A 71,255-nucleotide genomic window follows, 5' to 3' on the forward strand; every position below is an offset into this window, starting at 1 on the left:
TGGGCTTAGCTGCTCCACAGCATGTGGGATCTTCCCGGACCAGGGCTTGAACCCGTCTCCCCTGCATTGGCAGGTGGATTCTTAACCACTGTGCCACCAGGGAAGTCCCATTATTCCCACTTTAAAGAGGAAGAAACCAAGACATGACGTCTATTTGCCTAAGGTTACCACCCTGCTGGCTACGGACACAGAATGTGGACCAAGGTCTTCTGCATCCAGTGCTATACCGCCCCCTTCTGGCCCAGCCATCCTCAAGATGCTTTCACCAGAGGCACCAGGACTTCCATTCCAGTGCCCCAAAGGACAGCATGGCATTGTGGACAGAGGGAAGGACCACTAGAGAGAGGATCAGCAGACATCCTCCCTCCTCCCTGCATTTACAGTCAGTCCAAACCCCTCTGCCCCCAACATTCCGTGGTTCCCAGGCCCTGTGACATCACAGATAGTTCCCTCTCTGCTCTGCCAGCCGCAGATGAGTGAGGCTCAAAAGTTAGACGTGAGAGCAGGAGGGATATTGTTTCATACTTAAAGGGACAATGTCTCCATCACTCCTGGGCACCTTTTCAAGTTGCTCCAGGAAGCAGACACCATCCCTCTTGCCATGACCCCACTGTTTCTCTCTCTGGGTCCCAGTCTCCCCACCTGTGCTGAATGACCCCTAAGGGCTCCTCCAGCTCCAGAAGTCTTCCTGTTTGACCTCATTGATCTTTCCTGCTCTGGTCGAAGTTCTGTGAGGTCACTGAAGACCTGAAGTTCACAGCCCACTGGGGGTAACCCAAGGGCCCTTTTCTTTGGCTCCTGCTTTCACCTAGAGGAGGGCGCTGGTAGTGCAAGAAACACCACACCCACCCTGCCCTAACCAAAATCAACGCCACATTTGCATCAGCATCAGCATTTACATTTATTGAGCCTTTACAACGTGCCAGACAGCTGTGCTAAGCACTTTCCATCATTAGTTATGTGAGGATTATTTAATCCTCACAACCACATTCTAGGGTAGATATTATTATCATTCCCATTTTACAGATAAGAAAACAGAAGTTCAGGAAAGTTAAATTCTTTTAAATTTCATAGCTAACAAATTGTAAATCCTTAGGAATTATACCCCAAAGAACGTGCTTGTAATTGCTACAGTGTTAATATCCTTTCCGTTTCTGAAGGGGCTCAAAAGTTCAAAACTCTTGGCTACCAACGCTTAGAGGAGAAAGTGGTTCTACTCCCCTCTGTTTCTCGGGAAATTGCTGGGGAGTAAAGATATGAAAAGCATCAGCGCTAGATTCAGATAAACTTATATTTGAAAATATCTGCTGAGCTGCTACTACAGAATGATCTCCAAGATGCTATGTACCTATAAGCTGCTTTAGCAGAAGAGACCTCCACTCAACGTGTGGAACAAAAACTGAATTTATTTCTCATTAAACAAGAGAGAACTATGCTCTGATGACAAAGTCTCTGAACAAAGCTAATGGCTAATATTTAAGGGGTTTGTGGAGGCACTGAGTTCATGGACAGGTGGTATTTCAGAGGCAGGAGTGCTTAGGAGTGGTAGACCATAGGCCATGAAGTACTGTCTGTGGATGTTACTTTCAGGAGAATGGTCATCAAGATAAAAGTTCATTAACAGATTAAACGGGTTTAAACAGGTTCTGGTGATTATCTGTTACCATGGTTACAAAGCAATCAGTCTTCGCTTAGGAGTGTGGGAACTCCTTTTTTATTCTTTGTCTCCCCCTTTCGGCCCTCCCTCAACCAAAGCCTCAGGAGAGACCCTCAGGGACTGTCCAGATCTTCACCACTGTTGGCCACTTCCCTTGAAGACACAGTTACAGTTTTCCACTTACAGAGATCTGATGTTCAGCTGGAGCATCAGCCAGCCTGATGTCTTCTTGTTTCTGTCTTTCAATCATCTGTGGAGCCAGAAGTTGAAACAGTTGCCGCATAAAAGTATTCCACTCTCTGGACAACAGCCAATGAATGACTGTGAGACAAACAATAATAATTAAAAGAATTTTTAAGAGAGTGTGGAAGGCAGTCTAGAATCATAACTATTTCCCAGGTATGACAGAAGAAGATAAATTTCAAATGATACCCTGTGTCTACCTCAAATAGCCAGGTTGCCTTTTCTTTGGGCTTAGATATAGATCAACCTCACCTGTGGTATTAATCAAGGTACAGCATGAAGGGAAAGCAATGGTGCATAATCCCCCGATTAGCCAAAGTAAAATCCAAAGGTATTCTATTATCCATTATTCCCTGAGCTAAGAATTTTCAATTGGTCAGTTGTGCCCTAGGATGTGGGCTGTGCTGCGTACTGTCAGTCAAGGTGAAGGAAAATGAGCCCCTTGTGTTGTCCACCGCCTTTGGAGGGCTCACTGTTCTCAGAAGTCTGGGATATTGAAAACCCCATGAAGGATTTTTTTCCCTTCCAACACTGTGTAAGAAACATTGTCCACTGAGTGTGCCCGGGAGTTGCACACTTGGAAAGGCACACAGTCATCACAAAGAACAGTAGGTCTTAGGCCCGGTTGGCACTGAAGAGTCTGATTTCCCAGTAAGAAATAAACCATGTCAACAATCAAGCAGTATTACTGTCCACCTTTATTTATCAATTTTCCTTGGGAGTTTAGAGGAAGAACAGGAGAGTGCTGATATATATATATACATATATATATACACACACACACACACACACACATACAAGTGTCCTCATCCACAGGCTCCGTGTTCTTTAAGAACAGAGGAACTTTTGGTCCAAGAGGTCTTAAAGTTATTTTGATTTCTAATTAATTTTTAGGACTATTTGAAAATAATCAGGAGATCAAAGTCGACATTTCTCATTCCAATTTATTGTATCTAAGTTCACTATTTCAGGTCTGAGTCCTCTGCAAGAAAAGAAGAAAAGATTCCCTTAAGCTGTTCGTCTACCCCAGAACGTCCTGAAGTTTATTCAGTCTCCTACTGATTCATCTTGATTTAGTTTTCAATTCTGAATCTTTGCCCAATCTACCCTTAAGAAAAAGGTTTTACCTTTTGAAATAACTTTTGAAATAATTTTATGTGGTGCATTTTCTGTGTTTCTTAACTTCTCAAGCCCTTAATTTTTTGGAATTATGCATAGATGGGTCATTTAAATCTTCTGGTCTTTCCCATCCTGCTGCTTTTAAACATTTTGCTCCATTGTTGAAGGTTAACAATTAAGTTAACTAATTGATACAAATGTGGTAGTCTAGGGCAATAAGTAACAATAACAGAATCCTGAACTAGACAGCAACTTTCTGTTGTTCCAAAATTTGAGATGATTTAAAATATTTCTCCTCAATTCAGCTCTCACCCAGGTTTTAAATTCAACCTCTCTGGATCCACCTTCTGGTACAGGAGTTTTAGGGGAATATTGTGCAATGTTTTGTTCTCTTTTCTAGAGAAATGCACCATGAAGAAAGTTTATTTAGGTAGTTAGGGAAAGGAACAAGAGAAGTTTAAGTGGGTGGTAGAGATAAAGCTAGGTGGAGAGAGGGAGACATGCAAGGCAAGTAGGTTTCAAGTTTGAGTAGTGGTAAGATTTTTTTTTCTTCTTTCTGGAGCGAGAGCATATCAGTCAAAGAAGCCCTCTACTGACTGTTTGGTGTTTTTGTCTTCTCTCTCTTCTACCGCCCCTCTTAAATCTAGTATTTTTTTTAAAAATCTATTATTTTTGACACTGAAAGTTTGCCATAATGGCCATTGTAATTTTAAGTCATCTAGCAAAATTTTGCCATTAATTAAGATAAGCACATCAGAGTACATTCAGTGAGAGTATATATACAAAGCAAGAGTTTTTCCAGGGAAGAGGAAGCAACTTTAATGCAGCTGAGACCATGACAAACAGGAAAGAATACACTACAGTTAGTCAAAACTTTGTACTATGCATGACATCTTGAATTCCTTGGCCAAGGAGAACCTAAAAGGCTTCATATGATCAATGCCCTAGAAATCACTAACTCCAAAATATAGGCTGAGAAAAGTGACTTTTCATTGCTTTACCAAGACGGACATGTGCTCATGAAGGTTTGGAGAGACCCAAGGCAAAGTTTTAGCAATTTCCTTTATACAAACTGACCACCAATCTAACAGACCTCCAACCATTAGTTCCCAGGGCTGCCTGGTGGTGGAGGTAGGTCAGACTTATGTTTTCATTTCTTCCTTATGAAGCACTTCCTTCTACACTCAACATACATAAGGCAATCTAGAACAAAACAAAAGCCCATGAAGCAAGAGTTTATATAAGTAGATGAAGATTGAAACTATAGCAAGCAGCAGAAGAATCAGCGTATTAATGGCAAGCATATTTGCTAAATGGTGCATCTCCAAAACAAAAGATCTAATTGCCTTATATTAATTTCTATTTGCTTATAAATCCTAAGAAAATAGATCCATTAAAGAGAGCTCAGAGAAATATGTCACAGATCAAATTATGATGAAAAACTCACTTGACAGCAGATCCAAAGGACTATTGGAGATTGAAGCTAAATGGGCCCAGGAAGTGCCCCTCTTGGTCCAAGGATCCCACACAATGGGGACATCGTATGTGTCTAGTCTGCTGGCTGTGTCTAGCCACAGTATATAAATTGTACTATATTGAATAGCTTATGTGCAGGAAGTTAGAGATTTTGTATTAATTATTAAGAAGTCAAGGGTAAAAGAAACAGTAAGATCTGTTTGAAATCTACTGCCATAATTCAGGCAAGAGCTGATGGTGGCTTGGATGGTATGAGAGTAGAGAAAATGAGAAGCAAATGCCCATGAGTGAGACAACTCACACAGTGAGTTGGGTATTGTGAGAAGAATTTCCTACGAGGGGGTTTGCCACAGAAAGGGAAGGGAGAACAGGAAGCATTCAGAGACCTGGAAAAGTTGATATACAGTGAAAGGAGTTTGGGATGAAAACAAGGCCTTGTAATTCTGGACCACCCAAACTAGGAAGATCCTTGAAGAGATCATCTAACCTAACTTCCTCTTATTACTGATGAGAAGCCTGAGACACAGAGATAAGCATGGACTTACTCAAAGCCATACAGCAAGTTGGTGGCAGAACCAGGACCTACATCTACAAGACTGTGCTTCATCACCATGTTCTCATGGGACCTGGACCAGCTAGAATAGTTTGGAGCCAATGAGCTACATGAAGGGAAGGGAAAGGAAATACAATGACCACTGACTGGGCACTTTGTGTACCCATCACCACAGGGGTCACTTTTCGTATGTTTAAACCTTTACTTTTTGCAAAGTAGGCACTGCTTTTCCCATTTTCCACGTGATAAAAGTGAGGCTCGAGAAGGTTAAGGAACCTACCCCTAGAAACGGGGTAGAATACAGATCTGGTTAAAAGCCAAGCATGTTTACGTGGATTTCCGCATGGGCTGGGATTCTGCTGTAGTGGGATCCTACCTGGAGTGTGAGCACAGGTAAAGGACTGGCACTTTTCATGCACAGTCGTATGTTTATTTAGGAAACAGCCCTGCCCAGGGAACTGGGCTCAAGTTCAAGATCGGTTGATTCAATAAGGCACCCCTGCAAGCAAAGCTGCAAGAACAGAGGCTTCAACTCCTTTCCATGGGTAAGAAAATTTTGTATAAAATAGGGATAGTGACCTTAAGAGAGAGCAACCGAGGCTGAAGGGCTTGGGCCTGCTGGCCGTGGGGAGCTACAAGAGATCTGGGAGAGGGAAATGTTATTATACCTTGGGAGAGGCTGACCCTGTAGGACCCCCATCACAGTAAATTTCCAACGGGGCATCTGGAATTCAGGCCCCAGAACCCAAGGCCCCATTCCTTTCTTTCATACAGCAGCCCACCGAAACCTGGCCTCGAAGATCTTCTGTATATGCTGCAAATGCTGTGAGGAACCCAATGCCACAGATGACTCCAAGATCCCCAGTCAAACCCAGGAGCTTCAGCCATCAAAGCATGGTAGGTACCAGGCAAAAACACCCTGCCTGGCCTCTCGAGGCCTCATTTTGCTCATCCCCCTTCCTGCTGAGATACCCTCAGATTTCTTTCAGCTTTTGATTGAATAATTCCAACCCAAAATGAGGTGAAGATTGGGTGGTTAAGTATCCAAATCAATAAACAATAGGGCCTCCCTGGTGGCGCAGTGGTTGAGAGTCCACCTGCCGATGCAGGGGACACGGGTTCGTGCCCCGGTCCGGGAAGATCCCACATGCCGCGGAGCGGCTGGGCCCGTGAGCCATGGCTGCTGAGCCTGCACGTCCGGAGCCTGTGCTCCGCAACGGGAGAGGCCACACAGTGAGAGGCCTGCGTACCACAAAAAAATAATAATAATAATAATAATAATAAATAAATAAACAATAGAGCTTAAAAATCTTGAAACTTAAAGTGTGATTCATGAACCAGGAACATTGGCATCACCTGGGAGCTTGTTAAAGCTGCACTTTCAGACCCTACTCCAGTCCTACCAAGTCAGAACCTACGTTTTAACATGACCCACAGGGAAACCTGAACATACATCATAGTCTGAGAATCACTTGTCTAAAGACTATAAAGATAGCAGTTAAACTCTGCCTTTGGGGCTGGGGTTAGATCCAATCAGCTCTGCCACAGAATTGGGCAAGTCACTTACCCTTTCACTCTGAGCTTCAGTGTCCCTACCTGTAAAATGGGGATATCCATACTGTATTATTACTTTTCAGGATCACTGGGAGGATTAAATGAGGGAATATATAGAAGCACCAAGCACAGGGCTTGCACTAGGTAGGCATTCAACAAAGGTCAACAAATGGAAACTATGGTATATAGGTACTGGCTAGGATAGGATAGGCTCTGCTGCTAAAACAAATATGCCTTTAAATCTCAATCATTTAAATGAAATGAAAGTGTATTTCTTGCTCATGCAAAGTCTATTACACATCTATTTTCATCTTTAGTCAGAGCATCTGGAACACACAGTTTCCAAGGCCACCATGTATAAGAGGAGAGAGAGAGAGAGAGAGAGAGAGAGAGAAGGCATCCTGACCTTCAGTTTGTAATTACATCCTTCTTGATGATCCAGGAAAAAAGGTCATAGTGGAGAAGACTGGGGGTCAAAATCAGCAATTTCAGACAGAAAAAAAAAAAAAAGCATTACTGTCAAGATCAGGCAAAGCTAGGACTGACAAACACGCAGTTGGGCGGTGAGTGGTGAGGTCAGGGAGGCTGGTCAGGCAGCTGGCACGATCCTACTAGGAGACAGGACAATTCAATGGCAGGAAAAAAATTCTCATGGCATATTTTGCCAGCAATCCATAGCAGGGGCCTTTAAAATACTTCCCCTGAAAATAATTTCACGATAAAAACCAAGAAACTTAAAAATGTCAGTCCCTTTGTCCAAGATGATAATAATGATAATTACTGAGCCCCAATTACATGCAAGGCACTGTCGAGGCCCAAGGGACCCAGCTGTGATCAGATAAGTCCCCTACTGTTTCAGAGCTTACACACTAGAAAAGTGATCTTATTTAATCTCTGTAATAACTCTAAGAAGTGGACCTGATTATCCAGAATGGATATATCATTTTGCAGGTCTGAAAACACAGACAGAGAGAGGTGAAGCAATTTGTTCAAGATATGCGGCTAGAAAAGGACAGTCGTTTATTACAGAATACAGCTTAGTCTGTTGACAAGATTGTATGTTATTCTTTTAAGAATCTAGGAGTATGTCAAAACAAAGCCTTCTATACAATAGTGGTCATCACAATGGTATTTACGGTAGTGAAATTTGAAAGCAGTCTAAACACCCAACAATAGAACATTGGTTAAATAAATCCTGAATTATCCATAAAATTCTTAAAATTTAGTGACGTGAGAAAAATGTTTATGATATGTAAAAAGTAAAGTGCATGCATAATATACAGGATGTGATGGACTATGTAGAAATGTGCATATAGGCAAACACTGGAGCTGTGATCATATCTGAGGGGAGGGGTGTTTGGGGCTTTTTTTCCTACTTCATATTCTTCAATATTTCCTAGCTTTTCTATAATGGGTATGCATTATATTTATAAACAGGAAAAAAGTAAACTTTATATTTTAAAAAGAATACATATTTTGAATCCAGTGCCTGCTTATGAGGCAGAGAACTCAGAAGACTAGAGGACGCAGACTCGGGTACTCCCCACCCCACGATAATCACCACTGGTCCATGTGCCCTGCTCCAGTTGGCAAAACGCCTTCACCTCTGAGCCTCCCCACATGACCACGTGGAATTACCACTGCCAGGTCTGCAGAAGGATGAGCTTGACGGACAAAATCTCAAGCAAGATAATGAAGCGTCCCACGTGATTTGGGGAAACTCCCTGCTCCATCCAGAAAAGAGAACATCCTATTTCAGCAGCAGTGAGTTTGAGGATGAGTTCCAAACTGGGGTCCTAACACTGACCAGGAAACTCTGGGGGAGGGGGCCTTGCCCTAATGACCAAACCCCAATTTGATATTGAGCTAAGTGGGGTGACAGGACTGCTCCCTTCAGGAAGCTGCAGTCACATTCTAGGACACACTGGACAGAGTCCAGGGGTCTAAGACCTGGCTGCAGGATCCTCTGAGCTGGGAATTACAGGAGGAGCAGGAGGTCTGGGAAGAAAGAACACATAACCATACTTTCCTTCTAAGCCCTTGTGGCACTGTCTTATATGTGTATTGCACGTGATTGTTTGCTTCATGTCTGCTTCGGCCACCAGACGATAAGTTCCAGGAGGGCAGGGCCTACATCACTTTTGTTCCTCCAAACTCAACCAGGTACATGGCAAATAAACATGCCAGAAAATGCTTGTGGATTGAGCGTAGTCCAGTGGGGGGAGAAATGCCTCTGGTTCCTGGAGTGTAGCCACATCCAGAAAGAAGGAATGCAGCCCCATTGATGGGCACCCACACTGTACCCAGGTGATCTCACATAGCTCACAACCACCCTATTAGGCTGGCTGTTAAGAGGTAAGCGTCATCCAGCCCAGTCACCTCAGAATTCTCGTAACAGCTAAACCCTCCTGGCAAACAAAATTTCAAAGTCCAATTTCTATAAAAAATCTAAGGGGTCCTGCTCTACTCGAATTGGGGGTGAGGGTCTGGGAGCCCCCTTAGCTCCCCTCCCCTCCACAGGGCTCCATGGAGCATAGTTTAAAAATCCCCCTCTCGATGGACTTCAGGACACGGGGAGGGGGAAGGGTAAGCTGGGACTAAGTGAGAGAGTGGCATGGACATACATACACTACCAAACGTAAAATAGATAGCTAGTGGGAAGCAGCCACATAGCACAGGGAGATCAGCTCGGTGCTCTGTGACCACCTAGAGGGATGGGATAGGGAGGGTGGGAGGGAGATGCAAGAGGGAGGAGATATGGGGATATATGTATAGCTGATTCACTTTGTTATACAGCAGAAACTAACACAACACTGTACAGCAATTATACTCCAATAAAGATGTTAAAAAAAAAAAAAACCCACCTCTCACTGTGTAGAGAAGGCTTTGGCCCACAGTGGGAAGGGACTTTCCAAAGGCCCAGCAGAGAGTAGTGTTAACGTCAGAACCATTATGGGCCCAATTCTTCTATTTTCCAGGCCACTGCACTTTGCAAGACACCCTGCTGTCATTGAATGCTCCAATGGGGTACCAATGCGTCCCAGGCCAGGATCCACATGGCTCACACAGTATTCCAGAAACTGACAATGACCAGGGATGGAGGCGACCAGAACAGTCCCCCCAGGCCCAGAGCAAAGCCTTCACTCAGTGTGATTTTTCCCTTTCTTCTTTCAGATGTGAATTCACATGTTTCCAAAAGAGGATTTCACAAGAGAAATCTAAGCCGCTACTCCCAGGATCGCTGGCCGTAACAGCCATGCCTCATTGGGAGACCCTGAACATTCTAGACGGCAGCCCCCTCGCAGGTCTCCGAGGCTGCACGGCTGCTGGAGGGTCTCCGGCAGGAAGGGGGCGGTGAACAGGGGCCATGAAGACTGATTCGGAAACTCCCCAGAGGAGGAGAAGACGTCTGAGCCATCCCTGTGCCTCCAACAAGAGTCACTTCGGCTCCCGGAGAAGCCACTGCAGAGGAGCTGCCTCCAATTAAAGTCCTTAGTTGCATCTTAGGCCTGGGTCCCTCCCCTATTCCCCTCTCCCAGCCCTACTGCTGAGATTCCCTTGAATATAGAACAATTAGAATTAGGCATCTCTTATTAAGAAATGAGGTCTGATTCTAAAACACTTTCAGTCACTCCTTACCAACCTAATGAAGTACTTAGGAGAGGCTGGTCAGCAATGGGCAGCTATAAATAGATGCTGGAATAACTGTCTAGAGCTTGAGGGCACAATACTGCTCGCCTACTGTGGGACTCAATTTGGTGCTCAGGGTCATAGTGGACAGTGGGCCAGGTAGTGCACAACTCTGCAACAAGCAGCCCTATAGTGATGCAATGCACAGCCCATGCAGTTGTAGAAAGCTGTCTGTGCTAAAACGCAGAGCATGCAAACGTAACATGCCAGACACCCCAAGTGGCTTCAACTTTAGCCAGGGAGCCAGGCCCAGAAGCATATCACTTCACCTTACAGACAACTTGGGGATTTGGGGAAGCCTTCCTGGAAGAGATGGTGCTTGAGTTTTTTTGAAAGTTGAAAGGGAATTAGCCAAGCAAAGAGGAGAGGGGAATGGTATTCCAGAAGGAGGGAACAGAATAAGCAAAGTTGGAAAACAGAGACACAAGCTGGCAGGAGTATAAAGTAGCAAACTTCGACGCTTGGAAAGACGAAAGTGAAAACCTAAGCCAGGGTGTTGGGAGAGGTGAGGGGGACAGAGCTTTAAGACCCTCGTATCCAGAAGAAGAAAGTTGGACTCTGTCCAGAAGGTAATGGGGAGCCAGGGAAGGTAATGTTTAGGCAAAAAAGTGACATAGCCATATTTCTGGTTTTTGCAATATGAACATGGTAAGTTGTTAGGACAACACAGTAGCACTCCCTGTGTCTGCCCCCAGCACTGAAGAGGAGAATAAAGGAAGATGATGTCTTATACCACAATATTATAGACTGAGATTCATACCTACAATGGAAAGCCCATCCTGGCTGCAATTTGAAGGATGTGCAATTTGAAGAAGTGTGAGCAATAACGATAACAGCAGTGTATAAATCTGGTATATTTCTCTTCTCAATGCTTTATAAATATCAACTCACTTAGCATAATAACCCAACAAGGATAGTACTGTTACTACTCTGGTTTTACAAATTAGGAAACTGAGACACAGAGAACTTAAACACGTCTCTGAAGATTACACTAATAGTAAATGTTAGAGCTGAGACTTGAACCCAGGACACCTGATTCCAGAATTGACACTCTTAACCAGCCAGTTATGCTGCCCTTCACAATGATGGCAGAATGACATTCAGTGATTGCTTTTGGCTCCAAATTGACAGTTCATTGCCTGTTCTTCGAAACTGGAGTCGGGCCCTTTAAATCTTTTTCCCTTGGCAGCCAGTGCAATGTTAGGCTTCGTCAGTAGGGGGTGCTGGAGATACTGGAAGAGGAAGGGCCTTCCTTCTGTTCCGGGGAGCTCACTTAGCAGGGAGCAGCACATGTAGCTCCTTGGGTATCTGGCTCTGGCAGTTCACGTGGCTTCTCCAGCACCCAGATCCTGCTGTATATGGTGGTCGACAGCACTTAGCAGCCAGCAGCTTCTCCCGGTGACTTACCCCCAACAAATGGGGTAGTGCCTCCATCTCTCTGTGGTATCTTTCCCTAGCACCTTAGAGGGCAGATTTCTAGAACATTCTGTCAACATGGCATCTCAGAGACTTCTCTGCATCCAACGGGCCACAGCCATGTCCTTCCCAAGGTCCATATCTCAGCTGGAGATGGGCGCTCTTCCTTGGGGCCTCTATCTCAGCCCTGTGGTGGTGGCTACGCCTTAGACCTGTTATTTCTATATCCTTTACAGGCTCTTACTTCTTATTCACCAATCCATTATTTCAACCCCCTGTTAAAGTTAATAATTCTTTATATTAAACTTCTTATATTCAAATTACTGTGTGCTTTCTGTCTTCTGATTGGCCCCTAACTGATACAGACATCCAAAAAGAGGCTGCCTAGGCAATCAAGACAGACAGTGATACAGGTATGAACTAGGTCAGCATCCCCAAGATGGAGACGAGAGCCCCAAGTTACAAAATATATCTCGGGTAAAGCTGGCCAATTCGAACTCGGAACCACACAGGGAAGAAGATTCTGCAAAATGAAGTTCTTCCCTTCTTTTGCAATGCAGAGAACTGTGAAGGGGGTGGTAGTGAGGCCAAGTTCACCACACACAGGAGATCGTTTCATCTTGCGCTATGTCAAGCTAAATGAGTCTACGGGACATCCAGGTGGCCACATCCAGAAGGAGGTTAGAAACATGTGGCAGGTAAAGTTAAAAGAACAATGGCTGAAAGGAAACCAGGGAACCTCCAGAAAACCCTATGTTCCTTATGTCTTGGAACTGTTTCCTGTAACAGATTCAGCAGGTGCTTTGCACATAAAAGATGCTCCTTAAGTGTCACCTCCTGCATTTAGAAGCCACTTCACAGAAAGATGGGGGGAGGCTCACATCCTATGAACTTGTCAAAGGGCTCTTGGACTCAGGGTGATATCTTTCTTTAGAGGATTTTCAAATAATAACAATAAAAATAATAATGGAAGCCACAGCTGGACCTTACCTCTGACTATGGCAAACTAGCTGGTATCAGACCAATCCTCCTACTGAGAGCAGTTTAAAAGGCTGTAGTTTCTTTTTCTTAAATCTGTCCGAATATGTCAAAGAGCTACCAATGCAGTGAGGACTGGAGGGGCCAAGATCCTCAAGAGAAAGAAAGTGCAGAGAGATGAAATGGACATCAAGGTCTTCTGACCTCCTCAAGGCACTTGCCAACTCCTTAAGAGAGTCTAAAAGGCTGAAAAACTGGGCAGAGCTTTCAGTAGACTCACCGCTTAGAGGCTGAGGGCTCACCCTGGAGGAAGAGGATTGGCTGTTAAAAGTTTTTAAAAGTACGTTTCCAGTTAAAATCTCTGAAGAGCTAGAACCTGCAAATCAGTGCTAACCAGAAATATACTAAGTCTTACTAGGACTAAAACCCAGAGTCAAACTAACCCAACTCTACTTTTCTCAGAAGCAAAAGTAAATCCTTTCTGAAGGAATATCCAGAGTCTTGTACATCTCTTCAATGTTTCATTTTTTAAAAGTGTCTAGCATTCAATAAAAAATTACCAGGAATACCGGAAGATAGGACCAACTGACTGAAAAGGCAAAAGGAACATACTTACAGAAGAGCCAGATACTGGAGTCAGCAGATGTGGACTTTAAAATATTGAAGAAAACAGATGACAAGATGGATAATTTCATCTGAGAACTGTACACTATTTTTTAAAAATCAGTTAAAAATTACAGGACTGAACATTACAATAGCTTAAATTAAGAACTCAATTCAAAGGATTAACAACTGAGTAAACATAACTGAGGGTAAGAGTAATGAAGTGGAAGATAAGTCAGTAAAACATATTCAGACTGAATCATGAAGAACCAAAAGAATAGAAAACACAGAGAGTCTTAGAGATACAGTGACAAGGTCTTAACATCCATATCCTTAGAGTCCCAGAAGGAGATGAGAAAAAAGAGGAGAAGCTATGATGAAAAATACTGTATCACAGATTCAAGATGTGCTACAAATCCCAAACAGGGTAAATATAAAAAAAGTTATACCTAGGCACATCAAAATACAATTACTGAAACCCAAAGCAAAGAGGAAATTTTAAGAACAGCAACAAGACTGATAACTGACTTCACAAATAATGAAAACCAATGACATCTTCCAAAGGTTGAAAAGAACCCCAGAAACCTGTAGTACTCTAGAATTCTTGACTTACCAAAAACTTCTTTCAAAAATAAAAACACAATAGAGACCTCTCAGCAAACAAAAACTCAATCTGTCACTAGAAGATCTGTACTGGAAGGAAGATACTAAAGGTACTTCCAAATATAAATACTATTCTAAAGAAAAATTCCAAAGGTAGTTTCGGGAGTAGGTGAATGATTCTAGACAAATGTGTGGAAATGCAGGAAGGGATAAAGAGTAATAACAAAGTAATAAATGAAGAATAATAAAAAGTAAACATGTGGATAAACCTAAATGAACACTGACTATACAAAGCATTAATAATAATGTCTGTTGTGGATTAAAATATAGCAAGAATTGAAATCCATGAGAACAAGACCACCACAGACAGAAAGGTGAAAGAGTTCTAAGGTCTTTGGATTGTCCAGAAAGTGATAGAAGGATCCTCTTATAACAGAATTGAATAAGTGCAGGATGCATGTTGTAATCTAGGGTAACCACTAAGAGAAAAGAATACATACCTCACAAGCTACTAGAAGAGAAATTCTACAAATCACAAAAACTTAATGCAAAAGAAGGCAAAAATAGTACAGAAAAAAGAACACAGAAGGGGAGGACCAATAGTAAGTAAACAGTAAGATGGAACATTTAAGCCCCAAACTATCTAATATATCAGGAAACACACTGGACATAGCATAGTAAATACTCCAGTTAAAAAACGGACTGAATTTTTTTAATCCCACACGTTCACAAGAGGGGCACCCTAAATATAAGGATGCAGATAAGTTGAAGGTAAAGGGATGAACAGATATACTATGTAATCGCCAATCAAAAGAAAGCTAATGTATCAGACAAAGTAGATCTTAAGGCAAAAATCTACTAAAGAGGGATATTTCATAAAGATAAAAGGGTCAAACCATCAGGCAGTTCTAATAATTCTAAATTCGTATGCATGGAATAACAGAGCAAAACTTGTCAGAAGTGAATTAAAATACACGTTCACACAAAAACTTGTACACAGTTGTTCATAGCAGCATTATTCCTAATAGCCAAAAAGTAGATTTGATGAATAACCCAGCTGGATGAATGGATAGACAAAATCTGCTCTATCCGTGCAATGGAATATTATCCAACCGTTAAAAAGGGATACAGTATTGATACATGCTACAATATGGATGATTCTTGAAAACATTATGTTATGTGAAAAAGCCAGACATAAAAGGCCACAAACTGCATGATTCTATTTATGAAATGTCCAGAATGGGAAAATCCAGAGAGAGAAAGTAGACCAGTGATTGTCAGAGGCTGGGGACAGGGAGTAACAGGGTGACTACAAATGGGTAGGGGGATTCTGTGGGGGGAAGATGTGATGAAAATGTTCTAGAATTAAATAGTGGTGATGTTTGTGCAATCTTGTGAATATATATACTAAAACCCACTGAATTTTATACTTTAAAATGGTGGATTTTATGGTATGTTCATTACATCTCAATTTTTTAAACTGTGTAATTAAAAAAAAAAAAAAAACTTGGTCAAAAGTAAAAGGAGAAACAGAAAATCTACAATCCTAGCTGGAGAGTTTCCTCCCTTGGTCGCTGATAGAACCAACCAACCAAAATCAGTAAGGATATAGATTTGAATACGGTAAGTAAAAACTCACACAAATAGACACAGGTAGAAAACAGTATGCAGCAGCTGAAGAAAAGTCATCATCAGATGATGGAGCCCTTACTATGGACCACACTATGAACCAGGCCTTGTGCTTTGCATGCGTCACCTCAATTCATCTCCCTATTATCACATGCCCCCTTAACAGACGAGGAAGAACAGAGAGGGTGAGCATCTGGCCCAACGTCACCAACCAGCTTGTGCCTAACTTCCCTGCTAGGGAAGCAGAATCTTCCCTAGATTAAAGAATAAAGACTAGAATCTTTATTCACATAAATACACCCCATGGTGCTGGAGTAACTGAGGTCTGACGCAGAATGAATAAACATTAACTGTTAATGAACTACATCATCCACAAAAGCGTAAGTCGGGCACCTACAGCATTTAAGACATAGTGAGAGATAAAAAAATAATAATAATAGCAACAATTTCTTGAGCGCTTACTCAAGTTTGCAACTCACAGTTGTAAGCACTTTACATTTTGTATACCATTTAATCGTCACAATCACCTGCCAGGTGGGCACACTTATCCCCATTCCACACTTGAGGACTGAGACCCGAGGATGGGAAGGACGCGGCCCCGAGGTGGCAGACCTTGGATTTGAATACGTGTGACTCTAGAATCCAAGCCCTCCGCTCCCACTTCACGACACGGCACCAACTTCTCCAGCTCCACGCCCGCCATCAACACAGAGCTTTGAAACGGCGCACACGTTCCTTTGTGGAATCTCATCTTCACAGCAACCCTGTGAAGCAGGCAAGACAGAGATCACAGAATTTTCTAAAAGAGGAAACTGAGGCTCAAATGAGAAGAAATGTACCTCATGGGCACACCTGAATGCCCTACCCACTGGGTGACACCACCAGAAACTCTAAAGAGAGGAAAAGGCAGGAAACAACACATCGAGGGTCCTTTAAGGAGGCTGTCAAATGGAGAAACTGCTGTTTGGTCAAAACACACATTTTTATTCTCTGCTATTATACTTACCAGGGTTTTATGGTTGGATGATAAATATGGGCTACTATTGATCACATTCACAGCCCACACTTCCGCTGTGGCAGGTGAGAAAGACAGTGATCGCCTTCATGAATAATTCTCATTGAGCAAAGCGGGCCGCAGCATTTGTCGGCTGACGAGAAACGCCTAAAAGAGCCATTTCCAAGGGCTAGTCTATGTACATGATTTCTCTTCTCTGGCCCAGAGAAAGTGAACAGTCAGATTCATCTCTTACATGGTAAGTCACCCACATAATTACATTTCATGTTCACCAGATTCATTTATAGAGTGAACTGACATTCAGAGAGGTTAACCTAGCCAAGGTCACACTGCTAAGAAGTAGCAGATCTGAAATGAGAATACAGCTCTCCTGCTGGCTAGGCCAGTGTTCCATCCAAAGGGGTATCAGGTCTGGGACACCTCACCTGTGTGGGTCTATAGAACCTTTCTGCATTGTAGATAAAGGCATAACAGAGAGAAAGGCCAAGGGTTAAAATGGAACAGAAAAAGATGGAAATTCCCAGATCTTTGGCTTTGAAAGGGCCATTAAGAATCATCCAATCTACCCACTATACAGATGTGTAGACTGAGGACCAGCCTAAAGTTACATAGCTGAAAGTGGCAGTTCAGGACCAGAACCCCAGTCTGTGACAACTTCATCATTCAACTGAGTACAGAGAGTAATTTGCAAAAGCTACTATAGAGATGACAAAGCACTCAGTCCACAGGATTTTTTTCCTTAGCAAGTCCAGGTCATGCACAAGAAGTACAAGGTGCAGTCTTTGTCCTTGAGGAGCTTATAGTCTAGCTAGAAGAATAGGTATATGCACAGGAAAACAGAATCAATAACATAAAACATGAGTAAAAGCAGCAACTACATCAAGAATTTAAAGGCCGCAGAGTCAGGAATTCCCTGGAGGTCCAGTGGTTAGGACTCGGTGTTTTCACTGCGGTGGCCTCGGTTCAATCCAAGGTCGGGGAACTACGATCCCGCAAGCCACGTGGCGTGGGAAAAAAAAAAAAAGTGAGATGATTTGGATTCATGGATTAAGAGGTAATTTTTAAAAAATAAAAATAAAAAAATAAAGGAGGCAGAGAGTGGCAGGTCTGGCTATGTTGAAAGGCTTCCTGAAGGAGGGGTAAGGAAAGCTGAGCATTAAAGCAGGCATAGGAGGGGGAGGGGCAAGATAGGGGGAGGGGATAAGAGGTACAAATTACCATGTATAAAATAAATAAGCTACAAAGATATATTGTACAACACAGGGAATACAGTCAATATTTTATAATAACTATAAGTGGAGTATAACGTTTAAAAATGGTGAATCACTATGTTGTACACCTGAACCTTGTATATATCTTACGTCAACCATACCTCAATTAAAAAAAATTTTTTTTTTACAAAAGCATGCATAGGAGTCCAGCACATACAAAGGAACAGGTATGTCAGTCCAGGAAAAGAGTTTCAACCTACGAAGGATTTTTATGGGCGATGAAGCCAAAATTGCAGATGAAGGCCAGGTCTTAGGTGCTGGGGAGCCTTTAAATGCCAGGCTAGGGCTTTTGGATTTGGGCCTAGGGAACAACGGGTCTTCAAACTTGTTCAGAAGCAGAGCACCCGGCAGCCTCTGAGCTCTTCATGGAATTCCACAAGTGACAGATTACGCTTCACTCCAGGACAGTGTTAGTGTCAAGGAACACACGGCCATTCTCTGTCTGCAGTATGAAACCATCCCACAAGCAAGCATGCTGTGAACAAAATATGTCCTCCAATCAGACAGGATCAGTCTCTTCCAAATATTCCCATTAGCAGTTACAGGCCGTCTGTTTCCTACTCCTCAAGGCCTGTGTGCTAGCATACAAGCCCAAGCGCCATCTTTTTTCAGAAAATGTAGGAAAGAAACAACTTAAAGATGGAGAACATTCTCAGAATTTACTTCTTCACTTCAGATTGGGAAGAGGCTTCTTATAATCTAAGGGGCCCAAGGCGATGCCACAAAGAGCAGTGTCCTCCCTGAGTCTCCATCTGACAAGAAGGGGGTGGGGACAGAAGCATCACCTGAGACCAAGCTTTGGACACACATTCAGTCCAGGCTGGTCATCTTCACATTTCCTGGGCTCTCCAGACAATGAAAGGGATGTGCGGGTGGCCCTTTCATCCATGCCCACAGTTCTAAGCAGCACAGAAAGTACCTCAGAGTGGGACCATCGGCTTCTGCAAAGGCCAGGGGCCAGTGTGGGATGTTGACAAGCCATTCTCGTGCAGGGTCCTGGAGTGAGCACAATATTCGCAGTGCTGACGTGACTGACAGCCTCAGAGTGCCCCCAGATGCTGCTCTCCTCGCCTAGGGCTCACCGTCGGCCACCTCGGGCTCCTGAGGCCTCCCTGACTTCTCACCTTCAGCGTTGGAAGAAGATGAGTACCTTCGTCCCTAGGTCACCTGGCCAGGAATGGGCAGCACCCTGTGCCCAGGATGTGGGCTTCTATGAGCTGGCAGGGGCATGGAATCCTTGGAGAGTCTGTGTGTCGTGTGCCCAATGCCTGGGGGAGCTGAGAGGTCACCAGGAGCCGGATGTAGTAGCCACCAAACACTGCCAGCAGCTGCTGGGCCATTTCCTGGAAGAGGTAGGGAAGCAGAGTGAGGGCCACAGAAAAGTGTCTAAAGCATGAGGGGTACGCCAAGTGGTCCTTACACCCCTGGACCAGCAGTAATGCTCACTAGGAAGAACCCGGCAAGGCCCTCACCCAGGACAGCTGCAAGATGCCTGAATCTGGTCTGGAACTCCAGCTCTCAAGCTCTGTGGAGCTCCTGCAGCCTCAGTTTCCACATCTCTGAGGTGGTAACCTAACGGCTAATAGGTGATAATAATGTGCACAAAAAAGCTAGGGAGCCTCAAAGCATTAGAGGAATTACCACTGGTTTATACCAGCCAATTGTGCGTGCACACACACACACACACACACACACACACACACATTTTTCCAGTTTCAAGTGTCTGTGATTTTGTAAAGTACATGACATCAAGGTAATGCACTTGAAGAAAATCACCAGTAAATGGAGGCATGGTTGGGGGAATACCCCTCTGACGGCAGGATTCTTCAAGTCATACACAGCAGTACCTGCTGAATTGCTTCAGACAGTACTCCTATATTAAAAGTGCTTATCAAAACTGGATTTAGCACAAAAAGACAAATACGGTATGATTCCACTTATATGAGGCGCAGAGAGCAATAAATTCATAGAGACAGAAAGTAGAATGGTGGTTTTCAGGGGCTTGATAAGGTAAAAGAATTTGTATTCAATGGGTATGCTGTTTCAATTTGGGAAGATGAAAAAGTTCTGGAGGAGGGTGTAGTGATGGTTGCACAACAATGTGAATGCGCTTACTGCTACTGAATCGTACACTTAAAAATAGTTAAGGCGGTGAATTTTATACTATGTATATTTTACTGCAGTGAAAAAAATTAAGAAGTGAAAAAGAGGAAAAAATTTTTTTAATTGTATTTAATGCATGCTCTTAACACATCTGGTCTCTAAAGTTCCATCCACCTGTCTGGCAGTTGGGATTCCAGCAAAGATGCTCCAGTTTCTTTTGTGTGGCATGGAAGTCTTTCACAGTACTTGTGTCCAGTCTGAATGTAATGAAGTAAAGTGTGGGTTACACCCAGCCTGTTTACGTCAATACAGTTAGGGGTCAAGAATAGGCTTTTAAATCAAAAGGGCCAAATGGGAATGTCAGCTCAGCCACCCTGGGATGGACCCTGAGCAAAGTCACTTCACCTCGCTTAGCCCACTTCCTCATCAGTAAGACAGAAAATCACAGCACCTTTCTGGTTGAGCTGGAGTGAGGACTAAAAGCACTAATGGATAGAAAGCCCAATACCGGATTCGCAATAAATGGCATCAATATCACTACCATTATCATTATTCAAAAAGTAGAAATTCCACCTAGCTCTGTAGGAGCCGTGTTTCCTTGGAGTTATCCTTTGTGCTAGAAAAATGTTGAAAACGTCAAACAGCCTGCCACTTACTAACTCAGATTGGTCTTCCCGCCCATTTATTCTAAAATTGATAACATAAGAAACAAAGAACTGTGACAAGAAATTGGCCTCCTGAGAATCATAGGACTGGTTTCTGCCTTGGACTTTGCCACATTCTCCCTTGTTCTGCGACCTTGGGTGAGTCAGCTGACCTCTTGGAAGCTTACTTCACCCATCAAGGAAGAAGGGAAGATAATCTATACTTCAGAGGATATGCTAAAGAATTTTATGCATGATAAAAACCTGTGAAAATGAAAGAGGTCATTATAACTGTTTCTCCGCCTTTTGCACACACTGGGTTCCTCCTGAAATATGACAGTCTGGCCCACGTTGAGACTTGGGCATTGCTTGTATTTTCCTTTGCTATTTTATAAGGGCAGCTACTTTAAAAACGTGCACACACACTGAGACTTGATATTCATGACAGGAAATTGTATTACTATTTGTTTGAATGAATTTGAAAAAATAATTTAAAAGACCCATCATAGTTAATGAGCTATTTCACATAAACCCAGACATGCATGCACAAGAAAGAACGTGATCTTATCAATCTTTTCAGCTCTTTGAAGAGATTAATATATTTATCATTTTCCCTCATAATGGTCCTATTTGCAGGTCCCCCCACTCCCCATCCATGCAAAAGGGAAAGTCTGGGCTGGTTTGGACCTTTAATCCCCAAATCTATTGGCTAAAAATAAAATGCAAGTGCTCTCCTGTATCACACCCTGCCGCAGGTCGCCCCTCACTGCATGTCTCCCAGACAGTGGGTCTGTCCTCATGGTGAGAAGAGGGTTGCACAAGCCGCAAACCACATTACCAGACTTCTGGTCTACTAGCTCTTGACCATACCCAACAGACAGCTTGGGTGGCAGGACCCAACAGAACTCTGGAGCAGGAGGAAATGGAATTCAACAGAGATGCATACAAGATTTAAATATCCAACTGCAATTTAAGGAGATGGATGGAGAGATGATAAATTGATTGATAGATTTAAAAATGATCCAAATATTCATCAACGTGTTTATGGTTAGGTAGGCTATGATCCATCAATATGCAACTACATATCCAATAGAACTACACAAAAGAATACTAAGATATTTTTTAAATGGGGTGAGGGGGCACCCAATAAGTATAAAATGATTCCTCTAAGCTATCTTTTAAAGTGCTGGGGTGAGGAAAAGAATATTGAAAACTGGTAGGCTAGAAGACGTGTATGGTCCCTACCAACCCAGTAAAGGCATGTCCCCAGGAATCTAGAACTTGAGAGCCCCACACGGACTCTATGCAAACACCTGGTTGGGGAGGAGGGGACCTGACTGGCCCAGGTGCCTGTTACCTCCGGCTCAGCCTCAGGAATAAGCTGGCGAAGCTCGGTCTGCATGAGTGGCCTCTCCGTGGGACGAGGACTGCTGGGCAGGAGAGGAGCTTCCTCCAGCAGGTTCTCTGGCCCCTCGGCCACCGTGGGGCTCACCCCAGTCTCCATGACAACACACAGCTGGCTCAATCTGCTTCTCAGCAAGGACTGCAAAGGAAACAGAGAGGGGCTCGGTGGTTAAGTTAGGTGGCTGGAGGATGCCGGGTGGTTCCCTGAGCCGCAGACCCACACAGGACGGATAGACCGTCTACAGACTCAGATGCTGACCTCAGGAGACTCTGGAGAGATCAGATCATTCCTGCAAAAGTATGTTCAGAAGCACTTTTCCTTCCATGCTCTCATCTGCTCCTCAAAGCAGCCTGGGACGTGGGAATCTTTACCCATATGCTGCAGATGAGCAAACTGGAGCTCAAAGGAATTGCCCAAAGCCACACAGGAACCAATGGGTCCGGATCAGGGCTAAGCCACGATCCTGACTTCAAAGCCAACTACAGCACTTGCAGGGGCCCGAAAATGGATCCCAGGGAAGAAGCACAGGGCTCGAGGACAGGCGAGCTGGGCTCCAAACTTGGCATCACCAACCAGCTATGCGGCTTCTCAGAGCCTCAGTTTCCTCCTCTGTGGAACTGGAGCAAACTCTCCCCGTTCCTTCTCAAAACATTCAGGATTTCAAACGAGTGAAAGTCATCTAAATATACGGTATTTTCCTCTGCCAGAATCTTTATTATTGTTGTTGTTATAAATGAAATATATTCTCACTGTTATTCATTATTATTATAGATAAAATTTATATTCACTGTAGAAAATGTGGAAAATGCGACTAGTTAAAAAGGAAAAGAGGACTCCCCTGGTGGCACAGTGGTTAAGAATCCGCCTGCCAATGCAGGGGACATGGGTTCGAGCCCTGGTCCAGGAAGATCCCACATGCCGCGGAGCAACTAAGCCCGTGTGCCACAACTACTGAGCCTGCGCGCTAGAGCCCGCAAGCCACAACTACTGAGCCCACGCGCCACAACTACTGAAGTCCAAGCGCCTAGAGCCCATGCTCTGCAACGAGAGAAGCCACCGCAATGAGAAGCCCGCGCACCGCAACGAAGAGTAGCCCCCGCTCGCCACAACAAAGACCCAACGCAGCCAAAAATTAAATATAAATAAATAAATAATTCTATTTAAAAAGAAATTCTTTAAAAAGGAAGAGAAAAACAGCCATAATTCCCTAGGCAAAAACAACCATGACTCCACAGAGGTATTCTTCCCTCCAAGTAACTTTTCCTTAGACACTTGTTCCAACGCTGAGGTAATGCAATCTATACAACCTAGCCTCCTGGTTTATTTTTTTGCTTTTCACTTAAGGTATCTCACCTCTTGGCTCGTCTTCATTTCTCGAACATGGTCGGACAAAAACTGCACACAGGTCTCCAGGTCGAAGTAGACAAACCAGAGCTGGGGAGAGAAGCAGCCGTGACTGCTGAGGCCAAAGCCCACCCGACCTTGAACTCTCCATCTCTGAGACGGGCCTCACCTCCTGCCTCCTCGCTGCAGGCTTGCCCTTCTGGGGATGACCAGATTCATCCCGGTCTCCGGCGTGAGCATGCCATTCTGCTCTCTCCCAGAGCCCCCCCGCCCCCTGGCACGATGGGGTCTGGTAGACAAGTGGCTTCGTGTGCAGATTTGGAAAATGTCGAACCCTGTGCCCGCTGGGGGCCCACCCGTACCCACACCCTGGGCCCCTCAGCAGCTAAGAATGAGGACGTGGTGCTGAGGAGATTGATCAATCCTCCCAGGCAGACCCCAGCCAGGCTCAGGCGCCCTGGGCCTCAACCAGCCCAGCTGTGTCCCAGACCCACTGTGTGACCTCTCTAGTCACTTCAGATCTCCCCATTGCCTTGGGGCCAAGAAAACAACCATGCCAGGAGGACAAGGCCCTCAGGGTCTGACCTGCCTCCCCAGGGACCTTGTCTGGGTACTGAGGGCTCGAAACAGAGGAGGCCCCATCTCTTTGCTGAATAAATGTTCAATGAGGAATGTGGCTTGGATGGTCGCCGAGCTTCCCTTCCAGCCCCGCCTCGTGGAGGTTCTAGGCTGCTGGTTACCACCCAGAGAGGAGTCTCCAGAAAGAAACACTGGAGCAGAGAGGAAGGAGGGGCTGCCGACGCCATCTCCATTAGCAGACTCCGGGAGACACTGCACAGACTGGGAGAGCCCAGCCCCAAAGTGGGTCCACTGGAGAGGTCACTCCGAGACACAGTACCTGAATCACACTCTGGCAGCCTTCCACCGTGTCTGTCACCCCCAACAGCACCCGGTGTCTCAGGAGGGCTCCGTTGGCAGCCGCCAGCCTCAGATCCGTGTTGGCGTTGGCCTGTAAGACAAACGCCAGCCCCATGGCCCAACCTCCATGCTGCCGGGGAGCTCTTGGGCCTGAGCAATAACCACACACTGTCCCTCCCCGAGACACCACGGGACAATCCTGGTCTCCAAGACACATCCATTGTCTCCCCCATAAAACAGACTGTGGCATTGTTGGGACAATAAATTCAACAGTGTCAGAGAGCTTCGGGTGAAGCCCAGCTCTGCTACTTCCCAGCGGTGTGGCCCTGGACAAATGTGTCCCTTCTGAGTCTTGCTTTCTTCAGTTGTTGAAGAAGGATAAAAAGCATCTCCGGCCCTTAGGAACATGGTGAGATTGAACTGAGATTGTGTGTGTGACGCACTTAACCCGGTGCCTGGGACACAGTCGGGGGCCACACATATCTGAGGGAGGAGGGGGTTGGAGAGCTTTGAGCATCGATCGTGGAAATAAAGCACCTACTTTCCATACTACCTAACCCAGTGACTGGCCCTCGGAGCGGGGCTCTGGGAATCCATCTCCTTCTTTTCCCACCAGAACCAACTGACGCCATGGATGACAAAGTAGGTGCTAAGCAGACCGGGCAGGAGAGGAGAGGAAGGGTGACAGGACCCAAAGCTCTAAGCAGACCGGGCAGGAGAGGAGAGGAAGGGTGACAGGACCCAAAGCTCTATAAGACCCTACAAGGACTTTCAGATGCAATTAGAAGGCAACCCAATGGTCCCCAAAACAGGAAGGACCCCTGTAGGGAGCTTCTGAATGTGTGAGAAGGCCCTTACGGTTGTCACAGGCACAGGACAGGCAATGCTGGCATTTAGGGACGAGGACCAGGGATGCTAAACACATGACTTCCACTGTAGGCCACGTCCCATGACAGAGAATTTTGCACGTGGAAGAACTGTCCCCCAGCCTACCTGAACCCTAAATGTCCCACTGGGCACGAGCACATGTGAAAAACTCTCTTCATAATTCTCTGACTGGCCAACCTAATTCCATTTTACATATAAACCTAAAGTGTTTTGTGAACAGGTTTTAAAATACATTGAATTTTCCAGGAATGCCACACCTCGTTTATTGCATTTCGTTTTATTGCGCTTTACAAATACTGCCTTTTTTTTTTTTTTTTTTAACAAACTGAATGTTTGTGACATCCTGAGTCGAGCAAGTCTATTGACGCCATCTTTCCACTAGCGTTATTTTTTAACTAAGGTATGTGCATTGCTTTTTTTTAGACATAGGGCTTTTACACACTTAATAGACTACAGTTTAGTGTAAACATAACTTTTATATGCACTGGAAAGCCAAAAAATTCATGTGACTCTCTTTACTGTGATATCCGCTTTATAGCAGTGGTCTGGAACCAAACCCACAGTATCTCCAAAGTCTGCCTGTATTATAAAAATCAAGGGGTGATTATATTTTGTTTTGCCTAGAACTTTAGCAAGGGTGTTCACCCTTTCAGAAACCCCTATCACCAAGATTTCAGGTCCTGACTCCATCTCTTAACTACCTATATAACCCTGGGCAAATTAGTCACCATCTCTGCCTCCACACCCTCACGTCCAAATTGGAGATAACACCCCCTAACAATAAGGGTTAGAATAGGGATAAAATGAGTTAATACACGTAGGACACCTGGAAGAATGAACACTCGATATATGTCACCTAGTAATATCTTTATGATGACAATACTCAACTGAAAACACCATGTTTTCCACTGTACCATGTTGGCCACAAACGAATATTTTTAGGAATTTTCAACATACCCTAGTGATGTGTTTTACTCTCTAGGGGATAAAAGACAGAGTCTTGCCTGCCTTCATAAGCCTTCTGATCTTGAAAAAGGCTAATAATGACCCAAACAAGGGGAAAACAAGGCAGTGTGTACAAATGCTGAGGCTCTCAAGGATGCTATGTGATGCGGGTAGGACACAAACAGTAAGAGTGACAATGGTCAGGAAGGGGGATCTGCATGGTCCTGAGAGATGAGGGATCCGAGGATAAAGAAGTCCTTGAGCTGAGGCTCAGAGGAAGACCTGAGCAAGGCTGTGTGACCACAGACTAGTTACTTAACCTCTCTGAGCTTTGGTTTCACCACTAGTGAAGAGTAAATAATCATAACAGTTGATACATAGTGAGCATTTATGTAACACCAAGTAAGATTATAAGCACGTTGCATGTATTATTAAGTCATTTAGTTCTCCCAACAATCCTATGAGGGAGCTAAAATTATTATCCCATTGTACAGATGAGAAAACTAAGGCCCTGAGAGGTTAAATAATAAATCACCCCAAGCTGCAGGGCTAGCAAATGGCAGAGGTACCCTGCCTCCTTGTGAGGTTGTTGTTGGGCATGGATATCAGGCCCCAAACACAGAACACATAATAAGTGCTCATTAAACGATGGTCATATGAGAAAGTAAGGATACTGGAGGGGATCAACAAACAGTGATGACAGAAGGGCTATTATGTACCTGGGGCCTCCACGCTGCCCCTACACGTAAAGATCCAGGGTCTTGTTTGTCTCTGTGCCCTGTGCCTGGCACATCTCCTAGGCACTTGCGGAGGCTTCATAAATGCCAGCTGAATAAGGAAGAAAGGGAGGAAGGAGGCAGAGAGCCACAGCAGGCATTCCCTGAACTGCCTCCCTGAAGCACCTGCCAGGTGCCAGATATTTTGCTTGCTCCTGATAAAGCAGGGCACTTTGCTTCTTCCTCCTCCCCAAGAGAAGGTTCTTGCTGCAGAAGCAGCCAGCCCCACTGATTTTTTTATAGGCCAAACACAGGGGCCATGAGAGCTTCAGCAGAGCCCAAGGGCAGCATTATTCTGTCAGCCTCATCGCAAAGCCCGACAAAGATCCTTTCAGAATGATTAAGCCATGAAGTTCCTATTTGTCCCTGTGAGCACAGGCACTAAATGGAACTCATACCCCTGAACCCTGACCACATTTCCCAACATCCCGCCCTCTCCTCCTGAGTGAGGCAAGAGTGGAGTGTTTGCTAAAGATCTCAAAGTCCAGCTCTGTGCCAGGTGCTAGGGGAGCTTCTGAAGCAGCTGGAAAGATAGCGGAGGGGTGGTTGCCAGAATAAGGGTCCCCCAAGGATGTGTAAATCCTACTTCCCAGAACCTGTGAATTTGTTACTTGGCACAGAAAAATTAAGGGTGTAGATGGAATTAATGTTGCTAATTAGTTAGCCTTAAAATGGGAAGATTGTCCCAGATTATCTAGACAGCCCAATGTAATCACAGGGGGCCTTGAAAGTAGAAGAGGGAGACAGAAGACTCAGAGTCAAGAATGCGAGAAGGACTCAACCCACCACTGCTGGCTTTGAAGATGGAGGAAGGGGCCATGAGCCAAGGAACGCAGGTGGCCTCCAGGAGCTGGAAAAGACAAGGAAACAGATTCCCCCCCTAGAGGCTCCAGAAAGGAGGCAGCCCAGCCCCGTCAAACTTTTAAACTACAGAACTGTAACACAACACATTTCGGTTGTTTTAAGCCACTACATTTATGGTTATCTGTTACAGCCACAGAACACCAATAGAGTTGGGTATTGACTGAGAATGTGGCTTGGAATCTGAGCGTCCTGGCCTTGAATTCGAGCTCTGCTATTTATTAGCAGCATGACCTTGGACTACTTCTTGGGCCTTTCGGAGCCTCGGGTTCCTCACCTGCAAAATGAACGTAAAAGCCTCTACCCAGAGGTTTACTGGGGGGTTTAATGAGTTAATGGATATAAAGCATTTAGTAGATGACCTACCACATATGAAGTGCTCAACAGTAACAAAAGACAGATGTTGAAGAAGCAGAAGACAATTAGCAAACCATACATTAAGCCAGGGGCTATCGATCTCCTTTGTGAATGAGATCAGGAATCAGAGGGTTCAGGCTTTGAACCTCCACTCTGCCACTCAGAGTGGGATTGGGACAAGTTACCTAAACTCCCTGATCACCCACCCACTCTCTGCCTCAGAGGTCGTTACTGGGGTTAAATGAGACACAACTGTCAACCAAGCACCAGGTAGAGTCCATCCACCTCTCCCCAGGTACCCCATGCTGTGAGGTGGGTCCAGGAAACACCCTCGCTCACAGGGCCGTGGCGAGCACCCAGGCAGAGGAGGTGCATGGAAGGGCTCAGTCGCCTCAAAGTGTCATCCTCCCCGCTCCCAGACTCTCTCAAAACACAGCCTGCTTCCAGAAAAACAACCCACAGGCATCAGAGAGAAAAACAGGAAGGATTTAATCACACGTGTGATTTGATTTCTTTTAGTCACTGGGCACATGGGCCAGGGTGAATTTTCATGGTTGGGGAAATTCTTTGAAGCAGGTAAAAGAAAAATCTGACTTGGGATTATCCTGTCCACACAGCCTTTCTGGAGGGAGCATGGCTGGAGTCCCCGGATGTCTTACCTTCCTCTGGTGTCTCTCGAAAATGAGCACAAGAGTCAGGGTCAGGCTCATGGCAGCCAGGGTCACGAGCAGCACACCCACCCAGTGGTTCCCCAGGGCGAACATCTGGCTGGTGGAGTAGATGTTGGCCCATACCACCACGTAGAACACCTGCAAGAAGCCAGAGAAAGGGCACCATCAGCAACACCAGTCCTCAAACGAAGCCGCTCCATTCCAAGGGACACCCTCTGGCCACTTCTGACGCCCTCCATGGATGCGCGAGCTCACAAGGCCAGTCAGAGACTGATGGGGGCGGGAGATTGGGGTGGTCTGTGGGAATGGGCCCTTGTTCTTTGTTCAAAAGCAAAGGGAGAGGCAAGGGGTTAGAATAGCCACTCCAAATCCTTGCTTACTCTGAATTCAAATAAAACAGAAAAGGGGGGGGGGGCTTGGGAGTGAGATAAATTTGAATCAGAAGCCCACGTTCATCCTTCAACAGCTAGGTGGCCTTAGACAAGTTGTAACAACTCTCTGGGCCTCAGTTTCCTCATCCGTAAAATGGGGATAATAATACCTACTTCACAGTGTTGTTATAAGGGTTAATAAGATAACCTATGTAACAGCCTAGCACTTCTTAGGAAATCAGTAACTGCCAGTGGCCATCCCTTCCCCTCCCAGAAGCAGGACATGGGAGTCAAGAGTGCTTTTTGACCATTTATACATGCAGAGGAGTGGCAGGTCACAGTGGTTAAGAGCACAGATGCAGAAACCAGAGTGCCCGGGTTCCAACACTGGCTGCGCCATATTCTGTCTGCCTGTGTGTGTTTACGTACATATATAGGAGTATACATATGTTTATATGTATACACACACACATATGTGACTAGAGCCGAAATAGACCAATCTGTTGAACAGATGGGGAAACCAAGTGCCAGAGAGGAGGAAAGCCCTGACAAAGCCAGACACTGAGCCCAGAGCCTCAGTGGTGGGTCTACAGATTCCCAATCCCCCAGCTCTGGCCTTAATAAACCCTGCCTCCCATCCTCTGCATGGGGAGCTGGTTACAACTCTCCCCCATGAATCTCCTCTTACACCAAACCCAGGTCCAGGTGTACTGCTCTCTCCCAGGCAGCCCAGCCACCAGCCCCCAAACCCGTGACCCACACCAACAGGCTCCAGGGCACTGCGCCGAATTTAGCAGTGCCTCAGAGGCCTCCCTCGCTCTTACCACAGCGAAGGCCAGCCGCATAGGCCTCGAGTTGTAGATGATGTATCTTCTCACTTGGGGCTCCAAGAGGGCACTCTCAGCCAGGCTCCTGTACTGCTCAGCCGGGACCTGCTTGGCCACCCAAGGGAAAGAGACCTGTCAGCCACGGAGAACCACACCCCACTCCTTCCCACCAGCAGGGGTGTTGTGGCCAGTTCACGTGGCTATCACGTGGAAGGGGGGTGAGGTGCATTCCTGGCTGCCCCCAAAGGCAGAATGGGGAGCATGGAGCACGGCGTGGCAATCACAGGGTGCAGCTTCCAGCTCAGAGAAGGACAGGCACCACTGGGGAGATGGGACAGCTCGAGATCCAGGAGGACATCCAGGAGAGGGATCCCTGTAGCCCAAGGCTCAGCACCTCACAGCAGATCCAGGATAGCCTAATGGTTAAGGTGCAGGCCATGGAGTCAGCCAGCCATCAATAATAAAATAATAAAATTTTTAAAAATAAATAAATAAGATAAAATGAGGATAATCAAAGTACAACTTGTAGAGGTGACAGGCATATTAAATAAGATAATACATATACAATATTTACAATAAATACAATAAATATACGTATAGTATGTAGACACATATTATCTGGACATCTTTGGGGGCCTCTGTTCTCTTACTTAGATAGATATGTGTGTCTAAGTGTATGTGTACACAAGCCCGGTGCTGGTTCCGTAGTGAACACTTGATACACAAGTGTTATTCTCAAACTGTACCATCAATAACTATTAATACAGTCCAAGATACTGAAAATTCACATCTTCCTGCCCAAACAAAAAATGTCATAGAGCAAAGGTCCTATGAGAATGGATTGCTTAAGAACACAGAATTTAATCATTAGAGATATTTAGGAACATGGTAGAACAAGATGTAAACTGTTCATCAGTTAAGAAAACCCAATCTGAAGACAACTGTTTAAGAAAAATGTTCTTTTTGTACAAAGGCTGAAAGGAAGCGTGAGAAGCAAAACCAGCTCATGTGCTGATGTGGGGCTAGTACTGTCAACTTGGAAAGTTTCCCTTTAATGGTGATAAAATGTTGTTTTAAACCATAATGCAATTCTGTTTTAAAGGAGTAAACTCTCAAGTCTTCAAGGTAAAATTAGCAATGTAGCTTCCTCAGCCATAAATAATCCTCCCTGGGCAGTGAAGATGAAGGCCTAATCATGCTGGAGAATTTGAGAAGAGCAAGAACCACACCTGTGGGAACTTAATAGCAATACCACAATTTATTGAACATTTACTATGTGCCAGGGCCAGTGCAAGTGTTCCTCGAGCACTACTTCTCTTAATCCATACAAAAACCCTGTGTAATAGGTATTAATATTGCCCTCGTTTTACAGATGATGAGACTGTGGCTCAGAGAGGTTAAGTCACCTGCCTAAAGTCACCCAGGCAGTAAGCAGTTGAGCTGGATCTGCATCCAGGTCTAGGAACCCCCGTGAAGCCTATGCCTCGAATCACTATGCTTGAAGGTACTGCATTATCATCTAATGAATTCACGCACCCTTCCCTTTGCAGAAGCAGTTCCTTCTCCTAAAATGCCCTTCCTCCTGTCCACCCAGCAAACTCCTTTTTTTCCTTCAAGAGCCCAGGTCAAGTATCTGCTCCTCTGCAAAGCTTTTGTTAGAATGAATAAAGGAAATCTCATTTATACTGGAGTTGGGAAGGCCAGAAGGAGGTGCTCTCATGCCCTACCACTCATTGTCATCCGCAGACTCCAAACGCGAAGAGAATCACCTTGCATCTCCAACAGGAAGAAGGTCGGTTTCTGCCTTTTACTACCTCAGCAGGAGGAAGATTTTCTCCTCGCCTGGCAATAGCCCAGCCAACCAGAGGCTGTCACAACTCAGCCAATGAAAAGCCACTACACTTGGAACCCCCAGTTTCCCCCACTGGCCTCCTTGTTTACAAGAGCCCCTCCCAACTTCTCTTTAACCTCTATAAAACAACAGTCCTTTCCTTCGTTTCTCCAGACTTGCCCAGTTTTTACTATAGCATGCCTGTCCTGAATTGCAACTTTCTGCTATTACCGAATAAACCCATTTTGCCAGTATAATAACGGGCTGCTTTAGTTATAAGGCGGACACTTTCATAACCACTGCTCCCTGAGCTGAGTTTATCACTTTCTCCTGTGAGTGTCTTCAATGTCTTGTGCATCCCTCTACTGCAGCACTTATACCATACTGTTCTGCTTTACCTGACGCATGTCTATCTCACCCACTGGGCTCTGTGAGCAGTGTGACACCAGGCACGGGGACCTAGTCACCTCTGTAGTACTCAGTGACCGCCTAAGTGGCCAGCACAGGGTGGACACCCCAAAACACACATCTGTTAAGTTAATTAATTGGAAGGAGAGGACATCTTCCTTATATTCCCTACCATGTTGAGCACAGGGTAGGTGTTTAATAAAAATGTTGTGAATAATTGGATAATAGAATAGATAGATGGACAGACAGGTGGATGGATGGATGGATGGATGGAAGAAAAAGTACTAAGGACTCCATAAAGTCAGCGCTCACCTGAATGCCCCAGGTCTGCAGTTGTTCTTCGGCGGCTCCCAGATCGAAGGAGATGGGTGCACAGGTATTGTCAATCCGGAGAACTGTGAGGACCTGGCCGTTGTGGAGCTCTGAAAGCAGACCAGGAGCTTCATCGGGCTGAGCAATAAGGACTTTGGGTGAGCCCAGACCTTGACGGCATCACCTCCTCTGGCCTTGAGAACATTCTCATGGCGAGGAGGGACTTGCCATCCTCCAACTCCTACGGGAGAAGGACTGGACTTGACTGGAAAGCTCCCAGGAGACAGAACTGAGGCCGGAGGCTTTTAGGACATTATTTGAGACCATCAAAGGAAGAACTTCTCAAGAATGTGAGCTCTGTCCACACAAAGTCTGGGAGGTAGTGGGCTCCCCCTCACAAGGGATATTTAAACAGAGATTGAACAACTAATTACACTGAGGAGATGATCCAGCAGACATTTATTCGAGGATGGCAAAGGAAGTGCAACCAAACAACTTACATCCCTGGTGGGCTCGGAGTCTAAGTAAGAGGTAACAATGTGGTAGGCACAACAGTGAACCCCCAAGGATGTCCCCACCCTAACCCCCAGAACCTGTGAATACGTTATCTTACACGGCAAAGGAGAATGGGGGTTGCAGGTGAACTTAATGGTATTAATCAGCTGGCCTGAAATAGGGAGATTATCCTAGATTATCTGGGTGGGCCCACTGTAATCACAAGGATCCTCAAAAGTGGAAGAGAGGGAATTCCCTGGCGGTCCAGCGGTTAGGACTCCACGCTTTCACTGCTGAGGGCACAGGTTCGATCCCTGGTTAGGGAACTAAGATCCCGCATGCCACTCAGCGCAGCAAAAAAAAAAAAAAGTGGAAGAGGGAGGCAGCAGAAGAGCCAGGAGGGATGTGACTACGGAAGAAAGGTACAGAGAGATGGAACATTACTGGCTTTAAAATGGCGGAAGGCGACTTCCCTGGTGGTCCAATAGTTAAGAATCCACCTTCCAATGCAGGGGACGCAGGTTCGATCCCTGGTCGGGGAACTAAGATCCCACATGCCACGGGGCAACTAAGCCCAAGTGCTCTAGAGCCCGCGCGCCACGACTAGAGAGAAGCCCGTGTGCCGCCCGCACGCTGCAACTAAAACCCGACGCAGCCAAGTAAATAAATAAATATAAAATTTAAAAAAACAAATGGCGGAAGGCTTCAGCAGCCAAGGACTGTGGGTGGCCTTTAGATGCTGGAAAAGAAAAGGAAACAGATTCTCCGCTGGAGCTTCCTAAAGGAATGCAGCCTTGCTGACCAGGGCTGTCAGGCTGTGAGCCGACAGTCTGGCCAGTGTCAGACTTCTAACCTACAGAACTGTAAGAGAAGAACTGCATTTGCTAAGCCACTGTTAGTGGCACCTGTTACAACAGTCACAGAAAACTAATCTGCTGACTTACAGGCAAGCCCTCCCCCGTGTCTCTGCACTCGCTCAACATTTTAAAAGCATATATCAAGTGAAGTCATACCTCAAAAACACACATCATCTCAGGCTTGTCACAATGGCTATCAAATTTATTCGAGGATGCCCTGCAGGGCTGCAATGAAGCCAGACCAGGAGACCCGAGGGAGGCCAGCTACAGTGAAATCCCCTCGGGTCCAGGGAGGAAGGGCAGCAGAAAGAAGCCAAACCAACTTCCCTTCTGAGTAGAGAAACTCTGAACAGAAGGACCGAGATCTCCTTCCATCACGTATGAGGCCCAGGGAGCCACCAGAGAGCAGCCAGGGCAGCTGCTGCAGGGTAGTCCAGCCCTGAGATTCTATGATCCCAGCGTTCAGCCACGCAGGGCTGGGAGCTGAATATTTCAGCACGTTTTCTGTAGCTGTTGCTCAGAAAAGGAGGCAGGACTGAAGGGATTAAACCATGAACGTGTTACCTGCTGGCTCAGGGCCCAGCTCGGGGTTAATCCCTGAGTCTTAAAGCAAAATGACTAGCTCTACCTTCCTGGGAATCCCTGGCCCACCCAAACGCTCCTCTAACCCCTCACCCCGTCCATCCCTGGGCCCTGCCACCTGGGCCAACAAAATCTCTCCCAGCTCCGTGCACCCCTTGGTATCTTCACCACAACCCTAGGCCAGGCTCCCTTCACCTCTCCCTGTACCTGCCGTAGTCTCCTAACTGGTTTCTCCAACCTGCTCTTCCTCTTACGATGCATTCACACAGCAGCCAGAGCACAGATCAGATTAATACAAATTCTCTGAGTAAAACTTTCAAGAGCCTCCCAGTCCTCTGGCAAAAACCAACCTCCTTACCAAGCTCCCCCGGCCCTTCGAAGAACTAGCCTCCTTCCAAGCTCACCTTGAAGCCTCAGCCTCACTCTGTGTCTTGCCACCCCAGCCTCCTTAGCCCCTTGGACATGTAGTGTTCTCTCCCACCCCAGGGCCTTTGTGCATGCTCTTCCGGCTCTCTCCCTAGAACACATCCACCTAGCCTCACTCCGTTATATCCAAGTCATCATTTGTGTTCCAGCTTATTAATCCCTTGCCCAGGAAGTCTTCCCTGACATTCTAAACTCGTAGCAGATCAAATCTGTCTGATAAACCTGCCCATAACTACATGCTCTCCTCCTTTATGCTTATTGAAGATGAGCACATGTGTATGCAATTACTTGATTAAAGTCCACTGTCTCCATCAGACTATATACTCCCACATTGGTTTTGCACATCACTGAATCCCCTGAGCTGGGTTCAGTGCCAGGTGTACAGTAGGCACTAAATAAATGCTTCCTGTGTAAATGAGGTGGGGAAAGCACAAGCTAGATGCTTTGGGGTTCAAATGGTAACTCAGCCTCTCACTAACAGAGCACCTTGAAGAAACAATTTAATCCCTGGCCATCCCCTTAGAGGATGATTATATCCACTGTGGAGGATTTTGCAAATAATTAAGATGATGAAAATTAAGCGCTTGGTGCAAAATGGGTACTGAATGACTGGCTGCTACTGTTGTCATAATTTAAAAGCCAGCTTGTCAAAGCTCCTAAGTTACCATAAAGGCACACCAGTTTAGCTGTGTTGGTTTTTACCTTCCCACACCTTGTTCCAGAAAGGATTTAAAGTGGCTTCATAAAATAAAATATGAAAAGATAAAATTAGATTTAAAAATAAGCAAATGAGGGAAAACAGACAAAAAGAAGATCAAGACCAAAATAAAATAGAACAATAAAATGCGATAAGAATAGCTTCCAGGGACTGATCCCATCCTATGCACCAGGCACGGGCTTAGGCTCACAGTCGTGATTCCATTTAATCCTCCAAGACTCCTAGAAGGTGGAAAACCATTACAATGGAAAAGGAAACTGAACCTCGGAAAGGAGAACCAGCTTGCCTGGTGGTACCAGGGGAAATGAAAGTAAGAAGAGAAGAAGTGAAGAGAAAGGGTAGCATACAAAATGCAGGGAGTCATGCTGTGCGGAGCCTCAGACTAGCCCTCCACTGCACAGCACAGAGCAGAAAACACACACTGAGCTGGATCCCAGGCATGGAGGTTGAGAACCACTCCCCTAGCCTGGCTCTTTGCACTATGAGGACAGTGTTTGCCTGAGCAATGTGAGGACTTTTCATAGTGTCTCTGTTTCCCTTTCAAACCATGAGTTCCTGGATTCTTGGTAATAATCTCTCTCATCTGCTCCTCAACGTGAGAACTGCAAGTCCTCCACTTAGAAATACTTGTTTTTACACCTAGGCTAAGAAAAAGGATCTAAAAAGCTACCAAAGAAGCATGTGTGTGTGTGTGTGTGTGTGTGTGTGTGTGTGTGTGTGTGTGTGTGTGTGTGTGTGTGTGTGTGTGTGTGTGTGTGTGCAGGGAGCTATTTCCTATAAAGGGGCAAGAACTGGCTTGCCAAAAACCAGTAGAGCTATATCTTCAAAGAGCTGAAGGTAAATTATTCCATTCCATTTCATTCTACTGGTATGTGTGTATGTGAACTGCTTTCCTAATAACAGTAGTCATAAAAGGAACCCTTGTTTTTAAGTTTTAAATCATCTAAGAAACAAGCCACAATGCAAAATGCCATCTCCCCTTGCCTATGCCCAGCCACTCATTCATTCATTCATTCATTCATTCAACAAAATACTTATTGAGCATCTACTATGAGCAAAGGGCTTCCCTGGTGGTGCAGTGGTTAAAAATCCGCCTGCCAATGCAGGGGACACGGGTTCGAGCCCTGGTCTGGGAAGATCCCACATGCCGCGGAGCAACTAAGCCCGTGCGCCGCAACTACTGAGCCAGCGCTCCAGAACCCGTGAGCCACAACTCCTGAAGCCCGGGTGCCGAAAACCCGTGCTCTGCAACAAGAGAAGCCACTGCAATGAGAAGGCCGCACACTGCAACAAAGAGTAGCCTCCGCTCACCGCAACTAGAGAAAGCCTGCACACAGCAACAAAGGCCCAATGCCGTGAAAAATAAATAAATAAAATAAATAATAATAAAATTTTAAAAATAATAATACTATGGGCCAAGCCATGTGCTAAGTACTATAGACACAGTGATGAACAAAGCAAAACAGGGACCCTGCACTCGTGGCGCTTACACTCTAGTGAGGAAACTGGACATTCAGCACTTTATTACACAGGTAATTATTTAATTACAGACTGGTAATTGCTATAGGGAGAAACAGGAATATATCAGAGGGTCCCGGCTTAGGCTGGGCCATCAGGAGAGGATTCCCCATGGAAGGGATATCTGACTTAGCTCTGAAGGATGGATGGAAATTAAGCAGGGAAAAGGAGGCAGGGAAAGGGCATAACACACAGCAGGGACAGCAGGTGCAAAGGTCCTGGGGCAGGGCAGCATGGCAGGAACAGAAAACAGGGGCAGCAAGAGCCATTTAGGCAGGCCTGGCAAGCTGGAGAATGATAGATCTTCATGCTGAGCCTAATGGGAAACACTGAAACAGAAAGCGATTTGGTTGGCTGTGCATTTTAAAAAATCTCTCTGAGACACCATGCAGAGAACAGAAGAGGCAAGGCGGAAAGGTGCTAGAAAGCTACAGCAGGGATCCTGGCAGAGGGCAATCTAAGGAGTTGGTGACAGAGAGAAGAAGTAGAAATGACAGAAAGTGGCCTGGAAACACATCCCCAAATGCCCACCCTTATCTAAAGACACTTTTGTGCCCCTCCGCTCCCCTCCCCTCAATCATACTATGTGAGTCCAGTTCAGCATCCTGGGGGGATAGGGGAGGAAGGAATTAAGGGTCATGATCCTACCTTGCTCCCAGCCAGGAGGGCTCCCGCCAGGCAGGGCGCTCCACCCAGGGGAGGAGGTGGGCAAGGGGCCAGCCGCCCCGCCGGGGTCCATCTGCGGTTCACACGCCATAGCAGAGCCAGCAGGATTTCTGCTTCCCCTTCTCAGAGCTGTGGTGCATCCTGGAGCAGCCAGTTCAGCTTTGCCTGCCTTCAGAAAACAACATCACAAGAAAGAACTTCAGGCCTGATCCTGCTCCTCAGGCTCTCAAGGCCAAAGCCATCACCAAACCAGTGAGAGCCACCCAGAGTCTTCCCTTGGACTGTGAACTTGCTGATCGTGCTGAGGAACGTTCTCAGAGGGAGTGAGGGGCAAGGGCTAAAACCCTTCAAGGCCTTGGCTGAGACCTCCTCTGCTCTGGGATCTTCTCCAGCTCAGACACATCGAGGGACCCACAGAGAACTCATGAGCTGACCAGGCCGCACTCCCAGGCATCTGGGATTTCCCTTCCTGACTGAGTACAGGATAGGTATATTCATCATGGGGAGCCGTGTTTATACAAAGCAGCAAAACGTTATGAAAAGAAAAGAGCAAGGATTTTAGCACCAAAAGACTAGATTTGAACCTTCACTCAGCCCTCACATGCTCTGGGACATTCACTGTCAGGTACTTAACTCCCTGAGCCGCTCTGACCTCATCTGTAAAATGGGTTCAGGGAGGCCTATCTGGCATATCTGCTGTGGGGGTAACATAAGGAAACATAAGTATGGCATCCAGTACCCTGCTCATCATAAGGCCCATTTCCTCACAGGTTTTTCCCATTTAACTGGGCCAAAGATGTGACATGACCTGCCCAAGGTGGGATGGCTGGGAGCTGTGGAGACAGGAGATGGACCAGGCTATCCCGCTGCAGAATACAAGCCCCTCATGCCCATGCCCCTGAACCTCAGCACCCAGGTCTGGCTATCGCTGAGCCTCCTCCTTAAACCGCCTTAAAAAAGACTGCGTCGGGCTTCCCTGGTGGCGCAGTGGTTGAGAGTCTGCCTGCCAATGCAGGGGACACGGGTTTGTGCCCCAGTCTGGGAAGATCCCACATGACGCGGAGCGGCTGGGCCCGTGAGCCATGGCCGCTGGACCTGCGCGTCCGGAGCCTGTGCTCCGCAACGGGAGAGGCCACAACAGTGAGAGGCTCGCATACCACAAAAAAAAAAAAAAAAAAAAAAAAGACTGGGTAGAGGGAGACTGCATTTCCCAGGTGTGATCTAGTAACAAGCTCCAGTTGGCATCTGAACTGCCAAGCTGTGGGATGGCAGGGACCACCTCCCCTTACCTAGCCCAAGCCTGGCGCACAGCAGGCACTCCCAAATATCACTGAGTACCGGTCAGTCATATCACCCCTTAATTCCTCCTTCTTATCTTGTACCCCCCAAGAGGCATGAAAGCAACAACAGCCCAAGGATGTCTGCCCTGCACCTGGCAATAACTGAGGCCCTTTGCTGCCTCACCTGATTATATCCTAGGCCCAGGAGACAAACAGAATCCTTGGATCCATTTTCCAGACCAGGAACCCAGGGACATCATAGCTAGGAACCTGCTGCCCGGAGAAGCTGTACTGGAATCTCAGAAAGGTCCTTGAGCCCACCCTCCCTCCTCCAGGCAGGAGGGACCACCCACAAGCTGGGGCTGCACAGACATCCTTCCAGACTGCATGGAGGTTCATTAGCTGCAAAATCCCACAACTAGACATTGTCTTTGGGAAGAAGAAATCCCAGCACCCCAGTTGGCCCAATTAGCCTCCACAAAGTCCCAACCAGGAGAATTCATTCACCTGAAGGACATTTAGCATAATGGATAAAAGCAACCTGCACAGTCCTGCCACTTCCCACGTGTACGACCTGGAGCAAGTGACTTGTATCTGCCTCAGTTTCTACACATGTAAATGGGAATAATGTAACGAGGCTGTTGTGAGGTTTAAAGAATTCATACCTGAATCACTCGAGAGCAGCACGGGGCAAAAAGGAATATAGCAATCATTATTTTTACTCCACAGACACTCCCTAAGAACCTTCTAGTGCCAGGCCCTGTGCTTTCTAAACTATAAAACCAGAAATAAAATTTTAAGTCCCTGTTCAGCCCTCCCTGCTGGGTACCACCACCTGGTGGGAAAGAGAAACTCAGAGAAAGAGAAATAACAAACAGACAATGACCAAAGAAGGCAGTCAGAGGGAGCCGGCAGCGCCTTGGAATGAGGGAAGAGTGTTTCAGGAGGCTTCTTGGAGCAGGGAAAGAGGCTCCTGGCTTGGCAAAGGTAGAGCAAGAGAAGGGGCTACCAAGTAGGGAGAGGTACAAACCAGAGGCCAGGATGGGCCCAATCAGGGCAGCCTCTGCACTCACCCTGCAGCTCCTCATCCAACCTGGAGGCTGCAGAGGGCACGAGGGCTGTTGGCAAGACTGGCCAAGGGCAGGTGCTGACCCATCACCCATCAGTGTGTCCTGACCTGCCACCCCACTCAGCCCTGCACTAGCCCTAGGGGACAAGGGAGGGAGGGAGAGGCACCAGGGGTGGAGTCAGAGCCAGGGAGTGAGCACAGCCCTGAGGTTCCTGTAACTAACGGGTCATCCACTCCCCAGCTTCCTTAACTCCCACTGCTGATTCCACTTAACCAGACCTTCCAGTTATCCATCTTTTTGAGCTGAGTGGCAAGCCTCTGCAAAGGAAGATATCCTAAAAGTCCCGCTGAGCAAAGGTCTCCATTTCTGCAGACACTGAGTGCCCAGCTTCCCCAGGAGGCCCTGTGCCTCACTGAGGGGTGTGCATGTGTGCCTTCGTGTGTGTTGGGGGAGAAGGGGACTCCTACAGTTTTCACAAGTCAGGTTTCATTTTGTTAAACTGGAAAGTCCCAACAAGGGACCACAGAGGGTCTGTCACAGTAGTTTTGCGGTGGAAAAGCCTTGAGAGACAATGGCTCCAAGCTCTCCACTTTCCACATGAGAAAATTAAGACCCAGAAACGAAAGTGAACTCTCCAAGGTCAAGGAGCCAGGTGGGGGATGGAGCCACAACGGAACCGAGCTCATTCGGGCAAGGGATGCTCCGCCGCATCTGGCCTTGGCCTTGGGCAGCTGAGTCTAGCTTCAGGTTCTGCCCTCAAGTCTCCTCCCGGGTCTGCTGCCTCTGGGCCTCCTTCACCCTGAAATCACTCCCACTGTCCCAAGCCCACCGGCTCCCAGGAGCCGCCCGAGAGCAGCTCCCACGCACGACAGAGGGAAATGGGGCCCAAAGGCGCAGGAAGAACGCGGACGCGGCCCGCGGCGCCCACCCCAGACCAAGACACGGGAGCCCAGCGGCAGCACGGGACCCGCGCGGCTCAAATCAGGGCTCGCGGCCGCCCGCGCCCGGGCCCGCGCGCAAACACAGGGGGCGCGCCCCGGGCCCGTGCACACTCACCCGTCCGCGCCGCCGTCGCCGCCCTCACCGCCGCCCGGGGGTCCCGGGGACGCCGAAGGTCGGGCGGCGCCGCCGCCCCACAACGCCGCAGCCTCGGGGCACCTCTGCCCGCGCTCCGCCCGCCGCCCGCGCCGCGCGCCGCCCTCCCGGGTCCCGCCCCCGGGCCGGGGCGGCCCCGCGCGGTCACCCCACCGGGAGGAGCCGCCCGCCGGGCTCGTCTCGGGGCCCAGAGAGAAGCCGGCTCCCAGACCCGCTTCGGAACCGAGCTGGGAGCTGCCTTTCATAAGCCGGGCTCCCTCCCGGGACGCCGGGAGGCGCCTCGGCGCTCGCCGACCAAGCGCGTCGCTTCTGGGGCGCGGGGGCGGGGGGGGGGGGGGGGGTGGTCTCCGCGCCCCGGACGGAAAGAGTTCCAACCCCCCTCGGAGCCTCGGTCTCCCCGTCTTGAGAGCAGCGGCTTGCCTCTGAGGTCCAGCCCATGTCTGACAGTCACGGGACCCGGTGGATGAAGAAATATTTGGACCAGAAATTTCTTAGGGACTTGTTTTTTAATGAAAAGTTATATGTGCACTGTGTTAACAGCATCGGTTTGGGGATCAGGCTCCCTGAGCTCTAAGCCAGGTGTCTCCGATTTTTTAGGTCATCTTCGCTATAGTGTTTAACCTCTCTGTGCCTTAGTTTTCTGTAAACAACAGATGATACTGTTTCATGGGATTGTGTAAAGCTCTAATTAGATAATTGGTGTGAAGTGTACACAACTGCAGGACACATGATGGCCGCTCACTAGACGTTGGCTGCCACCCCCAGCACCATCACTCGAGACTTCAGGGGTGTCTACAGTGACAACTAACCCCTTCCCTGAGAAAAGCACTACCCTTGCGTACATTTCCATAGAAAGGTATAGACAGATGTGTACACTGTGCATTTCCACAAAAGGGAGCCTGTTCTATTCTGTTGGACACCCTGCTTTTTCATTCAGCAAAGTTCCTTGGCATTCACCTCATGCCAGAACACTCCTGTCTGGTTTCTTTTTAAGGGGTGCGCACACACCTCCATGTACTGTAATAGGAAGGCTTTCTTTCCTTTGCCTCTCTCCGCTCGTGGACATGTAAGGGGAATTCCCACTCTTGCTCACAGGCCTTGCTGGGATGGTCATAGCCACAGTGCCGGGTACATGCCACAGGCTGCCTATCTACAAGTGGACTTGCCGAGTCAGAATATGGGTGCAATTTTAATTTAGGCAGATATAGCTGTCTTCATGCTCTGCCAGAGGCAGAGGTGGAGTGCTTGGGGACACGAGCAGAGCAGTGATTGAGGAATAAGCAGCTGATGCTGCCCAGGCAGGATCCTCATTCATCAGACAAGTGAGCATCCAGGAAGCAGGCTACTAAAAATTAGTTTATTCATTTATTCATCAAAAGATCGACACCGAGTGCCTGCCGAGTGCCAGCCATTGTTCTGGGTACCACTGAGCAAGACACACAAGATCTCTATTTAGTTTGCCTAATTTCCCAAAACACAATCTGGGGGCATGGGAGCAAGATTCATGGGCTGTTGGAGGTCTCCTACCTGCTGACTGGATGTTGAAAGGGATCCTGGGACAGGTGTGTGAACTGGTCACCATCTAAATTCTGCCTCCCTGGCTTCCCTGGTGGCGCAGTGGTTGAGAGTCTGCCTGCTAGTGCAGGGGACACGGGTTCAAGCCCTGGTCTGGGAGGATCCCACATGCCGTGGAGCAACTAGGCCCGTGAGCCACAGCTGCTGAGCCTGCGTGTCTGGAGCCTGTGCTCCGCAACGAGAGAGGCCGCGAAAGTGGGAGGCCCGTGCACCGCAATGAGGAGTGGCCCCCGCTTGCCGCAACTGGAGAGGGCCCTGGCACAGAAACGAAGACCCAACACAGCAAAAATAAATAAAATAGGTTTAAATTTTTTTAAAATAATAAATAAATAAATAAATCCTGCCTCCCCAGCAAGGCCTACCTCCTACATGAAGCCAGATGTCATACTCCTGCCCTTTCAGCTGAGCTACCTTCACTCTGCATTCTCACTGCCTGTCTCTCTAGCTTGAATGTTGAACATCAGCCTCCTTTGCTAAGGAGGCAAAAGATGTGGACCTTTGGAACTGGCTGACCAGGCTCCACCACTCACTGGTATGTGAACTTGCACAGGCCAGTTCCCCTCTCTGAGTTTCAATTCCCTCATTTATAAAAGGATATCTGCTAAACTGAGAGATTTTAAGAATTAAATGAGATGATGAAGTGCTTAGCAGAAAGTGCTGAGTAAAAGTGAACTGCAGGCTTCTCGTTGTGGTGGGTTCTCTTGTTGCGGAGCATGGGCTCTAGGCGCACGGGCTTCAGTAGTTGTGGCACGAGGGCTCAGTAGCTGTGGCTCGCAAGAAGCCCGCGCACCGCAGCGAAGGGTAGCCCCCGCTCGCCACAACTAGAGAAAGCCCTTGTGCAGCAACGAAGACCCAATGCAGCCACATATAAATTTTAAAAAAAGAAAAAAGTGAACTGCATTTCTGGGCAATTCTTTTGCATCTCCGAAAATACAGTAAATGGCAAGGCCTAGCACTATGGCGTGAGGGAATGGGGGCTCCATGGAGAATGGAGAAAGATGAATGAAATCTGACAAAAGGTGAGTAATACCTAGTAAAGTCCACTGGAAAGCAGTCTTCAGTGGCGTTATCTTGATGGATTCACAAGGCTCTCTGTGGTAGGCCCTAGCCCCTCCCCACCCCCCAGCCTATCCTGTACTCATCTTTACCCGCTGTCCCCCAACCTCTGAAAACCCTAAGCTCCAAGAGCACAGACCATCTCTCGTTCCTCCTACACCTGTGCTCTCTCTCACTTCCAGTTCTCAGTGGTTGCCATCCTTCTCCCTCTGGAAGGTAACCCTCAAACCTCATCCTCACCTCGTTGCCCAGATAACTGACATTCTCAGGTCTCAGCTGAAAGGGCCCTTCTTCTAGGAGCCCTCTCCTGTCCTGAGCCCAAGCCAGTCCCCCATCCTTATAGTTACTCTTCCTTAACCTATGGCCACACCTAGCACTCGCTATGGTCAATGTTCAGTGTCCCCTTTCCCAAGAGGAGAATAAACCTTTGGGGCACAGGGCTGTTTCTGCCCATGCTCAGAGCTGGCCCCCAGCTATTGTTACACACATCTGAGTTAGTGAATGAATGGCTATGAATGAAATTATCAGGGCCTCAACTACAGACAAATCCAAATAACCACAAACCCCAGCCAAAGCCACCCTTACTCAGCATTTAGCCCCTTCGTCCTGTCATGTTTGCAAGGGTTACAGGCCCATGTCTGAGGGTTAGCTGCCAACTAGCTGGCAACCTTGGTGAAGCAAGAGGGAAAGAACTTCTTCCTGGCCTGGAAGAATCTTCAAGTGTGGCAGCAGACAGGACAGGAGAGAGCCTCAGAACCATGGGATGAGTAAGTGAAAAGGCAAAGATCAAAAATTAGATCTTGTTTTTTGGAACCTGTCTGCCAGTTGTAGAGTCACTGACTTTCTCTTTTAGAAACACACTGCTTGAAACACTGCCATAGAACACACTGAACTAAATCATACAGCAACCCAGGCTGGAAAGTCAGGCAGACCTTGGTTCAAATCTAGGCTTGGCCACTAATTAGAGCCATCTTAAAGGGTATTTCCAAAAGCACGCCCCACAGTATGTTCCATTGCTCCTGGCTCCATTACATTGATTCGAAATCCTGGGAGTCACATCACACGGTGAGTACTCCCCTGTAAGATATGCACGCGAGAGCTTGGGCCTAGACACACCACTGTCCTTGGCAGGGATGTGCAGGGAGTTAGACAAGTCACATGCTATTTGTCAGGAAACTGGGTCAAAACCAGAAGAAATACTTTGGTTTTTTAAAATTTTTATTTATTTTTGGCTGCACTGTGCAGTTTGCGGAATCTTAGCTCCCCAACCTGGGATCAATCCCGGGGCCCCTACAGTGGAAGCTCGGAGTCCTAACCACTAGACCGCCAGGGAAGTCCCTGGTGAAAGTTTTTAGCGGTCAAAAAGAAGATCAAACCAGCCACAATATTCCCTAAAACCAAAGCCTAATCCAGGGCAAGGCCTTAACTCTGTATAATTGTGAAGGCTGAGAGAGGTGAGGAAGCTGCAGAGAAAAGTCTGAAGCTAGTGGAGATTGGTTCGTGAGGTTTAAGGAAGGAAGCCATCTCCATGATTCAGTAATTGTTGATGTAGAAGCTGCAGCAAGTTACTCAGAAGATCCAGCTAAGATAATGAACGAAGGTGGCTACACTAAACAACAGGTTTTCAATGTAGACAAAACAGTCTTACGTTGGAAGAAGATGCCATCTAGGACTTTCATAGCTAGAGAGGAGTCAGTGCCTGGCTTCAAAGGACAGTCTCTTTTATTCGGGGCTAATGCAGCTGGTGACTTGAAGTTGAAGCCAATGTTCACTGACCACTCTGAAAATCCTAGGGCCCTGAAGAACTGTGCTACATCTACTCTGCCTGTGCTCTAGAAATAGAACAAAGCCTAGATGACAGCACATTTGTTTACAACATGGTTTACCGAACATTTGAAACCCACTGTTGAGACCCACTACTTGGGGAAAAAAGATGCCTTTCAAAATATTCTTGCTCGTGAACAATGCACGTGGTCACTAGCTGGCGTGGAGAAAGCTACTGTTTGCAATTAAAACAGAGATTTTTTACTCACCAAATAACCACAGGATCTGCCTCATCTCTTAGCCTCCCTTGCAGTTAGGTTGGCTCACGTGATGCACGAGGGTCAATGAGCTGAGAACAAATGTCATTCATTTCAGGACGTAAGCACAGACGAGCTGGTGCACGTTTGCCAACTTTTTCTTCCCTTGCCTCTGGAATCATGGGAACCATGTGCTAAAATGGTAGAACCACAAAGTGGAGGTGATCTGAATCACTGCCTCACCACATGGAGAACAGCTGCCTTGGTCACCCAACATGTATCAAACATTGTAAGGAATCTTTGTTGTATTAAGCCACTGAGACTTCAGAGTATATCCTATACCAACAAATAAGAGCTATTATTAGACATATAATCAAGGATGATTAGGGTGAGAAAAGGAGAACCAAATTTTGGAAAATTAGGACACAATTTTTGAGTACCTAGAATGTTCCAGGGATCGTGTGGTATTTCAGTAATTTTGTTGTTGCTTTAACAGTAGTTGTCAACTGGGTGGTTTTGATCCCCAGGGGACATTTGACCACGTCTGGGGACATTTTTGGTTGTCACAACTGACAGGGTACTACTGGCATCCAGTGGGTAGAAGTCAAGGACACTGCTGACCGTGGTCTGGATACACTTAGCAGTACCAGGAGTAAAGTCCTAACAAAACCAGGTATAGTTTGGGACATATTAGGATCGAGATGCTTACCAGATAACTGAATGAAAATATCAAATAAACAATCTGACAATTCTAGAGTTCAGGACAGTTGGAGATACAAATTTGGGTCTTCAATATAGATGGTATCAAAGCCATGAAATGTAGATGGTCTCAAATGGGGACGTAGAGACACACAAGAACAAAACCACAGGAAAAGATGCAGAGGAACCAGCAAGAGACTGGAGAGGCAAGGCAGCACACGGCTGCAGAAGGGAGGCTAAGAAAGTGGCTCAAAAAGGAATAGCCAACCCTGTCCAATGATACTGAAGGTCAAGCAGAGGATTGGACCCCAACTAGGTCATCATTGCTGACCCTGACGAGCAAGCAGTTTCAATGGCATGGCAAGCCTGACTGGAGTGCCTGAACAGTAAAAAATGGAGAAGCTCGTATAGAAGATTCTTATGAGGAATTCTGCGAGAGGGAACAGCAACTAGAGACGGATGTGGCCTGAGATCCACCCATCCTCAGTCACATAAAAGGTATAATTTTTTAAAAGGCCCTCTAACTCCCCCACAGTTTCGGCACAATGTTCTTTCAGTTGTTTCTACGTACCAGAAATTACCTTGCAGCGGAAGACTTTCAGCTTCTAGTGGGTCAGAGGGCATTTTTTTTTTAATATAAATTTATTTTTGGCTGCGTTGGGTCCTCGTTGCTGCGCGGGCTTTCTCTAGTTGTGGCGAGTGGGGGCTACTCTACTTTGCGGTGCGTGGGCTTCTCGTTGTGGTGGCTTCGCTTGCTGCACAGCATGGGCTCCAGGAGCGTGGGCTTCAGTAGTTGTAGCAGGCAGGCTCTAGAGCGCAGGCTCAGTAGCTCCGTGGCACATGGGATCTTCCCAGAGCAGGGCTCGAACCTGTCCCCTGCATTGGCAAGCGGATTCTTAACCACTGTGCCACCAGGGAAGTCCAGAGGGCATTTAATTCTTAAGTGCTAGAGTGAAGTTACTATAGGTACTGCACTCAGCATTTAGCCTACCAGGAAGGAAACACGCTTGATAACCTGTCCAAGGCTGCCCCAGGACAGGGTGCTCTAGAGAAAAGGCAAACTTCAGATCTACTAGTTGCTTGCTGTTTTGTGTGTGTGTGTGTGGTTTTTTTTTTTTTAATTTTTTGGCTGCGATGAGTCTTCATTAGGGCGAGCAGGCTCCAGAGCACACAGGCTCAGTAGCTGCGGAGCAATGGCTGAGTTGCTCCGCGGCATGTGGGATCTTAGTTCCCTGACCAGGGATCGAACCCTTGTCCCTTGCATTGGAAGGTGGATTCTTTTTTTTTTGCGGTATGCGGGCCTCTCACTGTTGTGGCTTCTCCCGTTGCGGAGCACAGGCTCTGGACGCGCAGGCCCAGAGGCCATGGCTCACAGGCCCCGCGGCTCTGCAGCATGTGGGATCCTCCCGGACCAGGGCATGAACCCGTGTCCCCTGCATTAGCAGGCGGACTCTCAACCACTGCGCCACCAAGGAAGCCCTGGAAAGTGGATTCTTAACCACTGGACCACCAGGGAAGTCCCCTGCTTGCTGTTTTTCAAAACAGTTGTTGGGTGAAATCACCCAAGGAAGTGATTTCCTTCCTGCTAAGATATGCACCATGAATATTTTCTAAGTATGTATGTGAATGTGTGTGATATATGTGCTAATTTAATTTCCTTAGTGAAATTCTGCAGAACATCTGGGTCAAAGTGCATTTTGCATTATCGAAGAGGATGAAGCAGAGGGGAAAAATATGCATGACAGAGTCTTGACTTTTAAATGATTATTCGTACAGTATCAGTACACCAAGTAGTGACATGCAACAAGTTCTTGAATTCTATCATCTAGTAATTTTAAATAAGAGAAACCAAAAGCAGCCCAATACTAGTCCCCACTGTTCTAACTCTTAGCCGGAAAGGACTATTTTAAGGCTGGCTGTTCACATAGGTTACAAGTAACTATTTACTACTTTTTCATAGATAAAGCCCCTGACCTTCAAGAAAGAGTTAGGGAAAAAAAAAATTTAATCCCCTTCTTTCTTAAGAAAATTGTTTTTTTTTAAACTATATCTAAGGTCATAGGAAGGAACCTTCATGATCTAACTTTTGAACAAGTAGAGTTGCAACATAAAGCTATGACATAAAATTAAAAGAAAAAACAAAACTATATCTAAGAAAGAAAAAGTCAGTGTTCATAATATGCCACTCGAGCGAAAAGGCACAGGAAAACAGACAACATATACCCATTAAGTTTCTAAGAAATGTGAGGTAAAAAGATAAAATCTTTGGATAGGCCATAAGTTTGTACAAAGAAGCTATGATTGCTATTCTGCAAAAAGTGAAGGGACCTATTATATAATATACAGAAATAATTTAATGCCTTTTCACAACAATATAACCCAAGCCTTGTTGAAGCCTCATATTCTATGAAGGCATCTAAAATGCCAATCCACAGCACAGCGCTTTTGCTCTTCCCCTATCCGTTTATGCGGTAATTCTCATGGATTTCTGGCCGGATGTCACAGACAAAGGCCAAGAGGTTATCCAGGACTTCATCCCTGTTCTGCCGGAAGTAGGTCTGAAGGATGGTCATCTTCTCCTGGGTGTCCTTCTCCACTTCAGTGCTGCAACTTCCGTGGGATCCCAGAGCCTGGAGTCGGGGAGCAATGACAGAGGGAACGTCAGGACGATGCTCTGGCTGGGCAGGAACAACATTTAATAAGCAACGTTCTGACTTTTGAAGAAACCCAGTCTCATAATGAATATAAGTAATCAGCAGCATGACTGAAGAGCGTGAGAGAAGTCAGGGTTCCACAGTCACATCCCTCTACAGCCTCACGTGCAGCCTTAACCAGAGACTGGAATGAACCTAAAGACCTAACAACTGAGGCCTGGTGGTTAGTAATATGTCTCCTTGTGTGGTTTTAAAGGGGGTAGATACATGGTGTTTTTTTTTTTTTTTAAAAAAAAGCTCTTAAAAAATAACAAACACAAGGGCAATATAATTTAGAAGGAATATACAGTTTCACCATTACTGGTTAATGTTTTAGCCCTTAAGTTCAACAGTGGTTTCACCAGTATTAAGAATACGTGACATCTGTTCTTTCAAGTAGAAATATTCTACAAGAATACACAAGAAACTGTTAACAGTGGTTATCTCTAAAGAGGACTGTGGGTCTGGGTGAGAGGGAAACTATCCCTTCATTGTTGCCCTGTTTTATTGCTTGAAATTTTTAGTGCATGGATGTCTCACCTCTTCAGTTTCCATTTACAACTTAACACACACACTGATGGACAGATTTTCTTTTACTGTCCACTGTCTTCTCATTGTTAACTGTTATGCCTACTTTATTAGAATGTGATCTATCAGGTTCTTAAGGTATCACTTTTTTGTGCCTGAATCTTTTCATCACCTAAACTGCTGTCGCCTCATTATGAAGGTTTACAACTATATCTCTTCACATTTGTGTAACACATCAGTTTACACAGCATTCTCTCATATGACCTGTTACCTATTCCTCTATAACCTATGAGGAGGCTATCACTCCTCTTTCTACAGTTGAGGAAAACAGGGCTCAAAGAGGTCCAAGTGGGGCTTCCCTGGTGGCGCAGTGGTTGAGAGTCCGCCTGCCGATGCAGGGGACACAGGTTCGTGCCCCCGTCCGGGAAGATCCCACATGCCGCGGAGCGGCTGGGCCCGTGAGCCATGGCCGCTGAGCCTGCGCATCCGGAGCCTGTGCTCCGCAACGGGAGAGGCCACAACAGTGAGAGGCCTGCATACCACAAAAAAAACCCAAAAAACCTTAGCCTTTACCTGGGCTTCCAAGCATATAGGTCAATAAATTCCATTTTGCTTAAACCAGCTTGAACTGTTTTCTGCTGCCTGTATCCAAGAGTCCTGATAGAGGTTCTTTTCTCTACGAAGCCTCCTCCATCCTTTCCCTTTTCCAGAATTTTCCCTACTTTCTCTGTACTTTCTGTATCTGTTTTTGTACTATTATTATATGCATCTTACACATTGTGGTCTAGCCTATACTACTGATAAGTGACTATACTAAAGGGGGCTCCATGTGATTTATGTTTATGACCATTACAGCCCTCTTCAGTTGTTGGTTTGCATGACTTACATTTTATTACTAAGTGTCCCTGAACACCAGACACTTTATTACTAAGTGTCCCTGACCACCAGGCTGTACGCTAAACTCCATGAGGGCCATGTCTATTTCTGTTCACAGCTGATCCTCTAGCATCTGGCACACATTAACTGTTCAAAAGATATTTAATAATATCTATATTCAATATATATTAAATAACTTATCTCTATAAATTATCTATATTTAATATCTAATTATATCTATTAATAATTCAATAATTTAACTGAATAAATGAAGACTAGGATTCAAATGTTAGTTAAAAATTAATCACCTTAAGAGATTCAGCCTAAGCATCCAGTAACCAAATTTTCAAATTTCTACCAGAATCAGAATCTCTGAGCTACGCTGGATACTTTGAGAGCCTAAGGGGAAGAGGAGGAGAAGGAAGCCTCAGGAAACTAAGGCAGTAATGAAAATAAACTGAGCCCACCGCAGCTTCCTTGGCCTTGAATTCCTTCTCCCTCTGCAGGCGGTACTGTTCAATTTCAGCCTGGGCTTCTTCTTTGGCCTGCTTCAGCCTCCGGTTCTTTCCTGTTTTCAAAGGAAGTGGTTAAGAGACAAGCAGAAGAGGAAGCAGAGACTGAGATGGTAAATTCTAATAAACAAGCACAAAAGTTTAAAGATACAGTCTCAAGAGACATGCATGGGGAAGAGGGAGAGAGAGAATTCAGAGCTAACTAATAGTACAAGCTCCTGCCTCCTGTACTTAACTAGACTGTACTTCAGAAGGAGTGACTAGATAAAAAGGACCGCCTTCTATACCTACAGTAGACCGTAAAAATGATGCAAAAAATTTTGGAATGTGTCAGAATATTCTCTCAATCTCAACTACTAAGAACCAACATAAAACGGGCGACATTAGCCATCTAGGGAATTCTCTCTCTTCCTGAGAAGTAAACACCTAAGTATGCTGCTGATTACAACTGGAGCTCGGCTTAGAAGCTTAGCAGGGAGGCTAACACACTCCCAAGGGACATCAACCTAAACTGTAACTAATGAAACAGATGATGTAATATTGAAAACTAAAACCCATGCCTGTGCACAAGGAAATAAGTAAAAGTGGTTCTGGGAAGGAATTCTGAATGGGGAGCACTGGACATAAGACTGCACAAGCATCTAAGAAGTGAGGAGACACAGGGGCTCTGGTTTTTAGAAGAGCATAGTTTAACATAAAGCTGGAAAAATTCTCTAGGTTCTATCAGAGGCTTTATGAAAACAGACCACAAGATCAACCAACAAGTTTCCCTGTTCACCAAACTTCTAATACACCCAAATGGGATGGTGGGGGAGGGGGGCAGGTCCTAGACGATCAATTGAGGATTTATTTAATTCAGAGTAAAAGACATCCTGCATCTAAAAGCAAGCTGTTATAATTCATTGTATAGCAACTGCTGAAATCCCAGTCAGCCCATGTAGGTGAATGAAAGTGAATTTAACCTTCCACCTCCTGATTAACAACAGGATTTTGAACTGGTGATGACCCCATGACATCAATCCTCCATGAGGCTAGTCTAAAACAATCAATAGGTGTCTAAGCCCCACAAGGACTATTTCTCCAAGTATATATTTCCTCCAGTACTATTTAGTGCCTACTATTTAAGGTCTGCTGGAGCCAACTTCTATCCCAATGCCCCACATGCTGTCTTCCTCATCTGCTATATATTCAAAGCCATATTCCGAAGTCAAGGTTCTTTTCCAAACCAACAAATTTTAACATAGCCTGAACATTATGCAGTAGCTCCACATAATTTCACAATACCACTGTCCTGATCACTCCCAACAACTATGGCTCCCTGAATTAATTACTTAGTAAACCATTCTCCGCCTGTCAGCAAACACCTTCGAAGTTCAATTTTCATTGGCTTCTCTGAAAACCTAAAAATATCTGAGGAGGAAATCATTTCTTTTAAATCTTGTTTTTTGTGGGCCTTACAATGTGGAGGCCAGCGTTCTGTTTCACTCCCAATGACAAACCACATACAAAATTTTTAAAAAGTTTATGGTCCAAGCAACGATTTCATGAAAAACTGGGGTTGGACCATTTTACCACATCATGCGCTGCCTCTTCCCAATTCCTAACTGGGTGTGTCAACCACAATTACAGATCAAGAAAGAGAGTAACTTCTTCATATTATGTGTCTTCTCAATACTTCTGTTCCTAACCACTGCAAATTCTGAGATGTGTATTAGCCATAAACTCACTCCTTTAAAACCAGTTCTTTCAGTCACTATGTAATAGCTACCTGAGATATCCAAGTCCCTGCACCAGGCCTGATGGGATAAAGGAAGATGTATAATATGACCCCTACCTCCAAGGCACTCAGAATCACTCTTACCATGTGCCCAATACCTGTTCTTGCACTTCCCCCAAATATTCTCACATGCTTCCCAACAGATACAACTTCCGCTGCTGATGAGCCATCACAGGACAAACTCTGAGAAGTCATTCTGGAAATACTGCGTCAAGGTCATGATCAGAAATACTCCATGAGGAACACAGAACTTCCCAGTCACCAGAGCAAGAATAGAAGACTTGTTCCCATCTCCAGCTCCCTCAAAGAAAGCTTTTCCAATGAAATACAGAGTACCACACAACCCCTAATTGAAAAAGTAAAAGAGCCATGCTTGAAATCTACTTGGGTATGGGATAAGAGTATAAATCCTATTCTGGGGGAAAGAACACCAAGAAATTACTAAGATTAATAGTTTTTGGTATTTTACCCCAGCTATGTTGTTTCCCAGGGTATGGTCATACCATTTTTCTCTGAGCCTCATTTTTCCCATCTGTCAAATAGGAATAGAAACATCTATCTCACCAGATGGGAAACTGAGGATATAAAAGTTAAATCAGACATAGTCCCTATTCTCCAGGAGCTTAGTCTAGTGACTGAGCCATATAAAGAAACAGCTTACTGCACAGTGATGACGGGAATAGGTACTTGGGGAGGACTCCTAGCCTAGTCTGAGGGGAAAAGATGAAGTCAGGGAAGGCTTCCTGGAAGAACTACTGCCTAAATTTTGATATCTGAAGAAGCCTAAGTGTTAGAGGATGAAGAGTAACCTAGGAAAAGGCTCTTCCAATCAGAAACCAGCTGTGCAAAGGCTTGCAGGGGAAATCAACCAAGGCGCTTTTGAGGAATCACTGTGTCTGGAGCAAGTACCTAAAAGGGAGATTAGAGAAGAAAGCCACAGCCTGATGCAAAAGCACCTCCTACACGCTCTTAAGGAATTTAGGCTTTATTCTGCAAGCACTAAACGTTTGTTGACTATAGGGGCGGTGGGGAAGTCATATTCGCAATTGAGAGGTATGACTGACTGCAGTGAGGAGAACCAAACGGAAGAGAGGAGGAAGCCTTCCACTCACCAATCTAGATTCGATCTACCTGTTAAGTTCTTGAGCAACCTCACACTTCTCAACTTTAGTCCTCCTCTCACCTGCAATTAATCTACCCCAAATTTGCTTCCTTCACTGGGACTTTGAATACCGCAATAAAGACCACAGATGTCCCAGGTACTGTGTTTGGCACGTATTAACAGCAGTGAAAAAACAAATGTAAGGAATTAACGAATTAGGCTACTACGGGAGCCTCAGAGAACTTGATGCCCTGGACTAAGATGCTGGCTGCAGGGATGGAGAGAAAGTGAACAAATAAACCTTGGCAACTGACTAAACATGGCGAACGAGGGAGGGTCTGAGACGTGGCAAAAAGGTCTGTTTCCAGACTGAGCAAAAGTGTAGATGGTGGCTCCCTACAGTGAGACGGAGGACCCCAAAGGAGTAAGTGCGAAGGGGTAGAACAACGCGTTCCGTTTGGATAATCCACTTTTCACACCCCCGAGACCCTAAGAAGGACGTCCACTTTGTCTCCACGCCCTATCTACTAGCCTACATCGCAGCTCTCAGGCGACCTACAAGACTTCCAAAGCCTCGGATCCAGAGCTGCGAGTGCGATTGTAACCAATCCCCCACCCCGCCCCGGCCCCGTCAGCAGTTTTTCGGGCCTCACCCACCTACCACCTCCCGCGGCCTGCCCGCAACTCTTGGACTCGCGCCACGCCTGGCCGTCCCAACCCCAAACTCACGCTTGCGGGCCTCGGACACCTTCTCGGCGGCCCGCTTCTCGGCCTGGAGCAGCTGCTGGATTCCCTGCGACTGACTAGCCATAGCTGCGGCGGCGTTTCCCACAGGCCACAGACAGGCCTAAATTGGCTCTATCACCCCCTCGGGTCAGCTGACCCAGCTGTCCAAGATCTGCGCCTGCGCCTGCGCCCGCCGCCCCGCGCCCCGTCACGTGACCTCCGCAACGCCGCCTCAGCTGACTTCACTTGGCGTCTTGTGACTCGGAGGGGAAGAGGCGGGGCGAGGCGGGGCGAGGCGGGGCGAGGCGGGGCGAGGCGGGGCGAGGCGGGGCGAGGCGGGGCGAGGCGGGGCGAGGCGGGGCGAGGCGGGACGCAGGCGGGAGACCAGAGCGCTTTGACTGCGCCTGCGCAGGATCTGCTGTTGCTGTCTTCCTTGCTCGCACGCAGCTCAAGGCCCTTTCAAGGTCTGTCTTTTCTCTGGTTCCATCTTTGTGGCCGCTCTGCGACGTCGTTATTGCAGTAATCCCTCCCTTTACAGTAAGCTCACACCGAGATCCAGAGAGAAGGGGCCAAGTCAAATCACTTTACCCTATTTTGCCCACTGCTGTACTCCCGCCCCTTTTTGGAGTTTTCTTTGGCACTCGGAATATATTTGGGGACAGGCTAAAATTCTTGTCAGGCTCTTGGGTTGGAATCTGAATTGGGAATAGGGAGACTTGGGGTGAAGTCTGCCACTAATCTGTGTGATTTGAGGAAGGGTGTTTTCCCTTTCTTAACCGAAGCTCAGGAAAGGATTAGTGTTTTCCATAAATATTTGATGAATGCCTGCTGCGACCCTAGACCGCTCTTGGTACTGAGGATACAGCAGAGAGCGAGACCAACAAGGTCCCTGGTGGAGCACGCAGTTTATGGGCAAAACCAGATTAAACTAAAGGGAAAATTACAAACTGTGGTAAAGTAATGAAGGAAAAACGCAGGTTGCTCTACGAAGGAATAAGGAAGAGGGGGTGTAGGTGACTGTGAAGACTCTCCCAAAGAAGTGGTATTTAAAATGATATCAGAATAATGAGAAGTTAGCCAGGAAAGGATAGTGGGAGACAGTGGGGGTGGAGCGTGATTAGGGAAAAAGGACATGCATATGTGGATTTGGGGGGAGCGACATGGCACAGAGAAGTCTCCCACCACAAATAGGGAGGTAGGAAGCCAGTGGTTGAGTTTACAATATGACAAGCAGTGTCCTAAACGCTTGACAACTCCTTATGGTAACTTAGAAGTAGTGTTATTAACCCCATTTTGTAGCTGACCAAACTGCATCTCACAGAGGTTAAGTAACTTGCCCGAAGTCAAATCCCTGTTAACTGTGAGATAAGGTGTATGAATCTAGCCAGGGCTGCAGAGTGGAATATCTGACCCATTGTGCTCTTCTCTGAGAATATTGTGGGCTGTGGAAAGGACCAGGTGATCTAGAATTCACCAAGCACGATGAGCATCGAATGATGCCAGAACTTTTAGATAGAAGTATCTCTGTACTTCAGAAGGAGCTGGATTCCTGCCTCAGGACATTTTCATTTGATGAGGTTAGGAGTGGGGTTGAAAGGAGGCTAAAATCAGAAACTCCTTTCCCGATTCAAGAACTGTTACTTGACTGATCTCTGGAACTTTTAATTCCAGTCGATGATTTCCTGGGAAAATTTGTCATTTTTGGCATTTCAAGAAAACATAATTCATTCAGTCAGTCAACGGAGGACAGTACACACTTCTAAGGGTGTGATGAGGATCAAAAGAGCTGGGTATCACCTCCTAGAGAAATGGAAATAAAAACAAAAACAAGAATAAACAAATGGGACCTAATGAAACTTAAAAGCTTTTGCATAGCAAAGGAAAACATAAACAAGATGAAAAGACAACCCTCAGAATGGGAGAAAATATTTGCAAATGAAGCAACTGACAAAGGATTACTCTCCAAAATATACAAGCAGCTCATGCAGCTCAATATCAAAAAACAAACAACCCAATCCAAAAATGGGCAGAAGACCTGAATAGACATTTCTCCAAAGAAGATATACAGATTGCCAACAAACACATGAAAAGATGCTCAACATCACTAATCATTAGAGAAATGCAAATCATAACTACAATGAGATATCACCTCACACCAGTCAGAATGGCCACCATCAAAAAATCTACAAACAGTAAATGCTAGAGAGGGTGTGGAGAAAAGGGAACCCTCTTGCACTGTTGGTGGGAATGTAAATTGATACAGCCACTATGGAGAACAGTATGGAGGTTCCTTAAAAAACTAAAAATAGAACTACCATACGATCCAGCAATCCCACACCTGGGCATATACCCTGAGAAAACCGTAATTCAAAAAGAGTCATGTATCACAATGTTCATTGCAGCTCTATTTACAATAGCCAAGACATGGAAGCAACCTAAGTGTCCATCAACAGATGAATGGATAAAGAAGATGTGGCACATATATACAATGGAACATTACTCAGCCATAAAAAGAAAACGAAACAGTTATTTGTAGTGAGGTGGATGGACCTAGAGTCTGTCATATAGAGTGAAGTAAGTCAGAAAGAAAAACAATTACCGTATGCTAACACATATATGTGGAATCTAAAAAAAAAAAAAAGGGTTACGAAGAACCTAGGGGCAGGACAGGAATAAAGACACATGTAGAGAATGGACTTGAGGACACGGGGAGGGGGAAGGGTAAGCTGGGGCGAAGTGAGACAGTGGCATGGACATATATACACTACCAAATGTAAAATAGATAGCTAGTGGGAAGCAGCCGCATAGCACAGGGAGATCAGCTCGGTGCTTTGTGTCCGCCTAGAGGGGTGGGATAGGGAGGGTGGGAGGCAGATGCAAGAGGGAGGAGATATGGGGATATATGTATATGTATAGCTGATTCACTGTTATACAGCAGAAACTAACACACCGTTGTAAAGCAATTATACTCCAATAAAGATGTTTTAAAAAAAAGAGCTGGGTATATATCCAAATAACCCAAAAACACTAATGCAGAAAGATAAACGCACCCCAATGTTTATAGCAACATTATTTACTATTGCCAAGATATGGAAGCAGCCTAAATGCCCATCAACAGATGAATGGATAAAGAAGATGTGGTACATATATATACAATGGAATACTTCTCAACCATAAGAAGGAATGAAATTTTGCCACTGGCAAGAGCATGGATGGATTTGGAGAGTACTGTGCTTAATGAAATAAGTCAGACGGAAAAAGACAAATACTCTATGGTATTACTTGTATGTGGAATTTAAAAAATAGAACGAATTAGTGAATATAACAAAAAAGAAACAGACTCACAGATATAGAGAACAAACTAGTGGTTACCATTGGGGGGGAGGGGCAAGGTGGGGTAGGGGATTAAGAGCCACAAACTACTATGTATAAAATAAGTTACAAAGATATATTGTACAACATAATAGGGAACATAGCTAATATTTTATAATAACTGTAAATTGAGTATAACCTTTAAAAATTGTGACTCACTGTGTTGTATACCTGAAACATATAATATTGTACATCAACTCTACCTCCATTAAAAAATTAAAATTAAATATAAATATGGGACTTCCCTGGTGGTCTAGTGGTTAAGACTCCATGCTCCCAATGCAGGGGGCAGGGGTTCAATCCCTGATGGGGGAACTAAGATCCCCACATGCCACATAGCAGGGCCAAAAAAAAATTAAATAAAATTAAATAGGAGATAATAGTAACCCCAAAGTGGTAACAACTCAAATGCATATCATCTGATGAGTGGATAAACAGAATGTGTCTTATCTTTACAATGAATACTAGATGTTCATAAAAAGGAATGAAGTACTGGTACATGCTGCAGGATGATTGGACCTTGATAACACGATGTGAAAGAATCCAGGCACGAAAGACCACGTACTGTACAGTTCCATTTATGTGAAATGTTCACAATAGACAAATCTATAGAGACAGAAAGTAGGTTGTGGTGTCGGGAAGGAAGAAAATTTCCCCAACCCTTCTAGGTTCTTCTGGCTGGTCTAAGAAATTGACATGAGACAGATTTACAGGAGAAAGTCAAACAAAGCTTGATACATGTACGCATGGAGGGACCCAGGAAAACAGTAACTCACCAAAATGGCTGAAATCTTCACCTTAAATACTATCTTCAGCTGAAGACAAAAGAGGATATTTGGGGTAGGGGTTTGGGATTTCCAAGGGGAGGAAGGCAATTGACATAAGATGGAAAAGCAAATGCTTGGTGAATAAGTGTCTGCTGGGCCATGTAGGGTCAATGGGACTCACAGTGGACTGTGGTCTCTAAGAGTTTCCCCCAACACACTTAGCCCACATTCTTTGCAGACAACTCTGGTGATAGCTCTACTCCTGTAACAGGTCCTCTATCTAAATTCTTCAGGCAGTTAAGGAGAAGGTCAAAGTTTCTTCCTGAGTCTTTATTGGGCCTTGATTATTTTCAGTTCAAAATAATCTGCAAGCTAAAGAGACATTTTGGGGCGGCAAATTTTGCTCTCCTACATTCCCATTCTTGACCCTTCTTTTAAGAAGTTTCACGGTCCAGAAGCTGAGTTGGTAGATTGTTCCATCTCATTAAGCCAGTTCCTTTAGTCCTAACACTAGGTCAGTCCAGTTAAATTCATTTCATGAAGCAGTGATGCAAGTGGGCTCTCAAAGTTAGGTCTGTAAAGTGTAAGCAATCAGGTATTTAATAAGCATTTCTATGGAGACAAAAGAAAAACAAAGGTTAACGATTGGAGCAAATTGTAAACCCAGTGTCTAAGTCCTGAGAGCTGCCAGTCAAGAAGATTTCTAAATGTCAGCATCTAAGCATCTTTTGCAGTTTAAAATGTCTCTGATGATATCATCAGGTATTCAGGTAAACTTTCTGAGTGGACCACAGAGCAACAGGCACAAAGATTGTCTAAACATGAACTGATGGATATGAATATAATTTTATGACTTTTTGTCTGAAATATTACTGGTTTTTTTCCAGACATAAGGGAACTTTTCCTCGTATGCCAACTATGCCTTACAGCAATTTGGTCAATTATACCTTTGTAAGCAGAATTTAAACATTTATCTTTTTCTCCCTACCTAATCCCTCTAGAATCTGGAAACTCTTAGGGAATATTCTTATTTTCAGGCAATATCATTATTTGCATAAGTTCCCTAAGAATCTGTTCTCCTTATAACAGGGCACAATTGGAAACATTGGTTATATTACCAGGGCTTTGACTGGAATGTCATGTTTGAGAGAGATATGCACAGACTCAGATATGACCAGATAGCTTATTGGCAAGAGTCACTTGACTTTCCTCTCAGCTTCTTTTCATTCTCTTGCTAATAAATCGAATGTTTTTACTAGCATCTGTAAGACTCATGAGAGGAAGCTGAGACACCAATCAGACTCCATAAGGCTTCCCAAACTGTTGGTGTTGTTAGAATGCTTAAGGTTAGCTGTTATATTGTGTCCACCTTTTAATTTGCTCTTTTCACAGGTACCAATAAAACAGCTGTTTATGATGAGAGCTCTCTAAAAAGTTTACCAATTTAGAAGTTTTTTCAATTTAAAGGATCCATCTTCTGGCCATTGACAAGTAGGGTCTTAATAGCGACTCAAACCAATAAGACGCAAGAGGCGTCTGCACAAGAGACTGCAAAGGATGTGGCCCTTACAAGGTCCAAAAACAGTCTTAAAAAGTGAAGACCTTGCGGACTTCCCTGGTGGCGCAGTGGATAAGACTCCACGCTCCCAATACAGGGGGCCCGGGTTCCATCCCTGGTCAGGGAAGTAGATCCCCCATGCATGCTGCACCTAAGAGTTCGCCTGCCACAACTGAGGAGGCCACATGCTGCAACTGAGACCTGGTGCAACCAAATAAATAAATAAATTTTTTAAGTGAAGAACTTTATTGCATCAATAATAAAGCAACAAAGGTTGACATGACGAAGGCCTCTTATGGACTGGGACCCCTTATGACAAACTCCCCTGAGAGGTGGCACAGCTGGACAAAGGGACCGCTAGGAATCCCAGTCTATTTGACTGGCTGCCAAATGCACACCAGTGTGTGCACCTTCCGGATGGCAGAGACCAGAGAGACTATTCCGATGGGTTCATAAGCCAAGTTCTCAAGACATAGAGCAAGACGAAAGGAAAACCTAATCAGACCAATGGTTTTCCTCCTTATAGCAAAGGACACAAAAGACAGAAACAAAGAGAAACAGAGATCATCTCTGGGAAGAAAAGGATCAACAAACCAAGAGTATTCAATCGAATTGCAAACCAAGAGTTGCTGAGTCCAAGGAGCTAGCCCTACACATGTTTCTTCCTGCTAATCCAATTTTAGAAAAGAGGAAAACTCTTACCATTCTCATTTCCAACAAATCCTGCAGGCAGAGATCCAGGAGACTGACTGACACGGTAAGGATTCTCACCTTCCGTCAGGTTTTGTCAGCTGTCCCAGGGTCTCTTAACTGCAGCAGCTTTGGGGTGAATTGTGTCCAGTTGTTAACGCAAGTTCATGTGCCCAATGCACAAACTGAAACGTTGGAGTTTGGAGCAGAGAAAGGTTTATTGAAAGCCCACAAAAGGAGCCATGGTGGCTCATGCCCTGAGAAGCCTCCAGCTCCCCGAAGGGTTTTAGCAAAGCATTTTTAAAGGCCAGGAGGCAGGGTGGGGGGATTCACAGGGTACGTGATCAGCTTGTGCACAGTTCTCTGACTGGCTGATGGTGAGGCAGCAGGGTGGTGTCACAGGGGTTAATATTGTCAATCCTTAGGCTCCAGGAGGCCTGGGGCTTCCATTTGGTGGTGGTGGGGAGGGGTTCACCACTGCCAAACAACTCAGGAAATGTGCATCAAATACTGTTATCTAGGTACTTCAGAGAGGAGCTAAAGCAGAGGACATGGGGGACTGCCTGTCCCAGGAAGGCCCCATAGGGTCCTGCTCGGTTACACAGTCACTAAAGCTACATCCTATCCTCATCGCGAGCTGTTACGGAGGAAGAAAATTTCCTCTACCCTTCTACGTTCTTCTGGCTCGTCTAAGAATTAAATTTGACACGAAACAAATTAACAGGAGAAGATCAAGCAAAACCTAAGAACGTGTATATATGGAGAGACCCAGGAAAACTGAGTAACTCACCAAAATGGCTGAAACCTTCACCTTAAATACCATCTTCAGCTGAAGCAAAAGAGGATAGTGGGGGTAGGGGTTTGGGACTTCAGAGAGGGAGGAAGGCAACTGACACGGAGATGGAAAAGCAAATGCTTGGTGAATAAATGTTTGCTGGGCCACGCTGAGTCAGTGGGACACAGAGTGGACTCTGGTCTCTGAAGAGTTTCCCCCAACACACTTAGCCCATATTCTTTGCAGACAACTCTGGTGATAGCTCTACTCCTGTAACAGGTCCTCTATCTAAATTCTTCAGGCGGTTAGGCGGAAGGTCAAAGTTTTTCCTGAGTCTTTTGGGCCTTGATTATTTTCAGTTCAAAATAATCTGCATGCTGAGGAGACACTTTGGGGCGGCAGGTTTTGCTGCCCTACAGTTGCTAATGGGGCTGGGGGAAGAGGGAATGAAGAGTGACTGCGGACTGGTCCGGGGGTTTGGGGGATGATGGAAATGTTCTGGAATGAGATGGGGTGATGGTTGCACACTCTTGTCAATATACTTAAAACGCCACATTGTGCATTTTAAAAGGGCGCATGGTACAGTATGTGAATTATGTCACAATAAAGCTGTCGCGAAAAGAGAGATGGTGGATGTGGAGATTTGCAGTTTCTAGTCCACAGTAAGTGCCACGAAATGGAAGCTGTTGTCTTTTGCTGGCTAGGGAGTAATTGTTTGATTTACAAATCCAGCTCTCCACTTAACAAAAGCCTTCACATCAGGGTTTCTCTAACAGCCAGCTTCCTTGAAGCATAGAAATATCTACAAATTCCAGAATTTTTTTTCCTCGCAGCATTTCAAAAGTTTATTGTGTAAAGAGGGAAACTCTAGACAATCTGTCCTCTGAAATATTCAGGCTGGTTTGGGTTTTCTGATTATCTGAGTGGGTGTTTGTTGTCAGAACTTGGGTACCCTGGGGAGATGTCCTTCAATAACTAGGAAATGAGGGTGAAGCAAATGCCTCCAAGGGAAGCCTTCAAGTCTTGAGCCAACAGGTCAGAACAAAGATTAGCAAAGTCATCTGAAGGGTACAGAATTGATTCCAGGCCTTGTTTCCCTGATGAGGGAATGTATTAGCAAGTCTAGGAAAAGAATGTGCCCATTCTGAGGTGGGGCTGTTCAGACACAAGCCTGAAAGAAGGTGAAGGAGCATCAACAATCTTTCCTGGCCCCAGGTCAACAAGGACTAAGGGAAGCGGGGTCTCTCATTGCTTGGGCTAAGGAAACTGAACAAGGTTCGAATCCCAACCCTGTCATTTACTTGCTGGGTGACCTTCAGCAAAATTCTTAAACCTCTGTGAGCCTCAGGTTTTCATATGAAGTTAATAATAGTATAATAGGGTTATAATGATTAAATTAGTTAATACATGTAATTAGTTTAGAATGTATTCAGTACTCATAAGAACAGAGCTATCTGTTCTGATTGTACCTGGAAGCATGGAAGGTAGAGTTAATTTTTACTTTTTACATATTCTAGAAGACATTCAAATGAAGATAAGTAGTTTCAAATGGTTGCTAACCTTCTGTTGGTTGAGGGGTCTTCAGGGATTTTTAACAAAGGACCTGATCTGACTGTCAAGGAGTGGGTAACCAGCCAAGCTTCAGGCGTTTATACTGCATGGGGCTGAGGGCAGGGGGCGTGGAGAGCTTTTGAGGCGGAGAACACAACTTGAGCAAGAAGAGCTCTGAGGCAAGAGAGAACATGGAATATTCCAGAAAGAGCAGTGAGGCTGGAGTGCACAGAGGGAGGGGTAGAGGGTCTGAGACGAGGCCAGATCAGGTGGGCCCTGGAGGCCTTGCTAAGGACTTGGACCTTTATCTTAAAAGCAATGGGATGCCCGCAGAGTAGAGGCAGGGATGCATTTGTCTTCTGAAAAGATTGCTCTTGCTGCATCTGTATGTATGTGTATGAGTAGTTTTTGTTTTTGAATTAAATGAGGCTTAATATGTAATCAAATATAATTAATTTTTATCCATTTTTCATGATATCGACAAGAAATAATCAATAGCCGATCTTGGAAAGAAATAGATGTAAGGTCGGATCTTAACAAACGGCACCGTGAAACAGAGGAAAGCTTCAAGTGAGCTTTATTAGGGAGCACTCCCGGGCGAGGTTCACTGGTCCGAGAGAAAGGGGCCAGAGAAGTCGCACCCAGGCGAGGGTTGGGCAAGATTTTATAGGGGAAGAAGGGAAAGGGGTGTGGTGAATATGGGAGGGCGCAGGGTATTCCTTATTTGGTGGTCTTTTCGGATATCCTGGGGGACCGTTGGTCCCGCCCCTCGAAAGGCGGGAAGGCTGGGCAGTTTCTGGAACTGGGTGGTCCGGAGAGTTTCGGTCTGACGCAACCTGTGAATCTGATTGTGTTCCCCTGCCTCGGGCCAGTTGGCCTTACAATAGAAAATTTTATTCAAGCCAACCTGAGAATTATAACCTAGGAGACAGTCTTGCAGAAAGCCCTGAGGACTGTTCCACCAGTTAGAGGTAAAAGCACAGTTATAGGACTTCCCTGTGGTCCAGTGGTTAAGACTCTGCGCTTCCATTGCAGGGGGCACGGGTTCGATCCCTGATCGGGTAACTAAGATCCCATGTGCCGAGTGATGCAGCCAAAAATTTTTTAAATAATAATAAATTTAAAAAAAACCACAGTTATATACGTTTTTGAGAAAAGGGGTAATATATTAAATGACGTTTACACAATCCACATCTGCATGTACAAAGCGAGTAGTGGGTCATTGTGACCCTTTACAAGATTAAGAAGTAAGATTATCTCCTAAGAAGTTATGGAGTAGTGGGTCATTATGACCCTTTATAAGATCAAGAAGGAAGGTATCTTCGAAGAAGGTCTGGTTAATGCACATGCACAGTATACACTAAAGGGGAGGGAGGAGGCCAAGCAGGCAAAGAAATATTTTATGCTTAAATTTTTCTTGTCTTGCCGTAAAATATGAATTTTATTTCATCAGTGAGATTGACAATGTTCAATTTTATCTGAGTCCTGTGCTCCCGGAAAACAGCAACAAACCCCCTTAACCTTTGTTTTCCAAAATCCCCCATGCTTTTGTGTTTCTGGAAATAACTTACCTGAAAGAACCACTCTTCCCCAAATAATTTAGAAAAGACTCCCTGTCACCAGTTGTCACTACTCTTACAAATTCACATATGACTCCCTTGTTTATCTGTGGCAAGACCAGACACAGATGACCCTTCTTTGTCTCCTGAGTGATTAAGATTAGAATGGTTTATCCCTCTGAAACTAGCCAGACACAAAGATAAACACTTCCTAATCGGCTGATTGAGACTTCTTCTGATTGCAGAACAATTCCAACTCTACATCCCCCCACCTTGTAACTTATCTACTCCTTCCTATAAAAGTCTAAGATGAAGCCACTCTGACAAGACCCTTTGATCTTCACATTTCGATGGCTCTCCCTGTTGCAACAGCCTGAATAAAATCACCCCCTTAATCCTCCTGTGCGTTTTGTCTTTGACGATCTCTTTCAGACAAATACATTCACAAGCCAGAACTCCTTGGTGTGGAAACTATGATCTTGGCACTTATGTGCCATGTAGCAGGATGGATTCAATCCAGTTGAACACATCATTCATTGAGCATCTCCTATGTGCAAAGCACTTTGTGAGACACCAGACTGTGGGATGAATAAACCTGCCAGGAGCAAAATACTATTACCTTCTAGGTAAATTATCATCATCACAACTTTCATCGAGCCTGTACAACAACCTTTTGAAAAAGATATCCCCATGTAGATATTATTGTCTCTGTTATCTTAGCCTTGCTTTTCTCTTCTGTAAAATGAAAATAGTAGTGCCTACGCTGCAGGGATTTGAGAGGAATTAGTGAGTTAATGCATGAAATGTTAGCCTGTTATTATTACAGACTATGTTGGAAAAGCAGTTTGGTCTTCTCAATGCAGTGAGAGGCCGTTGTCCACGAAAAGAATCTAGATCACACTCAGTGTCTCCCACTCTCTTAGGTCACTCATGAATCAAGTGGCCAGAGGCAGATCCCTGCAAAAAGGTCACCTTGCTTTTGCTTCTGTGACCCCTGCCACCTTGGTGTAGCAGAAGCTGTCACTGTCACACCCAATTCCCTGCGGCCTTTTAATGGGCTCCAGCCCATTGCCAGCTGCCAGTATCTGCTTCTCTCAGCCTGAAGGCTCTTTTTGGTTTTTTTTCTCCCCAGAATCAAGGAAGGTTGTTCTTCCCAGGTACAGATCCAGCTGAAAGTGACCAGGGGCACTCTCCAAGGAGCAGTCCTCAACCAGTGACACTAGGGAGTTGGTGTTAAATATCTCTGTTCCCTCAACTTTTGGGTGGGAAAATTCTGAGACATATGTTTTGTGCTAGGTTTTCCCCAGGGAATTAACTCTACTCTCTACTGGCTTAATAACGCACTGCCCCTTTCTTGGGTCACTTCTGCATTTCCTGCACCTTCCACATAAACACTTGTGCTCAAGTCCATGATTCAGGGTCTGCTTCCCAGAGAAGCCACACGTACCACCAGGCTCAACTGATTAGACAAAGATTGAGCCTTAATCCAAGACAGCCCCCCATGGTGGGCCAGAACTGCACTCTGGGCATGATTCTGATTAAACAAAGCAACCTGATTCTTTTTCTCAGGGAGCAGAGAAGAAAGAAACTAAAGTGAGAAAAAGGAAAAAGCAACAGATGAGTTGGACGCTGGCACCCCCATTGATGTGCTTCCCCGGGCGTGTGTACGTCTCTGTGCAGTTTTGTTTTGTTTTGGCCCCACCGCATGGCTTGCAGGATCTCAGTTCCCTGACCAGGGATTGAACCTGGACCATGGTAGTGAAAGCCCAAAATCCTAACCGCAAGGCAACCAAGGAACTCCTTCCGTGCAGTTTTATAACAGCTTCCACCTCTGAGTCAACCTAAGCACAGTCTTAAAAAGTCCAACTCACGGAGGCTTCAGGATCAGACTTGAGTTCAGATCAGTTCTGTGTGGTCTTCAGCAAATACAGCTGAGCGCTTCTGAGCCTCAGTTTCCCCAGTTCTAAGCGGGAAAAGACTAACCACCTCATAGGAATTTGTAAGGATTAAATGAAGGAATATGTGCTAGACAACCTGGGACATAATGTGTGATCAGCAAATGTAGCTCGGTCCCTTACCTGAGATCATCTACAGGTACCAGCATCTACAAAAAGTTCCTGTCTTTTGGTCACCATGGCGAGCCTGAGCAACCTCATAAATTTCCTCTAATGAAGCTGAGATATTTTCGTTTTTCCCTGCTGTGCTTGTCTGTGTCTTGCATAGATTAAAAACTCCCCGAGGAGTCATTTTAGAGTATGTGGTCTGACCATTTACAGCCCACATCATCTACTGTGATACGGGCAAAAATCATCAAACAGGAAAAATCGAAAAGGTTCAATTCAGTCTTCCCTGAGCCCAAAGTTGCCTCTATAGTTTTGGTGGCTTAGGGAACATCTAGAGAGTAAGACTGAGAACAATTGTTGGTTGGCTTTGGAAGGAAGACCAGGCTTCAGCCAGTTGGTGTAATTTGAGAGAACACCAAGTAAGACGCCCTGCTCCACTGACTTTTATCCTACCTTCCCTTCAGGTTTGTAATTCATTTCAATTCCTCCTGAGGTACCTGATCACACCAGGTCCTGAGCTAAGCCTGAGGGTCTCAGATAAGAATCTGGCCCAGGACCTACCCTGAGGAGCTCACCGTCAGCAACATCATTTTCCTCCTTTGTGAAATGAAGGCATCGGACAAAGTGATTTTTAAATCCATTCTTATGTTGAAATTGTATGATTTTTAAGAACACGAGGTCAATTCTAGGAGGAAGCCCTGTGAAGAAAGGCTTTGCTTGGAGATAAAGATGAGGATGGGAGATGATTGAAATGTCGTAGATTTTTGCAAAGGGCCCAGCATCTCTCTTTCCATGAGTCTAAAAGGACTGTCAGGTAACTGGGACCCTGTCACATGGATAAGCTGTGTCCACCTCTGAGATTCAGAATGTCTGGGCCGGACCTCTACAGTCAGTTCTGTTTTAATGCTTGTTTTGTAGATGTGAATTTGTCCCAATGCAATTGATACATCAGAGAATAACTTGGGTGTAATGCAAATTTTAATTTCATCCACAAGAAACACTAGGTGAAAGAAGAAAACAGGACCCTTCTGACCCAACTTTGCAGCAAATAAAAAACGAATCTGGACCGAAGCAAGGAGAGACTTTATTTGAAGCGTTTATTGCAAGGAGGGGAAGGGGACAAGGTACAGTTGCAATGGGGAGAAACGTCCGCCATAGATCTGCACCGTCTCAAGGTTTAGGCCAGGAGGTTCTTTGATGGAGAGAAGTAATCAAAGCCGGAAAGAACCAGCTGTGGAGAGAAGGATGAGAGCCTGGTATGATGGATTGGACAGAGTAACTCAGAGAATGTCAGCCCACTCTGAGGAGGCCCCGGGAGGGGTCGGGGCGTGCTGGATGTTGCCTCAGGGTCCCGGTGGGCCAAAGCTCAGGGGCCTGGGGGGAGGAGAGAGTCTTAAACCAAAGTTTGGCTGACAGGAGTTTTGTTCCGATTGATCAGTGGGACAAAACAATTCAGCTACTCATTTACAAGGTGAAGAATGGGTATTTGCAAGCTGTGTGGTTGGCCTTGTCTTAGGTTAATAAGGGGGTCATCTAGAGTCTTATCTAAGTCACATGGGAAACGTGGGTTTTTGGGTTTTGGGGGGTATTTTTTTGCCTGTTTCTGGAACACAAAAAGGTGAGGGGGTTTCTTTAGCCATCGCTGTTGCCCAGGATTACAGGACTCCAGTTAAATTCAGCATGGTCCCTGGAATATGCAAACACGCCCACACGCGAGCACTTCAAACACCCGCAGCTGCCTCGGTTCTCCACCTGTGTTACAGGCACACCTACCCCCATCTGGTGTCACAGCTGGCTCTCAGATTTCACATAACATTCTTCCACCATTTCACCATAACTCACAAGCTGTAACCCCTCCCTAACTTCCACAAGCAAACTTCAGCTCTTTCTCAAGGAAAGGTGCCGTATTTATCGTGGTGGTTATGTATTTCTTAACCATTTAATATGTGTAAGACTACGGCACTATTTTTATTAGGTTCCTACCTTTTTTTTTAAATGCGTCACTGAAAACGTTTTCCAGGGTTGTGCCCTTAGCCCATTTTCCCATAAGCCCTGTGGTCTGTAATTGCACCGTCTGGCCCAGCACAGGCATTCTCAGCAGCACGTAATATAGTCATGTGATAGCAGAGCTGACTGTACTGGCTATAGGATGAGCAGCCTCTTTGGAGAGAAAGGACCTGGAGCGACGACCCCATACGAGTGCAGGATCGCTGGTCTCTGCGGTGTGTGTTCTGCAGGGTTGTGCTCCATGGCGCCGTGAAGGTTTGTGTCTAGCACAGGAGTACCCAGCGGAGGTGGGGAGTGGGGCTGGGATCCGCAGCTTGCTCTGCTTGCCAAGCTCTTGGCTCTGCTGGTTCGGAGGAAGCTCCTGTTCTTAACTTGCACAGGAAAGAGGAGGAAAAGAGTTTTTAGTTGCATTTGGAATTGGAGTGAGTTAATTAAATGAACAAGATTGTGTCTGAAACCCCAAAATGAGACTCTACTAATAACCTAAAGAAGTGCTTCCAAATCTCCTAGAAAAGGATGCTGTGTATTGAACACTCAAGGCCCGAGGCAACTGGCCAGGAGCTCTGGCTGCCCAGGGCCCCACCCAGGCTGCTCTGAGGGCTCAAGGGATGCAACATCCCTACACCTTCAGACTCCAGGGTGCCGTGCAGAGCTTTGACCAAAGTGAAGGTAAAATGAAAGGTTCTCACCCAAATGATATAATGGGACCATTACTCAATAGAAAAGAGGGGAGGGGTGGGGGGAGGGAGAAAAGATATGTGCCAGTTGAACCATCTACTGGAAAACTAAAGCTATTTCTATATTAAGGTGACCACACATCCCAATGTACCCAGTACAGCCTTGGTGAATGTGCCCCCTTTATTCTCAAAAGGGTCCTGCTCACCCTCTTTATTCTCCCAAAGTTGAGACGCCTTAATAAATATTTGGTGAAAAAGCCTGTGATGTAATAAGAAATACATATTTGGTTTTTGTCCCCGGTTTCTGGCGATCCTAGATTCTAAAAGGATTCTAAAACGCTTGGAATTTTCTAAGTGATAGGAGTGTCTTTTGTTATTTGTAATGAACCCTTTCAACCAGACCTGAGTTTATGCTAATAAGGTGACCCTTGCTGAGCCCTTAGATAGCTTAGAATGGAGACCTGTCCCCAGAGGAACCAACCCTGTGATTATAGGATCAGAATTTTCAGCCTCACTTCATCTCTGGGGAGGTGAGAGGGGCTGCCAGTTGAGTTCAATCACCAATGGAAAATGATTTATCAATCAAGCCTACATAATAAAACTTCCGTTAAAACCCTAAACAGTGGGGTTTGGGGAGCTTCCCAGTTGATGAACATATCTATGTGCTGAGAGGGTGCCTCATCCCATCTCCATGGGGACAGAGGCTACTGCACTCTGGACACTTCAGGACCTCGCTTATACACCTCTTCATCTGCCACTGGTCATTTCAATCTAATCCAATAAAACAGAAAGAAGAAGCCAACTTTTTTGACCCAACCCAAGGCTACCACTTCAAGTCTTCCTTAATCCCCTCCTTCACCTCCAACTAGAGTAGATCACTTCCTTCTCTGAGCCCTGGTGTTTGACCAGGTTCATACCCCTGCCGGAGAGCCAGGAATGCTCACTTGTATCACTTACGAATGTTTTGGGCTACAAGCCACAAGCTCATCCAGCAGTGGCTTACATAAAGCAGACATGTACTATCTCACTTCATAAGGAGACTAGGAGTCCGAGGATCCAGTGAAATCCAGTCAGAGGTCCAATGAGATCTTTCAAGAGAACCAGTCTCTTCTCACATTTTGGTTCCTCCTTCCTAAGCTGTTAGTTTTTTTCATTTTCACTCCTGTCATCTCAGGGTCACAAGATGGTCCTAGCCATTAGGCATAAATCCTCATACCAACCTCCCAAAGAAGAAAGAAAGGGCCTGAGCAATAACATCTTCTCCTTCTGAAGCTCTGTCTTTTCTGTGGATATTGAGGCCCCCAAGCAGATGTCCCCTTAAGTCACTTTGCTGGGGCCAGGAACACTCACAAAGAGGGATGGGATTGCCAGGGCTGCCTTAAACAAACGGTAATTCTTCCTGGGGCTGGGAGAGGGAATCTCTGTCCTTACCACATCCTGGGGAGGGGGTGGAGGGTGGAGAATGGCTTTTGGGCTCTGAAGTGGCCCACGTTGAC

General features: G+C 45.8%; 3 protein-coding genes across 6 annotated transcripts; 1 reads left to right on the forward strand and 2 right to left on the reverse strand.

The window, feature by feature from the left end:
- Positions 1–5,391: 5,391 nt before the first annotated feature.
- On the forward strand, positions 5,392–9,880 carry TEX48 (testis expressed 48). The gene is given in 4 exon segments (XM_067745426.1): positions 5,392–5,431; positions 5,823–5,945; positions 8,250–8,376; positions 9,775–9,880. Coding segments are annotated over 4 exon segments (396 nt in total).
- A 7,169-nt stretch (positions 9,881–17,049) lies between these two features.
- On the reverse strand, positions 17,050–48,131 carry TMEM268 (transmembrane protein 268). Of its 4 annotated transcripts, XM_067743546.1 has the most exons (10): positions 47,098–48,131; positions 45,840–46,021; positions 37,713–37,899; positions 32,469–32,578; positions 29,915–30,025; positions 28,708–28,857; positions 24,202–24,312; positions 23,313–23,393; positions 21,912–22,097; positions 17,050–19,150 (listed from the first exon to the last, which is right to left on the reverse strand). In XM_067743546.1, exons 3-10 carry the CDS (start codon positions 37,819–37,821, stop codon positions 18,971–18,973), a joined length of 1,038 nt encoding a protein of 345 aa, XP_067599647.1. In that variant the 5' UTR covers positions 37,822–37,899; positions 45,840–46,021; positions 47,098–48,131; the 3' UTR covers positions 17,050–18,970. The 4 variants fall into 4 exon arrangements, with proteins under 4 accessions (XP_067599647.1, XP_067599646.1, XP_067599644.1 ...); XM_067743545.1 differs by lacking the exons at positions 45,840–46,021; positions 47,098–48,131 and adding an exon at positions 41,137–41,272; XM_067743543.1 differs by lacking the exons at positions 45,840–46,021; positions 47,098–48,131 and adding an exon at positions 40,084–40,897.
- Positions 48,132–48,275: 144 nt separating this feature from the next.
- ATP6V1G1 (ATPase H+ transporting V1 subunit G1) lies at positions 48,276–54,913 on the reverse strand. Its single transcript, XM_067743547.1, has 3 exons — positions 54,744–54,913; positions 51,091–51,191; positions 48,276–49,156 (listed from the first exon to the last, which is right to left on the reverse strand). The coding sequence occupies exons 1-3, from the start codon at positions 54,823–54,825 to the stop codon at positions 48,983–48,985; spliced, it is 357 nt and encodes a 118-aa protein (XP_067599648.1). The 5' UTR covers positions 54,826–54,913; the 3' UTR covers positions 48,276–48,982.
- Between the last annotated feature and the right edge of the window lie 16,342 nt (positions 54,914–71,255).

The sequence above is a fragment of the Pseudorca crassidens genome, chromosome 7 (assembly GCF_039906515.1).
Source record: "Pseudorca crassidens isolate mPseCra1 chromosome 7, mPseCra1.hap1, whole genome shotgun sequence".
NCBI classification, from domain to species: Eukaryota; Metazoa; Chordata; class Mammalia; order Artiodactyla; family Delphinidae; genus Pseudorca; species Pseudorca crassidens.

Excerpts from the sequence above, each read along its gene's own strand:
- TMEM268 (XM_067743543.1), bottom strand. The coding sequence starts at position 40,173 with ATGGGTGATGGGTCAGCACCTGCCCTTGGCCAGTCTTGCCAACAGCCC. Across the intron at positions 24,313-28,707 it reads TCGAGAGACACCAGAGGAAG|GCCAACGCCAACACGGATCT; the intron begins GTAAGACATCCG and ends TTTGTCTTACAG. Across the intron at positions 19,151-21,911 it reads TTCCTGAGGCTGAGCCGGAG|GAAATGGCCCAGCAGCTGCT; the intron begins GTAACAGGCACC and ends TACCTCTTCCAG.
- ATP6V1G1 (XM_067743547.1), bottom strand. The coding sequence starts at position 54,825 with ATGGCTAGTCAGTCGCAGGGAATCCAGCAGCTGCTCCAGGCCGAGAAG. Across the intron at positions 51,192-54,743 it reads GGTGTCCGAGGCCCGCAAGC|GAAAGAACCGGAGGCTGAAG; the intron begins GTGAGTTTGGGG and ends CTTTGAAAACAG. Across the intron at positions 49,157-51,090 it reads TCAAGGCCAAGGAAGCTGCG|GCTCTGGGATCCCACGGAAG; the intron begins GTGGGCTCAGTT and ends CCCCGACTCCAG.